Source organism: Ranitomeya variabilis, chromosome 4 (assembly GCF_051348905.1).
Source record: "Ranitomeya variabilis isolate aRanVar5 chromosome 4, aRanVar5.hap1, whole genome shotgun sequence".
In the NCBI taxonomy this organism is placed as follows: Eukaryota; Metazoa; Chordata; class Amphibia; order Anura; family Dendrobatidae; genus Ranitomeya; species Ranitomeya variabilis.
In genome coordinates, this window is record NC_135235.1 from 767,685,837 (window position 1) to 767,757,925 (window position 72,089).

The following is a 72,089-nucleotide window of genomic DNA, read 5'->3' on the forward strand; positions in this document are numbered from 1 at the left end:
AATGTGTATGGGGGCGGTAAAAGGTAACTTATTGGACGCTGCCTCTGGCCCGGCCTAATAGACCTTCATACATTGCAGCCCAGACACCATTATTAAGCAGTGTTGTAACGTGGCACTACTGGTATGGTGTGCAAGCAGGGCCCCAAACCAAATATTGTGGTAAAGAAACTTGGCGCTCAACTATTGAAGATATGAGGTAATTATGATGCAGTCAATACTGTAGTAGAGGATCCAGAAGGATCCAGACGTATCGGTCAGTGACCTTCATCAGTTACTAACAATGAAGCTAAGAATGCAAACGAGATAAATAATGAAATCAAACATAATAACACATACCAATAAAGAGCATAAATGTGTGATGTAGTAAGTCACACAGAGAGTGGTAATCCCTCAGAACCTCTCAATAATAGAGCGATAAACCGAGAATAATCCTCCATATTTATATCTGGAGAACACGTTATTCTGAAGAGGAAGCAGTATAGTGAAGGACCTACCCGCCTGCTGTTTGGTGCGGTGCAGTAATTGAGGGGAATGAGACCCCATGTCTCTGCACCCTGTTACACAAATAGGGGGGTGGCCGTTTGATTTTATTAGGTGATTATTCTGAGACCCCCACCTATGATGTTATTACTGGCTGCACAGAACTAGGTGACCGTTTGGGGTTTTAGAAATAATGGTGTGGCCTACGATATAATAGAAAATGAATGCTATGATCTCATTATATGTCAGGTAAGGAATATGAGCATACCTGTACGGCAGAGAGGCGCTGTATGCAGTAGGGTACCCGCCGTATTTCCTATGGTAAATTGTATCTGTAATGCACACATAGAGGGAGTGACCGATGTGGCTGAGACAGAGGTATGATTTGAAGTTGATTGTATGATCTTAGTGTGTCCGTACCTTTAAGTCAGAGAGGCACTGTGTGCCATGGAGCCTCCGCTGTGCTCCCTGTTACAAGTTGTACCTGTGATATAAAGATAAGGTTAGTAATGGATGTGTCCGCATTACAGATGTAGTGCTGTGTCAGAGGTCCAGAACGTACTGCTTATAGTAGAGCGGAGCCTGGTGCGTGGTTAAATGTGGTATCCGCCGCTTGTTGTGGACATATGTATGTCAGGATGTGACCATTAAATCGGCACGGATAACCTCCATGTGGCACCTATCACGTAGGGAGGCTAAAACGGAAGTGAGGTAATCCGGAAGCGTCAGTGTCATGATGCCCAATGGCAGGGACTCAGGCAAAAACGGACTAGCTCTAGGAAGATGGAATCTCAGATGACCGCGATGCTGAACCTAACACGCAAATAATAGTAGCCAGGGGGCGTGCCTACGTTTTATCCTTAGACACCTCGCACCAGCCGGAGATCTAGCTACCCCTAGTAGAGGAATACACAGACCTGGCTTGCCTCCAGGGAAACCCCAAAAGTGATAGTAGCCCCCCACATATAATAACGGTTAGGTAAGAGGAAAACACGTACGCAGTATGAATATAGATTCAGCAAAGAGAGGCCCTCTGACTAGATAGCAGAAAATACAAAAGAGGACTTCGCGGTCACCTCAAAACCCTAAACAGCCATCCTGAAATTACTTTAACTCCGTTATCAACTCATGACACCGGAGTAGTAATTTCAGATCACTAGAGCTTCCAGCAGCAAGAGAAATATAAATGCATGCTGGACAAACAAACATCAAAAAATGCCAAAGATCCAACTTAGCTGAATTGCAGACTTGGAGCAGGTAGCAAGCAACAGAGGTGCTCTGGTAACATTGATTGCCGGCACTAGAATGACTGAGAAGCCAGGCTAAATAGGAAACTCCCAATTTCCTGATGGGAACAGGTGCACTGGAAACACAAGACAAAAGTCAGCCAGTACCACCAGTAGCCACCAGAGGGAGCCCAAAAACAGAATTCACAACAGTACCCCCCCCCTTAAGGAGGGGGCACCGAACCCTCATGAGAACCACCAGGGCGATCTGGATGCGCCCTATGAAAGGCGCGAACCAAATCAGAGGCATGAACATCAGAGGCAGTCACCCAAGAATTATCCTCCTGACCGTATCCCTTCCATTTAACCAAATATTGAAGTCTCCGTCTGGAAATGCGAGAGTCCAAAATCTTCTCCACAACATACTCCAATTCACCCTCCACCAGCACAGGAGCAGGAGGCTCAACAGAAGGAACAACCGGTACCTCGTACCTCCGCAACAACGACCGATGTAAGACATTATGAATGGTGAAAGATGCTGGTAGGTCCAAACGAAAAGATACAGGATTAAGAATCTCCAAAATCTTATAAGGACCTATGAACCGAGGTTTAAACTTAGGAGAAGTGACCTTCATAGGGACAAAACGAGAAGATAACCACACCAAGTCCCCAACACGGAGATGATGACCCACACGACGATGACGATTAGCAAACTGCTGAGTCTTCTCCTGAGACAACTTCAAATTGTCCACCACATGACTCCAAATCCGGTGCAGTCTATCCACCACAGTGTCCACTCCAGGGCAATCCGAAGATTCCACCTGGCCAGATGAAAAACGAGGGTGAAACCCTGAATTGCAAAAGAAAGGAGAAACCAGAGTGGCAGAACTGGCCCGATTATTGAGGGCAAACTCTGCCAACGGCAAAAAGGCGACCCAATCATCCTGATCAGCAGACACAAAACACCTCAAATAAGTCTCCAAGGTCTGATTAGTTCGCTCCGTCTGGCCATTAGTCTGAGGATGGAATGCAGACGAAAAAGACAAATCAATGCCCATCCTGGCACAGAACGCTCGCCAGAACCTAGACACAAATTGAGATCCCCTGTCAGAAACGATGTTTTCCGGGATACCATGTAAACGAACCACATTCTGAAAAAATAAAGGAACCAACTCCGATGAAGAAGGCAATTTGGGCAAGGGTACCAAATGAACCATCTTAGAAAAACGGTCACACACCACCCAAATGACGGACATTTTCTGACAAACCGGGAGGTCCGAGATAAAGTCCATAGAGATGTGCGTCCACGGCCTCTTCGGAATAGGCAAGGACAACAACAATCCACTAGCCCGAGAACAGCAAGGCTTGGCCCGAGCACAAACATCACAAGACTGTACAAAGGTACGCACATCCCGAGACAGGGAAGGCCACCAGAAGGACCTGGCCACCAAATCTCTGGTACCAAAAATTCCAGGGTGGCCTGCCAACACAGAAGAATGAACCTCCGAGATGACTCTACTGGTCCACTCATCTGGAACAAACAGTCTCCCAGGCGGACAACGATCAGGCCTATCAGTCTGAAACTCCTGCAAAGCACGTCGCAAGTCTGGGGAGACAGCAGACAAAATCACCCCATCCTTAAGGATACCCGTAGGCTCAGAATCACCAGAGGAGTCAGGCTCAAAACTCCTAGAAAGGGCATCTGCCTTCACATTTTTCGAACCCGGCAAGTATGAAACCACAAAATTAAACCGGGAGAAAAACAACGACCAGCGCGCCTGTCTAGGATTCAGACGCCTGGCAGACTCAAGGTAAATCAGATTCTTGTGATCAGTCAAGACCACCACCTGATGTCTAGCACCCTCAAGCCAATGACGCCACTCCTCAAATGCCCACTTCATAACCAAGAGCTCCCGATTACCGACATCATAATTTCGCTCGGCGGGCGAGAACTTTCGAGAGAAGAATGCACATGGTCTCATCACTGAGCAATCGTGACTTCTCTGCGACAAAACCGCCCCCGCTCCAATCTCGGAAGCATCAACCTCGACCTGAAAAGGGAGCGAAACATCAGGCTGGCGCAACACAGGGGCAGAAGAAAAGCGGTGCTTAAGCTCCCGAAAGGCCTCCACAGCCGCAGAGGACCAATTGGCAACATCAGCACCCTTCTTAGTCAAATCAGTCAGAGGTTTAGCAACACTTGAAAACCCAGTTATAAATCGACGATAGAAATTAGCAAAGCCCAAGAACTTCTGAAGACTCTTCAGGGAAGTAGGCTGCGTCCAATCACAAATAGCCCGAACCTTGACAGGATCCATCTCAACAGAAGAAGGGGAAAAAATATACCCCAAAAAGGAGATCTTCTGAACCCCAAAAATGCACTTTGAACCCTTTACAAACAAAGAATTGGCCCGCAAAACCTGAAAAACCTTCCTAACCTGTTGAACATGCGACTCCCAGTCATCCGAAAAAATCAAAATATCATCCAAATACACAATCATAAATTTATCCAGGTATTTACGGAAAATATCGTGCATAAAGGACTGAAAGACTGAAGGGGCATTAGAAAGACCAAAAGGCATTACCAAATACTCAAAATGGCCCTCGGGCGTATTAAATGCAGTTTTCCACTCATCTCCCTGCTTAATCCGCACCAAATTATACGCACCCCGAAGATCAATCTTAGAGAACCACTTTGCCCCTTTAATACGAGCAAATAAATCAGTCAATAGTGGCAAAGGATACTGGTATTTGACTGTAATCTTATTCAACAGGCGATAATCAATACAGGGCCTCAGGGAGCCATCTTTTTTACCCACGAAAAAAAAACCTGCTCCTAAAGGGGATGAGGATGGACGGATATGTCCCTTTTCCAAGGACTCCTTAATATACTCTCGCATAGCAGCATGCTCAGGCACAGACAGATTGAACAAACGCCCCTTGGGAAACTTGCTGCCAGGAATCAAGTCTATAGCACAATCACAATCCCTGTGAGGGGGGAGAGAACTAAGTTTAGGCTCCTCAAAAACATCACAATAGTCAGACAAAAATGCCGGAATTTCAGAGAGAGTAGATGAAGCAATGGAAACCAAAGGTACTTCCCCATGAGCCCCCTGACATCCCCAACTTAACACAGACATTGTTTTCCAGTCAAGGACTGGATTATGAGTTTGCAACCATGGCAATCCAAGCACTAAGACATCATGCAAGTTATGCAACACAAGGAAGCGAATCACCTCCCGATGGTCAGGAGTCATACACATAGTCACTTGTGTCCAGTATTGTGGTTTATTCCTAGCCAATGGTGTGGAGTCGATACCCTTCAGAGGGATAGGAACTTCCAAAGGCTCTAGGCTAAACCCACAGCGTCTGGCAAAGGACCAATCCATAAGACTCAAGGAAGCGCCAGAATCCACATAGGCATCCACAGTAATAGATGATAATGAACAGATCAAAGTTACAGACAAAATAAACTTAGACTGTAAAGTGCCAATTGCAAAAGACTTATCAACCTTTTTTGTGCGTTTAGAGCATGCTGATATAACATGATCAGAATCACCACAGTAGAAGCACAACCCATTTTTACGCCTATAATTCTGCCGTTCACTTCTGGACAGAATTCTATCACATTGCATAGTCTCCGGTGCCTGCTCAGAAGACACCGCCAAATGGTGCACAGGTTTGCGCTCCCGTAAACGCCGATCAATCTGAATAGCCATAGTCATGGATTCATTCAGACCTGTGGGCGTAGGAAACCCCACCATGACATCTTTAACGGCGTCAGAGAGACCTTCTCTGAAATTCGCCGCCAGGACACACTCATTCCACTGAGTAAGCACAGACCATTTTCGAAATTTTTGACAATATATTTCAGCTTCATCATGCCCTTGAGAGAGGGCTATCAAGGCCTTTTCAGCCTGAATCTCCAAATTAGGTTCCTCATAGAGCAACCCCAGTGCCAGAAAAAACGCATCCACATTGAGCAGCGCAGGATCCCCTGGTGCCAATGCAAATGCCCAATTCTGGGGGTCACCCCGCAACAAGGAAATAACAATTTTAACCTGCTGAGCGGGGTCTCCAGCGGAGCGAGATCTCAGAGAAAGATACAATTTACAATTGTGCTTAAAATTCAAAAAACGAGATCTATCTCCAGAAAAAAACTCAGGTATAGGAATCTTGGGTTCAGACACAGGAGCATGTATAACATAGTCTTGGATATTTTGAACCTTAGAAGCAAGAGTATTCAGGTTTGAAGCTAAACTCTGGATATCCATTTTTTAACAGCTGAGATCTGAGCCATTCAGGGGTTAAGAGGAGAGAAAAAAGCAGCAGATTGCAATTATGGCTAGACAGAACTTCTGAGGGAAAAAAAAAAAAGGTGTCAGAAACTTCTTTTTTCTCTCTTTCTTCAGCCAATACTTTTAATACATTCGGGCCGGCAATACTGTCATGATGCCCAATGGCAGGGACTCAGGCAAAAACGGACTAGCTCTAGGAAGATGGAATCTCAGATGACCGCGATGCTGAACCTAACACGCAAATAATAGTAGCCAGGGGGCGTGCCTACGTTTTATCCCTAGACACCTCGCACCAGCCGGAGATCTAGCTACCCCTAGTAGAGGAATACACAGACCTGGCTTGCCTCCAGGGAAACCCCAAAAGTGATAGTAGCCCCCCACATATAATAACGGTTAGGTAAGAGGAAAACACGTACGCAGTATGAATATAGATTCAGCAAAGAGAGGCCCTCTGACTAGATAGCAGAAAATACAAAAGAGGACTTCGCGGTCACCTCAAAACCCTAAACAGCCATCCTGAAATTACTTTAACTCCGTTATCAACTCATGACACCGGAGTAGTAATTTCAGATCACTAGAGCTTCCAGCAGCAAGAGAAATATAAATGCATGCTGGACAAACAAACATCAAAAAATGCCAAAGATCCAACTTAGCTGAATTGCAGACTTGGAGCAGGTAGCAAGCAACAGAGGTGCTCTGGTAACATTGATTGCCGGCACTAGAATGACTGAGAAGCCAGGCTAAATAGGAAACTCCCAATTTCCTGATGGGAACAGGTGCACTGGAAACACAAGACAAAAGTCAGCCAGTACCACCAGTAGCCACCAGAGGGAGCCCAAAAACAGAATTCACAACACGTCAGTGCACTCCAATGGGCGAAGTGCTCAGTTAGTGCGCTGCACGGGTATGGATTCGGCCACATATGCGTTCCAGAGCCCAATTTGGATGCGTGCCTCTTTTCAGAAGGTGAGACCACAGTTGTTTTCCTTAGAGAAGGGTGAAACAAATGGGTAATGGCCATGTTCTATTCGGTGGAGGTGTGGAAAATATGGAGATGGGGAAATCCAGAGGGAAAAGGCCATGAACAGGAGATTTCATCCAATATAAGCGACTCTGTAAGAAGGAAGACATAGAGAATTAGTAAATGCAATGAGCCAGATTCATCCAAAAGAAGAGGTAACTCAGAAGGGGTAAACGTCAATACATCCATACCTATAACATCATGACATAGGAATAAATGTATGTATAGTGAATATACAGTATAATGGGCACAGAACCACATAATGGCAAATCATATTCCCTATTCAAGCCCTCAGTAGAAAGCATTTGTAGCTCATGGATCCAGAATGTCTCCTTTCTCTAGTCACCTTCCATGACAGCAGTATCGGAGGATGTCTCCCCGCTCTAGTGGGGGACAGGAAACACAAAGAGGTTAAATACCCTCCCCTTTCTACAACCACCAGTGTTTTTCGTGTCCCCTATGGGGCATGAAGAGATCTTCTGATGGTGCTGCCGTGGCCGGCGATCTGGAGCACCCAGGACTATTTACTTACTGCCGGGCAGCTGAGGTCGGGGGCTCTGCTCTCCTCCACGTGCTGCTTCCGTCTCCATGCATTTCCATATGACTCGTGACCTTTTCCCCGCCCCTCCTGTGCCTCCTCGGGGGTTAAAGCGGGGCAATGATGTGCAGCCAGGGTCCTCTTGCAGCTTCCCGGCGTCTTCCTCAGGATGCCGTGCATACCTGAAGTGACGTCAGGCCAAACTTTTGGTTCAATTCCTGTGCATTGCACATTGATTGTGGAAACAAAAAAGCTTTTCTAAAACCCTCAAACTTGTGTGTGTGAATCAGAGCTGAGATCTAACGTGATAGAAGATTACAGTGCGGGGAAGGCGGGAAACCTTCATATAGACGGCCGGTGGTGATGGAGTCAGTGACCGACTCTGGCCAAATATGTTTCTATAGCCATAGTAGAAGATGAAGATGTCATCCTCATCATGAAGTAGTTATTTCTCATGTCGCGTGTAATGAATATCTCCTGCAGTATTGCTAATGCCGATTCCAGGGTCGGTAAATGAGACGAGAATTAACGTTATGGAAGATGAGTCTATGAGGAACGTATTCAGCTGCCGACTCCGAGGAGGAAGTAGTAGTAGAGATTCACCGCACACTCTTATTTGTTAGTTTTGCAAACGTGTTTACACAGTTTATTCAAAAATAGATATAAACCCACAAGCAGTGAAGTGATATACTTAGACACAAAACCCAACGTTTTGGCCCTCCTGGGTCTTAGTCATGGGGTTTACTAAGGAAATAAGAAAACAGGGTATAAGGCACTGAATATTATATAGAAAATATACATTATATACATAAGATGGCACAGTGAGTCTGATCGCGTCAATAATAGTAGCTGCCAATACAGAAAAATGCATTAAGAATAAAGAAAAGAGCAACCAGTAATAATTATTATAAAGTAATAGCACAATGTAACAGCAATGAATACATTTGAATGACACAAGATAAGATAGGCATGTATTACCTTGGTTGTTTAGTGCCAGGGTAGAGGGCAGAAAATGTAGAGAGGGACCATTGGTAGAAAGGTACCTGAGACTGCAATGAATAATGGGAACATTATGGAAAGGGTACAGGTGTACATAAGAGATATGAACCTTAAGATGTTGGTTTAAAAGAAGGGGCAAAGAGAAATTATATATAACGTGATAGCCATCTATATAGGGGCTGCCTGGTTAAAAAACGGGAGCATAGTGGTGACGACTTTAATAGGAAATGGTACTGCAGCCATATGAAGGTGGATGTTGTGGCAGTAAAGGCTTGAAAACATAATGGCTGTCAGATGTGATGGGAAGCACCTAGGTGGAGGCCCAGGGATACAGAAATGAGGTATGGTACTGGAATATAGTACTGTCGTCTTGCTGAGATGGCAGTAGAGGCTTACAAGTGTAATGAGGAGCTGCAAGTGAGAGTATACAGGTGCGCAGTAATGAGGTTGTAAAGTAAAGTAATGAGGCTGTAGAGCGGCGCTCCCGCGCCTTGCTCAGTGTGCGGCTGTTAGGCATGCCCTGGGATAAGCCACCAAGAACAGCTTACCCTGTTCTCAATTCACGAGACTAGCCAAGATTGTGTCTGACCCAGCCGAACTCCCGACATGCCTGGATGCCATGTCCCAAAAATTTAGGAACAGAAACTATCCAGCACGGTTACTAGAACTAGAGAGAAGCAATGTCCTTAATCCACAATCCCCTCGTCCACAATTAGCCACCAAAGAACGTGTCCCCTTTGTACACACGTATCACCCCCTGATGCCAAAAGTTCAATCCATCATTAGAAAACACTGGCCATTACTATCCAGGGCATACCCCAAAGTCAACTGCTTCTCCTCACCAGTTCTTATGTCTAACAGAAGGGCTCCCAACATCAGAGATAAACTGGTACAGGCTGACATCGGCAGTCCGCGTCTCACTACAACCCAAAGTTTCCTGACCACAAGCAGATAGGGCACATTTTCCTGTCTTAGTTGTGCCTCATGCTCCAATGTCATAAAATCAAACAATTACGAGGGGTAATTTTAGTTGTGACTCCACATTTGTTATTTATCTCATTAAGTGTCCATGCGGTCTCGGATATGTTGGTGAAACCACCCAACATATCCGGGACCGCATAGCACAACATAAGTCCACGATCCGGTGTAAAAGACTTCTTCTACCGATACCAGCTCATTTTATCTCACATAATCACAACGTCGCACAGTTGCGATACCAAATTATTGAAAGCATTCCTATAGCCAGAAGAGGTGGCAATAGGATTCTTAAGTTAAAACAGAGAGAGTCCTATTGGATCCATGTGTTCCAAACCTTGGAACCACATGGTCTCAATCGGGAATATGAGATTTTCTATTGACAGCATTTCATATCTTAGGATTTAAACACAAGATCCCTTAGTATATACTGCTATATCACTATTTTCTATTATTTTTCTTTTGACAGGCCTCAATAAAATGTGGTTTATTCTATGTCCTGTTACAGTTAATTTTTCAGTGACTCTCTGTGTTAAAAAATATGTATGTGTATATATATATATATATATATGTATGTATATATATATTTGTATATTTGTCCTAATTTATTTATTTTTTTGCCCTTTGTCTTTTTTTTCCTTGTAGACCTAGATCCAGCGGTCCATCACCCTTTGGTGTTTTGTTATACTGCACAGGTTTGTGGGACTCTGGTTCTTTACCTATTTCTCTATATGTGTCTCTATTCCTTCCCTTCTATGCATCTCTTGTGTTTAGCTTTTACATTAGTTTACTATTCCATTTGGTGTTATTCCTTGTCCTCTTAGGACGCATTGCGCGAGCGCATAGTCCCTACACTGTTCGGTATTGTGCCGTGCTGTGTTTCCTTATTTTAGATTTATGTCAGCCGCCATCTCCTTCCGGTCCTCTGGACTGGTTTTGCCCCACTTCCGTCAGCTTGAAGCGTCTGCACATGCGCCGCCTAGTATGTCCGCAAGGCTATTAGTCTTATTCATTTCCGGGCCGTAGGACAGCGTTTCCTTAAATAGAGCTCAGTTCCTTCCTGTCTTTCACCTCGTGTCCAGAGCGGTAGTGCCTACGTCCCTTTCTCTTCTATGCAGCAGGTATGTATATATTTTCCGGTGTCTCTGCCTTTCTGATTTCATTTTCCATCTTAATGGTATCCCCCCTTCCCCTTTTTTATCTATTCCTTTAGCCTTAACCTCACCACCATACAGGTAACATTCTTTCTTTGTTTTGTTTGTTCTCTATCACTCTTTACAGATGGATGTGTTCTCACATATAGCCTTTTTTGCTGACCACAAGTGCTGGACTTCTCTTTCTTTTGGATCAATTTATATCTATTTTTCTGGGCATCTATTTCTACTGGGCATACCATCGGAGTTTGATGGTTCGTTCCTGATATACTCACCAGTGTTTTTTATACCCCTTTCTTTAACGGGACATATACTTATTCCACTATTCATTCATGGTATATGTTTATAATACATGATATATGTTGTGTAATATATCGATGTGAGTATAGGTTTCCTTCTGTTTTTGATATTTTGTTATATATGTCTTTACTGTTATTTTTCTGTATCTGCAATTATTTTCATTTTTTTTTATAGATAAATGCCGTGATAAAGGCTTTTTGCTGAAACGTTGGCATGGTGTGTGACTGGTTGTAATTTAATAAATTGAATTTTGATTCAACTAAAAGAGTCCTCGGATTAGTCTATCTATACATAGTTTTTTCTCCAGAGTACTCTATTACTATTGGACTGAGATCCCCCTGATCTTTTGCAATTATTAATTTTTTTGGGGTAATCTTATTGTCACTATAATATGTCATTGAATATGTTATCCTATAATCAATCAGAAGCGGAATCTATTCTAGCTCAGGTTAATATACCGAGCCAATTTTTGCATACTTCGACGGACCAACTAAAAACACGTGATCTTGATAGAATTTATAGACGCAAGACTGCATTACAGTTGCATTTTGTCACTCTAGCTGAATATCACAAGGTTCAGCGTATACCTAGGGGTCTTCAAGTCTCTTTTAGACCTACCCTATTTTCTGAAAAAACGGACTTTTGTGAGAAATTTGAAGCTATCTTAAACAAGTGTTCCATGGACCTTATTCTCCTGACAGTTGATTATTTACACAAAGAAATTCCTATCATTGAAAATGAGATTGAAAGTATTGAGTCACAACTCCGTAACACTCTATCACTAGAAGAATTCAATAAGATTAAATCACAGACTGAAAAAGTGATGGTGGAATTTCAGTCTCAACTACAAGAACGCAAGAGACTTAAATTTATTCGCGATTCGGATGATTACCAACGTGGTGAAGTATATCGGTGGACCAATAAGAATTTGGGAGCTACCGAAAGAAGACCTGCTAGACGGTGGAATTCCTCTTTTTCATCTGGCTCCGAGAGTGATGGGTCCCGCTCTTCTTTTCGCTCATACCAGGGTAGAGGACTGTTGTGAATTAGACTTTTTGGCTCCCTCTTGTGGTTACTAGTGATATGACTCTGGGATTTTCTTCCCTCAGTTTACACCCACCTGGGTCGTTAGTTCAGGGGTGTTGCTATATAAACCTCCTGGATCCTTAGTCCAGTGCCTGGCATCATTGTAATCAGACACCTTCTGTTTGCTCCTATCTGCTGGTCCTGGTTCGTGCAAAATTAAGCTAAGTCCTGCTTCTTTGTTTTTTGGGTTATTTGCTTGCTCTCATTTTTTGTCCAGCTTGTACTAAATGTGATTCCTGACCTTGCTGGAAGCTCTAGGGGGCTGGTGTTCTCCCCCCGGGCCATTAGACGGTTCGGGGGTTCTTGAATTTCCAGTGTGGATATTTTTGATAGGGTTTTTGCTGACCATATAAGTTATCTTTCTATATTCTGCTATTAGCTAGTGGGCCTCTCTTTGCTAAATACCTAGCTCATTCTTATGTTTGTCTTTTCCTCTTACCTCACCGTTATTATTTGTTGGGGGCTTGTATCCAACTTTTGGGGTCTTTTCTCTGGAGGCAAGAAAGGTTTTTCTTTTCTCTTCTAGGGTTAGTTAGTTCTCCGGCTGGCGCGGGACGTCTAGAATCAACGTAGGCACGTTCCCCGGCTGCTGTTATTTGTGGTGTTAGGATTAGATATATGGTCAGCCCAGTTACCACTGCCCTATGAGCTGGTTTTTTGTGTTTGCAGACTTAGTAATTATTTCTGAGACCCTCTGCCATTGGGGTCATAACAGTATGCCAGGCCAACATTGAATGTTTAATGCATTGCAGAAGTGGGATAATAAGAAAGGAAATTCTGAGTTTTTTTTTTTTCTTTCCTCTCTTCCTCCCCTTTACCTTTGAGTGGCTTGTGCTTGCTGCAGACATGAATGTCCAGACCTTGATTACAAGTGTAGACCAGCTTGCAGTTCGTGTGCAGGGCATACAAGATTTTGTTACCAGTAGTCCTATGTCTGAACCTAAAATACCTATTCCGGAATTGTTTTCTGGAGACCGATTTAGGTTTAGGAATTTCAAGAATAATTGTAAATTGTTTCTTTCTCTGAGACCCCGTTCATCTGGAGATTCAGCTCAGCAAGTTAAAATTGTTATTTCTTTTTTACGGGGCGACCCTCAGGATTGGGCTTTCTCGCTAGCGCCAGGAGATCCGGCATTGGCAAATATTGATGCGTTTTTTCTGGCGCTCGGATTGCTTTACGAGGAACCCAATCTTGAAATTCAGGCAGAAAAAGCCTTGCTGGCTATTTCTCAGGGCCAGGATGAAGCTGAAGTGTATTGCCAAAAATTTCGGAAATGGTCCGTGCTTACTCAGTGGAATGAGTGTGCTCTGGCCGCAAATTTCAGAAATGGCCTTTCTGAAGCCATTAAGAATGTGATGGTGGGTTTCCCCATTCCTACAAGTCTGAATGATTCTATGGCGCTGGCTATTCAAATTGACCGGCGTTTGCGGGAGCGCAAAACCGCTAATCCTCTGGTGGTGTTGTCTGAACAAACACCTGATTTAATGCAATGTGATAGAATTCAGACTAGAAATGAGCGGAAAAATCATAGATGTCAGAATGGGTTGTGTTTTTACTGTGGTGATTCTACACATGTTATATCAGCATGCTCTAAACGCCTAACAAGGGTTGTTAGCAGGGCCGGCTCCAGGTTTTCATGGGCCCTTGGGCGACAGAACCTCAGTGGGCCCCCTTGTGGAGCAAATCATGTGGCGACAGTAAAACAGCAGGGACCACAGAGACCCAAATATTTTATTTAGAAAAAAACTATGTAAACTTTATAAAAACACTAGTGCAAAATAGAGAAAGTGCAATATATCAGGGAAACTTTTGATAAATTTGCTTCTCTGTAAGTTGTAAAAGACTTTTTTGACTTTTTTGTAAAAGACATTCAAAGACTGCCGCAAGGAACACGGACATGCTGCGATCTTAAAAGAAGCGCCACATGTCCGGAGTCGCAGGGCCGCCGGGTGCGTGTTACCACGCATAGCGGAGACGGGATTTCATAAAATCCCCTTCACTATGCTGGAACATCTGGACGCTGCGTGTTTGACGCTGTGGCCCCACGCAGCGTCAAACACGCAGCGTTTACTTAACGTGGACACATACCCTAACCGTTCCCATCACCAGATCACACATCTAGCCGGCAGCTTTTGTTTTGGCCAAAAGATTTTGTAAGCCGCCACCATAACACGGTAGACTCTTTTGGTGAGGCCCTACTCTGCTGTAACCTATTAAATATTTGTTAAAATATGCAATACAATTTAGGTATATTTTTATTTATTTTTCAATTTTTAAAATGACCAATAATATCACATAAAAAGAACAAATACCGCTACACCATGACCAGATGACATATTACCACCACAGTGATCGAATAATATCACATACAAAGAACAAATACCGCTACACCATGACCAGATGACATATTACCACCACAGTGATCGAATAATATCACATACAAGGGACAAATACCGCAACACCATGTCCAGACCACATATTACCACCACATAGTGACTGAATACTACAATTCTGATCAGTAATAAAAAAAAAAGCACCACACTATCACCATCAGTGCCATTATACACAGGAGATCTGTACTTAGTATGCAGTGTCTGTGTAGAGGTAATACAGTGATCACTAGTGAGATTATACACAGGAGCTCTGTATATAGTATACAGTGTATAGTGTCAGTGTATAGGTAACACTGACTTACCAGTGACGTCTCTAGGTTAAGTCCTTCATCTTTCATCCAGCACAGACCGCCATCATGTCTTCCAGCCAGGACTCGTCTCTGCAGGAAATAACAGAGTTATCTCGCGCTCCGCTTGTAGAACACATTACTTAATTTTTCCGAACTTCTACATTACACCGCATAAAGAAAAAGAGGCGACATAGTGTCACTCTACACAGTAACAGGACCGCCCCCTCATTTAAAACAGTGTCCTCAAAAAATAAATACATCACTGCAGTAATAATATCCCTTAATTAGTCCCTATGGTAATAATATTCCCCATCCTGGCCCCCGTGTGTCTCATTCCTGGCGTCAGCCATATGTTCTCCCATCCTGCCCTCATGAGTATCCTTTCTGCACCATATGATCTCCCCATCCTGCCCCATCTGTCTCCATCGTATCCATCCTGCCCCATGATCCTGCCCCATCTGTCTCCAATCCTGCCTCCAGTGTCTCCAATCATGCCCGTATCACCATTCTGCCCCGTCTCCAATCAGGCCCCCATTTCTGCAATCATGCCCCCTGTGTCTCAATTCTGCCCCATCTGTTTCCATTCCTGCCCCAGTGTCTCCAGTCATGCCCCAGTGTCTCCAGTCATGCCGCCATGTCTGTCATCCTGCCCCTTGTCTCCAATCATGCCGTTTCTCCTTTCTGCCCCCGTGTCCAGCTTTCTGCCCCCGTGTCCAGCGCTCTGCCCCCTCCTGTGTCCAGCGCTCTGCCCCCTCCTGTGTCCAGCGCTCTGCCCCCTCCTGTGTCCAGCGCTCTGCCCCCTCCTGTGTCCAGCGCTCTGCCCCCTCCTGTGTCCAGCGTTCTGCCCCCTCCTGTGTCCAGCGTTCTGCCCCCTCCTGTGTCCAGCGTTCTGCCCCCTCCTGTGTCCAGCGTTCTGCCCCCTCCTGTGTCCAGCGTTCTGCCCCCTCCTGTGTCCAGCGTTCTGCCCCCTCCTGTGTCCAGCGTTCTGCCCCCTCCTGTGTCCAGCGTTCTGCCCCCTCCTGTGTCCAGCGTTCTGCCCCCTCCTGTGTCCAGCGTTCTGCCCCCTCCTGTGTCCAGCGTTCTGCCCCCTCCTGTGTCCAGCGTTCTGCCCCCTCCTGTGTCCAGCGTTCTGCCCCCTCCTGTGTCCAGCGCTCTGCCCCCTCCTGTGTCCAGCGTTCTGCCCCCTCCTGTGTCCAGCGCTCTGCCCCCTCCTGTGTCCAGCGTTCTGCCCCCTCCTGTGTCCAGCGTTCTGCCCCCTCCTGTGTCCAGCGTTCTGCCCCCTCCTGTGTCCAGCGTTCTGCCCCCTCCTGTGTCCAGCGTTCTGCCCCCTCCTGTGTCCAGCGTTCTGCCCCCTCCTGTGTCCAGCGCTCTGCCCCCTCCTGTGTCCAGCGCTCTGCCCCCTCCTGTGTCCAGCGCTCTGCCCCCTCCTGTGTCCAGCGTTCTGCCCCCTCCTGTGTCCAGCGTTCTGCCCCCTCCTGTGTCCAGCGTTCTGCCCTCTCCTGTGTCCAGCGTTCTGCCCCCTCCTGTGTCCAGCGTTCTGCCCCCTCCTGTGTCCAGCGTTCTGCCCCCTCCTGTGTCCAGCGTTCTGCCCCCTCCTGTGTCCAGCGTTCTGCCCCCTCCTGTGTCCAGCGTTCTGCCCCCTCCTGTGTCCAGCGTTCTGCCCCCTCCTGTGTCCAGCGTTCTGCCCCCTCCTGTGTCCAGCGTTCTGCCCCCTCCTGTGTCCAGCGTTCTGCCCCCTCCTGTGTCCAGCGTTCTGCCCCCTCCTGTGTCCAGCGTTCTGCCCCCTCCTGTGTCCAGCGTTCTGCCCCCTCCTGTGTCCAGCGTTCTGCCCCCTCCTGTGTCCAGCGTTCTGCCCCCTCCTGTGTCCAGCGTTCTGCCCCCTCCTGTGTCCAGCGCTCTGCCCCCTCCTGTGTCCAGCGTTCTGCCCCCTCCTGTGTCCAGCGTTCTGCCCCCTCCTGTGTCCAGCGTTCTGCCCCCTCCTGTGTCCAGCGTTCTGCCCCCTCCTGTGTCCAGCGTTCTGCCCCCTCCTGTGTCCAGCGTTCTGCCCCCTCCTGTGTCCAGCGTTCTGCCCCCTCCTGTGTCCAGCGTTCTGCCCCCTCCTGTGTCCAGCGTTCTGCCCCCTCCTGTGTCCAGCGTTCTGCCCCCTCCTGTGTCCAGCGCTCTGCCCCCTCCTGTGTCCAGCGTTCTGCCCCCTCCTGTGTCCAGCGTTCTGCCCCCTCCTGTGTCCAGCGTTCTGCCCCCTCCTGTGTCCAGCGTTCTGCCCCCTCCTGTGTCCAGCGTTCTGCCCCCTCCTGTGTCCAACGTTCTGCCCCCTCCTGTGTCCAGCGCTCTGCCCCCTCCTGTGTCCAGCGTTCTGCCCCCTCCTGTGTCCAGCGTTCTGCCCCCTCCTGTGTCCAGCGTTCTGCCCCCTCCTGTGTCCAGCGTTCTGCCCCCTCCTGTGTCCAGCGTTCTGCCCCCTCCTAAAAGTAAAAAAAAAAAAACACTACATACTCACCGTCTGTTGCCCGTCACGTCCCCTGGAGCTTGCCGTACTGACTGTCTCAGCGCCGTCCGGCCGTAAAGCAGAGCCCAGCGGTGAACCTGCAGTAACAGCGGTTCACCGCTGGGCACCGCTGTTACGGCCGGCCGGTGCTGAGACACAGTCAGTGCGGCAAGCGCCGAGGGACATGAAGGACGACAGAAGGTGTGTATGTAGTGTTTTTTTTTTTTTTACATGGGGACTTCGGCATCGCTGAAGACAGTTTCAGCGATGCCGAAGTCGCTTGGTCGCTGGAGAGAGCTGTCTGTGTGACAGCTCCCCAGCGACCACACAGCAACTTAGTAAGATTCAGCCTGAATCCCACCCCTGTGGGCGGGGCTTTCAGCGGGGACTCCGTCTCCTCCGTCCCCTCTGTCTCTGGATCGGCGAGTCGGCGGCCAGTCCCAAGTAAGAAAAAAAAAATAAAAAAAAATTGCCGTCGGATCCTAGGGGGGCCCCCAGAAGTCAGGGGGCCCCGGCATCTGCCCGACCCTGCCGTCCGCTGACGCCGGCCCTGGTTGTTAGTCCTGTCGCCATTGGTAATTTGCAACCTAAATTTATTTTGTCTGTGACTTTAATTTGCTCATTGTCTTCTTACCCTGTTATGGCGTTTGTGGATTCAGGTGCTGCCCTGAGTCTTATGGATCTGTCATTTGCCAAGCGCTGTGGTTTTGTTCTTGAGCCGTTGGTAAATCCTATTCCTCTTAGAGGTATTGATGCTATGCCATTGGCGGAAAATAAACCGCAGTTTTGGACGCAGGTGACCATGTGCATGACTCCTGAACATCGGGAGGTGATTCGTTTTCTTGTTCTGCATAAAATGCATGATTTGGTCGTTTTGGGTTTGCCATGGTTACAGACCCACAATCCAGTCTTGGATTGGAAGGCAATGTCTGTGTCAAGTTGGGGTTGTCAGGGAATTCATGCTGATTCCCCGCCGGTGTCTATTGCTTCCTCTACTCCTTCAGAAGTTCCTGAGTATTTGTCTGATTATCAGGATGTATTCAGCGAGTCCAGATCCAGTGCTCTGCCTCCCCCCCCCCATCGCCAGACACGTAAATACTGAACATGGTGGAGATGTGAAAGCCGTTGCCTTTATGGGGATTGACAAGGTCTCTCTACCACCCAGGGGAGGTGACTTTGACAAGATCTTACTACAAAGGGAGGCGAGATGGATATTTCGGTTAGATATCTGCCACCCACATGGGCTCAACGAGCAGCTTAATTTTGGCTGCTTTTTGTAGGCCCTATAGTCATGTATATTTCTCCAGGTTATGGGGTACCCCTATTCACGAGTTCTATCGCCCCTATCCCCCTCCCTCTCTGAATACATTTGACTGTACAAATGTGTCCGTGTCTATCACGTTGGTACATATTGTGTTTGGACCTGTCCCTTAAGACAGCTGTAGGAAACAAAACATTCACATGATTTATTGGGCAGGATCACTATTATGTTCCTGGCCCTTTTTCCCCCTGATCGGAGAGAATCTGGCACTGTTGGGTCACAAATTGTATAATGATATCGTGATCTGTTTCCAGGGATCAGGGATATATATCTTTATTTTGGACAAACTTTATTAATCTTGTATGGTTACTTATTATTATTGGGCACCAATTTTCCTTTCCCCTCTTCCTCCTCCATCAAATTTCCCCCCCCCCCCCCCTTTTCTTGTCCGTTCTCCCTTTTGTATACAAATGGCATATATATATATCATTTGTGCGTACACCCCCGGTTTATAAAGGTCTTTTTTAGACTAATAATATGGACCAGATATGGATCACATTGACAATATGTGACGGTCTTATAATAGAGGTTGCGGGGAGGTACTGATCCGCAGAAAAATACTGGTATAAGGTAGAGTCATAGCCGTGCGCTGACAAGGAGGGGGTTAATAGGACGCACACATGCTGACATCATTGCATGCGTCCCACTGTTGAAACACATCCAAGTATCGGCGTACCGGAAGTTGTCGATCCAAGATGGCATGTGTACTTCTGGTGCTCTGTACAAGGGATGGTCGGGTATGCGTCATCTGTGTGGGCCGGCGTGCATTCCAGGAACATGGAACGCAACGAGGCGCACGCAATGTCGGAGGTATGACACGCCGAGGAGGAACTGGAGCTTCCGGTTTTCCGGCACGCTCAGTGTGAGGTGACCGGATGTTGACTATTTACACTGGGAGCTATGCGCGCCAGGAGTATGCCGCATGGCTAGGTATGAAAGCGCTCTGATTAGAGGAAGGGGGGGCGTGTATCTGGGTATTGCCCATTAGCTATATAAATAAGTAGTGGGTGCCATTGCTGGTTGACTCACCTTTGGGGGCAGACGGCCACACAGGAATCTCCCTGAGATCAGAAGGCACGCAGCCACTGCTGGTGCCCTCAAGAATATACACCTGAGCAAATACACATGGACTCATATGAACTCCCCTGATGAATCTCTGCAAGTGGAGAAGAAACGCGTTGGGAGGCGCTACTTTCTAACATACTTGGTGGGGGGCGTCCAGTATAGGGCTCATCTGGGCCTGTCCTTGTAAGGACAGGAGTCAATGCTGGGGCACGACAGGGGATTAGACAACGGTTCCCCATCCCTTTACACATTGCTCCATCACGTTTTATTGCTGGACCCTCCCGGAGACCCGTATTCATCTATGTGGCACTCCAATCTGCAATTGGTGAGATCCAACCAGTTTTTTATCTGCACAGTTTTCGTCGTGAGCACCTTTGTTTATTGGGTATTATTTGTTTGTTCAATTTTAACTATCATTAGTAAAAGTTATGTTTTATATATAGGGGCTATACTCGTCCAGCTGACTACTACTGTTCTCCCTAAGAGTTGTGCAAACAGCCTGGTTGGTCCAGGCTGGAGCTGTACTTATATCTCTGTAGTTTTGTGATGGCTGGCTTTTTGGCGGCAGGGCCTGACACTAATTTGTGGCTGACAGAAGCCAAGGACATTTTCTCCGAAAAAACATTTGCTCAAAAGAAATATACACCCACCTATAGTACGGTCTTTAAAGATCTCACCAGAACCTACAAAGAACAGATAGTTTCGTGGTGGGAGCTGCAAAGCCTTGAGAACTATATAGCTAATAATATTGTTCCTAGGGGGCTTCGGATCTCATTATTACCAGCCTTGCGGTGTAGAACACCACAACTTATGAGTCTGTGGGAAAAAGAGGCTACCTCCAGCTCCCTTAGACTCATGCAAATACTGGCGAGAGAGGAAAAAACTAATTTGGAAAGACTTAATCTTAAACTGCAAGAACAAATTGAGATCACCAAGAAATTCAGTGCAGAGAGCGACTTCTCCACAAACGAGAGCCAGTTACAGAACACAATTGAAAAATTTCAATATAACCTCAAGGAAAGGAAACATAAACAATACCTCAGAGATTTACAAGACTTTAAAGACAACAAAATATATCAGGTGGTGAGCGAACGACAGGAGAGGGGTGAGAGGGAAACAGACTTCTCATCTACAGACACTGACGTGTCTGATACTGAGGGCAGGGGCGGACCATCTAGGGGACGGCAACGAGGGAGAAATAGGGGTTATCAAAGAGGAGGAAGGTATCACTCGGCCACACCCAGGTCTGGTTTTTTAGACCGTCCCTACCAACTAAGGAGTCACAACACGTACAGCAGGGACTAGCACCACAAATCATTAATTTGTCGAGTAGGAGTTTTGACAGTGTAGAAATGTCAGTCCTATCAAAAGGTCTTTCGTTTATACCGACTACTGACTTTGCTTTGTTTGATGTGGTGAAGGATTTGCATCTGTTTGTTAGGAGATTGAGGTGGCATAAACTTTTCAAACAGAAGGACAGAAAATTGGCAGTGGATCTGGGGATTCCCCCCGACATGATACAGGATGTTCAGTTGCTGGCAGGTCTGGAATCTCTACCCCAGACATCTAGAGGATTGGGCCCGTTTACACAACTGAGAAATCCAAGTAAGAGGTTGGCACCGGTGGGGGCAGACGTGTCAGCCATTGATGTATTCCTTAATCTGACCATTAGGGATATCAAACAGCTGGCTGGTGGTGGAGCAAGACACAACCTGAGTAAAGCGCAAGTTACAGCACTCCACAATTTAGAGACAGACAATACTGTCATCTTTAAGCCCTCTGATAAAGGGGGCAATGTGGTAGTTATGGATGTGGAACAGTACAAGGGTATGTGTCTTGCTCTCTTGAATGATCGGACCACCTATGCTCGAGTAATGCAAAATCCAACAGCAAAGTGTATGAGAGACCTCGAAAACATCTTACTTAAGGCTAAAATTAATGACCTTATAAGTCAGGAGGAGTACCAGTTCCTCCTCCCTCAGCACCCGATTACGGCCACATTCTACGCTCTCCCAAAGGTTCACAAGGGCACGGTACCCCTAAAAGGGAGACCGATTGTGTCGGGGATAGGCAGTATTTGCCAGAACATCGGCACCTATATTGACCAGATCCTAAGACCTTTTGTGACATCCCTCCCTTCGTATATCAGGGATACTATGGACCTGTTACGTAGGTTGGAAGGGATCTCTATTGAACCTGGGTCATTTCTGGCAAGCATTGATGTGGAGTCATTGTACTCCTCGATCCCACATGATTGTGGGATGCGGGGGGTACGATACTTCCTTAGTACTAGGGGACAACAGTTTGCTTCTCACAATGAGTTCGTGCTCTCCCTTCTTGAATATGTTCTTAATAACAACTACTTCCTCTTTGACGGGGATGTCCTCCACCAGCTCAGGGGCACGGCTATGGGTAGCCCTTGTGCACCCAGTTATGCCAACCTGTTCCTGGGCTGGTGGGAGGACACTACCGTATTTACGGAGACAAATGAACGCTTTACCGTCTATATTGACCTGTGGGTCCGCTATATAGACGATGTATTTGTCGTATGGAGGGGCACCAGAGAAATTTTCCACAAATTCATTTCAACATTAAATCTGAACAATCTGGGCCTAAGGTTCACATGTGAACTGGAGGAGAGAAGTCTCCCGTTCCTTGATATCTTGATTTCCAAAAATGGTGGGGATGGCCTTGATACGACAATTTTTAGAAAACCGACTTCCACGAATTCGGTACTAAGGTGGGATAGTAACCATCCATACTCCCTCAAAAAAGGCATACCCAAGGGCCAATATCTTCGCCTTAGAAGGAACTGCTCTGATGAGACTGACTTCAGGATCAAGGCGAGAGACCTTAGATCCAGGTTTTTGGAGAGGGGGTACCCTGATCGGGTGCTGAGGGAGGCATATCAGCAGGCTAGAACTCGGGCTAGAAGCGATTTGTTGACACCACGGGGTAGGGAGAACAACGATTCCAAAAACATTAGAATGATTTGTGCATATGACAATGGGGCCCCACAAGTAAGAGCGGTCCTGAATAAATACTGGGGCATTCTTGCGATGGACGAGGACATTAAGGAGGTAGTGGGTACGGTGCCTCAGGTCACTTATAGAAAATGCAGAACATTAGGAGATCGACTGGTCCACAGTCACCTTACCACACCGGTTCAATCTACATGGCTGCCCAAAAGACCTTGGGGCTGCTACAGGTGTGGAGGTTGCGTCGCATGTGAATCAATACGGGTGGCCAAAGAATTTCATGATGCGCGTACACAAAAAACATATACTATCAAGCAATTTATTAATTGTAAGTCCAAAGGGGTGGTATATCGGGCGCTGTGTACGTGTGGTATCTCTTATATTGGCAAAACTACCCGGGAACTCAGGAGACGGGTAGGGGAACATCTGGGGGATATCCGTAATCAGAGGGATACCCCCATCGCCAGACACATAAATACTGAACATGGTGGAGATGTGAAAGCCGTTGCCTTTATGGGGATTGACAAGGTCTCTCTACCACCCAGGGGAGGTGACTTTGACAAGATCTTACTACAAAGGGAGGCGAGATGGATATTTCGGTTAGATACCTGCCACCCACATGGGCTCAACGAGCAGCTTAATTTTGGCTGCTTTTTGTAGGCCCTATAGTCATGTATATTTCTCCAGGTTATGGGGTACCCCTATTCACGAGTTCTATCGCCCCTATCCCCCTCCCTCTCTGAATACATTTGACTGTACAAATGTGTCCGTGTCTATCACGTTGGTACATATTGTGTTTGGACCTGTCCCTTAAGACAGCTGTAGGAAACAAAACATTCACATGATTTATTGGGCAGGATCACTATTATGTTCCTGGCCCTTTTTCCCCCTGATCGGAGAGAATCTGGCACTGTTGGGTCACAAATTGTATAATGATATCGTGATCTGTTTCCAGGGATCAGGGATATATATCTTTATTTTGGACAAACTTTATTAATCTTGTATGGTTACTTATTATTATTGGGCACCAATTTTCCTTTCCCCTCTTCCTCCTCCATCAAATTTCCCCCCCCCCCCTTTTCTTGTCCGTTCTCCCTTTTGTATACAAATGGCATATATATATATCATTTGTGCGTACACCCCCGGTTTATAAAGGTCTTTTTTAGACTAATAATATGGACCAGATATGGATCACATTGACAATATGTGACGGTCTTATAATAGAGGTTGCGGGGAGGTACTGATCCGCAGAAAAATACCGGTATAAGGTAGAGTCATAGCCGTGCGCTGACAAGGAGGGGGTTAATAGGACGCACACATGCTGACATCATTGCATGCGTCCCACTGTTGAAACGCATCCAAGTATCGGCGTACCGGAAGTTGTCGATCCAAGATGGCATGTGTACTTCCGGTGCTCTGTAAAAGGGATGGTCGGGTATGCGTCATCTGTGTGGGCCGGCGTGCGTTCCAGGAACATGGAACGCAACGAGGCGCACGCAATGTCGGAGGTATGACACGCCGAGGAGGAACTGGAGCTTCCGGTTTTCCGGCACGCTCAGTGTGAGGTGACCGGATGTTGACTATTTACACTGGGAGCTATGCGCGCCAGGAGTATGCCGCATGGCTAGGTATGAAAGCGCTCTGATTAGAGGAAGGGGGGGCGTGTATCTGGGTATTGCCCATTAGCTATATAAATAAGTAGTGGGTGCCATTGCTGGTTGACTCACCTTTGGGGGCAGACGGCCACACAGGAATCTCCCTGAGATCAGAAGGCACGCAGCCACTGCTGGTGCCCTCAAGAATATACACCTGAGCAAATACACATGGACTCATATGAACTCCCCTGATGAATCTCTGCAAGTGGAGAAGAAACGCGTTGGGAGGCGCTACTTTCTAACATACTTGGTGGGGGGCGTCCAGTATAGGGCTCATCTGGGCCTGTCCTTGTAAGGACAGGAGTCAATGCTGGGGCATGACAGGGGATTAGACAACGGTTCCCCATCCCTTTACACATTGCTCCATCACGTTTTATTGCTGGACCCTCCCGGAGACCCGTATTCATCTATGTGGCACTCCAATCTGCAATTGGTGAGATCCAACCAGTTTTTTATCTGCACAGTTTTCGTCGTGAGCACCTTTGTTTATTGGGTATTATTTGTTTGTTCAATTTTAACTATCATTAGTAAAAGTTATGTTTTATATATAGGGGCTATACTCTTCCAGCTGACTACTCCAGTGCTCTGCCTCCTCATAGGGACTGTGACTGCGCCATAGATTTGATTCCAGGTAGTAAATTTCCTAAGGGAAGATTATTTAATCTGTCTGTACCTGAGCATGCCGCAATGCGTTCGTATATCAAGGAGTCTCTGGAGAAGGGGCATATCCGTCCATCCTCTTCCCCTCTTGGTGCGGGATTCTTTTTTGTGGCCAAGAAGGACGGATCTTTGAGACCTTGTATTGACTATCGGCTTCTGAATAAAATCACTGTTAAATTTCAGTATCCTTTGCCTCTGTTGTCGGACTTGTTTGCCCGGATTAAGGGTGCCAAGTGGTTCACCAAGATAGATCTTCATGGTGCGTACAACCTTGTGTGCATTAAGCAAGGCGATGAATGGAAGACTGCATTTAATACGCCCGAAGGTCATTTTGAGTACTTGGTGATGCCTTTTGGGCTCTCTAATGCTCCCTCAGTGTTTCAGTCCTTTATGCATGATATTTTCCGGAAGTATCTGGATAAATTTATGATTGTTTATCTGGATGATATTCTGGTTTTCTCTGAAGATTGGGACTCACATGTGGAGCAGGTCAGGATGGTGTTTCAGGTTTTGCGTGAGAATGCTTTGTTTGTTAAAGGCTCAAAGTGTCTCTTTGGCGTACAGAAGGTTCCCTTTTTGGGGTTTATTTTTTCCCCTTCTGCTGTGGAGATGGACCCAGTCAAGGTCCGAGCTATTCATGAGTGGACTCAACCCACGTCAGTTAAGAGTCTTAATAATAATAATAATAATAATTTTATTTATATAGCGCCAACATATTCCGCAGCGCTTTACAACTTATAGAGGGGACTTATACAGACAATAGACATTACAGCATAACAGAAATCACAGTTCAAAACAGATACCAGTAGGAATGAGGGCCCTGCTCGCAAGCTTACAATCTATGAGGAAAAGGGGAGACACGAGAGGTGGATGGTAACAATTGCTTTAGTTATTTGGACCAGCCATAGTGTAAGGCTCGGGTGTTCATGTAAAGCTGCATGAACCAGTTAACTGCCTAAGTATGTAACAGTACAGACACAGAGGCTATTAACTGCATAAAGTGTATGAGAAGATGGAGGAACGTGATTATGTTGTTGTTTTTTTATTAATAGGCCACACAGGGATAATTAGGTTAATGCGTTGAGGCGGTAGGCCAATCTGAACAAATGAGTTTTTAGGGCACGCTTAAAACTGTGGGGATTGGGGATTAATTGTATTAACCTAGGTAGTGCATTCCAAAGAATCGGCGCCGCACGTGTAAAGTCTTGGAGACGGGAGTGGGAGGTTCTGATTATTGAGGATGCTAACCTGAGGTCATTAGCAGAGCGGAGGGCACGGGTAGGTTGGTAGACTGAGACCAGAGAGGAGATGTAGGGTGGTGCTGAGCCATGGAGTGCTTTGTGGATGAGGGTAGTAGTTTTGTACTGGATTCTGGATTGGATGGGTAGCCAGTGTAATGACTGGCACAAGGTAGAGGCATCGGTGTAACGGTTGGCGAGGAATATGATCCTGGCAGCAGCATTCAGGACAGATTGGAGCGGGGAGAGTCTGGTAAAAGGTAGGCCAATTAGTAGAGAGTTACAATAGTCCAGACGAGAATGAATAAGTGAGACAGTAAGAGTTTTTGCAGAGTCAAAAGTAAGAAAAGGGCGAATTCTGGAAATGTTTTTGAGATGCAGATAAGAAGAGCGAGCCAGTGATCGGATGTGGGGGGTGAATGAAAGCTCGGAATCAAGGATGACTCCAAGGCAGCGGGCATGTTGCTTTGGAGTAATGGTGGAACCGCACACAGAGATGGCAATGTCGGGCAAAGGTAGGTTTGTAGAGGGAGAGAACACGAGGAGTTCAGTTTTTGACAGGTTCAGTTTCAGATAGAGGGAGGACATGATGTTAGAGACAGCGGTAAGACAATCACTGGTGTTTTCTAAAAAGGTCGGCGTGATAACAGGAGAAGAGGTATATAATTGGGTGTCGTCAGCATAGAGATGGTACTGGAAACCAAATCTACTGATTGTTTGTCCAATAGGGGCAGTATACAAAGAGAAGAGGAGGGGGCCTAGGACTGATCCTTGAGGAACCCCAACAGTAAGGGGAAGGTGAGAGGAGGAGGAACCAGCAAAACAAACAGTGAAGGATCGGCCAGAGAGATAGGAGGAGAACCAAGAGAGAACGGTGTCCTTGAGGCCGATGGAGCGGAGCATAGTGAGGAGGAGCTGATGATCCACAGTGTCGAATGCTGCGGAGAGATCCAAGAGAATTAGCATGGAATAGTGACCATTAGATTTAGCTGTTAGTAGGTCATTAGAGACTTTAGTGAGGGCAGATTCAGTAGAATGTAAAGAGCGGAAACCAGATTGAAGAGGGTCGAGAAGAGAATTATCTGAGAGATAGCGGGTAAGACGGGAGTGGACCAGGCGTTCCAAGAGTTTAGAGATGAAGGGAAGATTAGAGACAGGTCTATAATTAGCGGCACAATTTTGATCGAGGGAGGGCTTTTTAAGTAGTGGATGTATGATGGCATGCTTAAATGAGGAGGGAAAAATACCGGAAGTGAGGGAAAGGTTGAATATTTTTGTTAGGTGAGAGGTGACAGCCGGGGAAAGGGACTGGAGGAGATGCGACGGAATGGGGTCACTGGTGCAAGTGGTCGGGCGAGAAGATGCAAGGAGCCTGCTTACTTCTTCTTCTGTAACTGGTTCAAAGTCAGAGAGCGAACTAGATGCAGTGGGGGAGGGAGGACAGTGCTTGGTATTCAGAGATTGGGAAATGATTTCCTGTCGAATGTGGTCAATTTTTTCTTTGAAGTAATTGGCCAGATCGTCAGCGCGGAGATCTGTGGTTGGGGCCTGCTCTCTTGGGTTGAGTAGGGACCGGAAAGTGTCAAAGAGACGTTTAGGGTTATTGGACAGCGAGGTGATGAGGGTGTTGAAATAGGTTTGTTTGGAGAGGTGAAGGGCAGAGTTGTATGTTTTTAACATGAACTTATAATGGATGAAATCTTCGGGCAGATTAGATTTTCTCCACAGACGTTCGGCGCACCTGGAGCACCGCTGCAGGAAACGTGTTTGCAGCGTGTGCCACGGTTGTCGCCGTCTGTGCCGAGTTGTTCTATGTATAGGAGGTGCAGCTTCTTCCAGGGCACTTTGCAGGGTTTCATTGTAATGCTTCAGAGCAGAATCAGGACAAGAGATGGAGGAGATTGGGGCCAATGAAGACTGCAAGTTCTTCATAAGTTTCTGGGTGTTAATGGCCTGTATGTTTCTATAAGTGTGGAAAGTGGGGGTGACCTGAGCGGGATGGCAGTTCTTGATAGAGAATGAAAGAAGGTTGTGGTCAGAGAGCGGGAGAGGGGAGTTTGTGAAATCATCCAGTGAGCAAAGCCGGGAGAAGACCAAATCAAGGGAGTTTCCATCATCATGTGTTGGAGAGTTAGTATGCTGCGAGAGGCCGAAAGAGGAGGTTAGAGATAAAAGGTGAGAAGCAGATGGGGAGAGGGGAGAAGCAATTGGGATATTGAAATCACCCATGATGAGGGTGGGGGTGTCATAAGAGAGAAAGTGTGGAAGCCAGGTGGCAAAATGATCCAGGAACTGGTGAGAGGGGCCGGGAGGACGATACACCACCGCCACTCGCATGGAGAAGGGGACGTAGAGTCTGACAGCATGGACCTCAAAGGAAGAGAATACAAGTGAGGGTACTTGGGGGATAACTTGGAAGTTACATTTGGGTGAAAGGAGCAGACCAACGCCTCCACCTGCTCTGTTGTCTGATCTTGGGGTATGAGAAAAGTGTAGTCCACCAAATGAGAGAGCAGCAGCAGCGGTGGTGTCTGACTGCTGGATCCAGGTTTCAGTAAGAGCCAGGAGATTAAGAGAGTTAGAAAGGAAGAAGTCATGAATGAAGGAGAGTTTATTACACACAGAGCGAGAATTCCAAAGGGCACAATTCAAAGAGACAGAAGGCATGCAGGGAATATTAATAAGGTTAGAGGGGTTTCTTGGTGTAGCAGTTGGGAGGTTTGACTGGCTATAACATGGGGGGCCGGGGTTCGGAGAGATGTCTCCAGCAACTAGGAGAAGGAGGATAGAAAGAGTGATCAGATGGTTAAGTGATTTGTGAGAGCGTCTCTTGTGTTGGATGGTGGGACTGAATGGATCTGTACTGTTAAGCAATGTGAACAGAGCATGAGTGCTATACATAGGAGAGGCAAGGACAGAGGGGCCAATATGGATGGAGTGTAAAGAGTTTATGCAAGGGCGGTGATTGTGTGTGAAAGCAGCAGCCATGATATAGATTATACAAATACATATGGTGAGTATTTGCTGTGTGCCAACTGAATAGGGAATAGATTTAGATTGTCTTACCTGTCTCCTGCCCTGTCTAACTGCCATGTTATAACTGCTGAATACTTAGAAAAAAAAGTACTTTGAAAAAAATGTACACGAATAATAGTGCACGAATGCCCCCTGCATGAATGCTTCCCCAAGCTATATCTACATTTATAGGTGGCCAGCTCTTAGATCTCACTTTTTTTTTTTTTTTTTTTTGGTCTTCCCCCCTCTCGTTACCAATCAATCTAACTCAATTGAGACAGCAGGGCACAATAAATGTAGTGATCAGATAAACAAATGTCCAGGTCTACATGGATCATAAACCCCTTTGAAAAACAGTTATGCGAACTCTTGGCATAAGGACAAGCAGAATAGAATTAAATATCTAGAAACAAAAACAATTGCATAACAAGCTGGCTAACAAATATAGATATAAGCAGGAATCAATGCCGAAGGTAGAAGGACTCTGATACCATTCAAGCTTGCTTGCTGTCAGGGAATGGAGCAATAGACATGCAGGATATTTCAGTTCAAAGAATGAATGATATATTACCATTCAAGCTTGCTTGCTGTCAGGGAATGGAGCAATAGACATGCAGGATATTTCAGTTCAAAGAATGAATGATATATTACCATTCAAGCTTGCTTGCTGTCAGGGAATGGAGCAATAGACATGCAGGATATTTCAGTTCAAAGAATGAATGATATATTACCATTCAAGCTTGCTTGCTGTCAGGGAATGGAGCAATAGACATGCAGGATATTTCAGTTCAAAGAATGAATGATATATTACCATTCAAGCTTGCTTGCTGTCAGGGAATGGAGCAATAGACATGCAGGATATTTCAGTTCAAAGAATGAATGATATATTACCATTCAAGCTTGCTTGCTGTCAGGGAATGGAGCAATAGACATGCAGGATATTTCAGTTCAAAGAATGAATGATATATTACCATTCAAGCTTGCTTGCTGTCAGGGAATGGAGCAATAGACATGCAGGATATTTCAGTTCAAAGAATGAATGATATATTACCATTCAAGCTTGCTTGCTGTCAGGGAATGGAGCAATAGACATGCAGGATATTTCAGTTCAAAGAATGAATGATATATTACCTGTATGAAGAGAGAAGAGATGCTTGTTATATTCTGCCATGTTATAACTGCTGAATACTTAGAAAAAAAAGTACTTTGAAAAAAAAAATGTACACGAATAATAGTGCACGAATGCCCCCTGCATGAGTCTTCAGAAGTTCTTGGGTTTTGCTAACTTCTACCGTCGTTTTATCGCTAATTTTTCTAGCGTTGTTAAACCTTTGACGGATATGACCAAGAAAGGTTCTGATGTTGCTAACTGGGCTCCTGCAGCCATGGAGGCGTTCCAAGAGTTGAAGCGCCGGTTTACTTCGGCGCCTGTTTTGTGCCAGCCTGATGTCTCACTTCCCTTTCAGGTCGAAGTGGATGCTTCTGAGATTGGGGCAGGGGCCGTTTTGTCACAGAGAGGCCCTGGTTGCTCGGTAATGAGACCATGTGCTTTCTTCTCTAGGAAGTTTTCGCCTGCTGAGCGGAATTATGATGTTGGCAATCGGGAGTTGCTGGCCATGAAGTGGGCATTTGAGGAGTGGCGTCATTGGCTCGAGGGTGCTAAGCATCGTGTGGTGGTCTTGACTGATCACAAAAATTTGATGTATCTCGAGTCTGCTAAACGCCTGAATCCTAGACAGGCCCGCTGGTCATTGTTTTTCTCCCGTTTTGACTTTGTGGTCTCGTATTTACCAGGTTCAAAGAATGTGAAGGCTGATGCTCTTTCAAGGAGCTTTGTGCCTGACTCTCCTGGAGTCGCAGAACCAGTTGGTATTCTTAAAGAGGGAGTTATCTTGTCAGCCATTTCTCCTGATTTGCGACGCGTGTTGCAGAGATTTCAGGCTGGTAGACCTGACTCTTGTCCACCTGACAGACTGTTTGTTCCTGATAAATGGACCAGCAGAGTCATTTCCGAGGTTCATTCCTCGGTGTTGGCAGGTCATCCGGGAATTTTTGGCACCAGAGATCTGGTGGCTAGGTCCTTTTGGTGGCCTTCCTTGTCACGGGATGTGCGGTCATTTGTGCAGTCCTGTGGGACTTGTGCTCGAGCTAAGCCTTGCTGTTCTCGTGCCAGCGGGTTGCTCTTGCCCTTGCCTGTCCCGAAGAGGCCTTGGACACACATTTCCATGGATTTCATTTCTGATCTCCCGGTGTCTCAGGGTATGTCTGTCATCTGGGTGGTATGTGATCGCTTTTCGAAAATGGTCCATTTGGTGCCTTTGCCTAAGCTGCCTTCCTCTTCCGATCTGGTTCCTGTGTTCCTTCAGAATGTGGTTCGTTGACACGGCATTCCTGAGAATATTGTGTCTGACAGAGGATCCCAGTTTGTTTCCAGGTTCTGGCGATCCTTTTGTGCTTAGATGGGCATTGATTTGTCGTTCTCGTCTGCCTTTCATCCTCAGACTAATGGACAAACGGAGCGAACTAATCAGACTCTGGAGGCTTATTTGAGGTGTTTTGTTTCGGCAGATCAGGATGATGGGGTGACCTTCTTGCCGTTGGCTGAGTTTGCCCTTAATAATCGGGCTAGTTCCGCTACTTTGGTTTCGCCATTTTTCTGCAACTCTGGTTTCCATCCTCATTTTTCCTCGGGACATGTGGAGCCTTCTGACTGTCCTGGGGTAGATTCTGTGGTGGATAGGTTGCAGCAGATCTGGAATCATGTGGTGGACAACTTAAAATTGTCACAGGAGAAGGCTCAGCGTTTTGCCAACTGCCGCCGCGGTGTGGGTCCCCGACTTCGTGTTGGGGATTTGGTGTGGCTGTCTTCTCGATTTGTTCCTATGAAGGTCTCCTCTCCTAAATTTAAGCCTCGCTTCATCGGTCCTTACAAGATATTGGAAATCCTTAATCCAGTGTCCTTTCGCTTGGATCTTCCGGTTTCGTTTGCCATTCACAACGTGTTCCATAGGTCTTTGTTGCGACGCTACGTTGTGGTTCCTTCTGCTGAGCCTCCTGCTCCGGTGTTGGTTGAGGGCGAGTTGGAGTACGTGGTGGAGAAGATTTTGGATTCTCGTCTCTCCAGACGGAGGCTTCAGTATTTGGTCAAGTGGAAGGGCTATGGTCAGGAGGATAATTCCTGGGCAGTTGCCTCTGATGTGCATGCGTCCAATTTAGTTCGTGCCTTTCACGCTGCTCATCCTGATCGCCCTGGTGGTCTTGGTGAGGGTTTGGTGACCCCTCCTTAAGGGGGGGGTACTGTTGTGAATTAGACTTTTTGGCTCCCTCTTATGGTTACTAGTGATATGACTCTGGGATTTTCTTCCCTCAGTTTACACCCACCTGGGTCATTAGTTCAGGGGTGTTGCTATATAAACCTCCTAGATCCTTAGTCCAGTGCCTGGCATCGTTGTAATCAGACACCTTCTGTTTGCTCCTATCTGCTGGTCCTGGTTTGTGCAAAATTAAGCTAAGTCCTGCTTCTTTGTTTTTTGGGTTATTTGCTTGCTCTCATTTTTTGTCCAGCTTGTACTAAATGTGATTCCTGACCTTGCTGGAAGCTCTAGGGGGCTGGTGTTCTCCCCCCGGGCCGTTAGACGGTTCGGGGGTTCTTGAATTTCCAGTGTGGATATTTTTGATAGGGTTTTTGCTGACCATATAAGTTATCTTTCTATATTCTGCTAGTAGCTAGTGGGCCTCTCTTTGCTAAATACCTAGCTCATTCTTATGTTTGTCTTTTCCTCTTACCTCACCGTTATTATTTGTTGGGGGCTTGTATCCAACTTTTGGGGTCTTTCATCTGGAGGCAAGAAAGGTTTTTCTTTTCTCTTCTAGGGTTAGTTAGTTCTCCGGCTGGCGCGAGACATCTAGAATCAACGTGGGCACGTTCCCCGGCTGCTGTTATTTGTGGTGTTAGGATTAGATATATGGTCAGCCCAGTTACCACTGCCCTATGAGCTGGTTTTTTGTGTTTGCAGACTTAGTAATTATTTCTGAGACCCTCTGCCATTGGGGTCATAACAGAGGGCGTAACTCCAGGAACAAAGGCAACAGACAGTATCCGTCCGGTTCTGAATCCCTACCTACACGGATGCAGACCCGTTCACAGGTATCGAGCGATCAGCTTGTGTATAACATTTCATCTTCTGTTCTTTCCTCTATGGAATTGTATGTTCTGCAGAAAGGTCTGTCATTTTGCCCCTCTCCTCCATTCAATGATTTTGCCCTGGATCAAGAACTGAATAGATTCTTCAGATCTCTTCGTCTCAAGGTTCACTTTTCTAATACTATTCCACCATCACCATTATCATCTAATGTGGTTAATGATAATATTACTGATAATACTGTTGAGAATACTACCCTTTCCCTTAAGAAACTGAATTTGATTCAACGTAGCACCTTCTCGCCTCCCAGATCTTATCACCCTGTAGAGACATTTATTTCTTTGGTCAAAAAAGATGTCTGTCTTAAATTAACTGAGATACAACAGGGTCATCTTCATATTAGGAGTAATATATCTAGAGCTGAGAAAGGTGCTATTGATAGCTTACGGTCTAATAGACAATTGGTAGTCAAACCTGCCGATAAAGGCGGGGCGATAGTGGTTATGGATAGGCAATACTATATCGATGAGATTCGTTCTCAATTAAGTGACTCTGATACCTATCTGCGGATCACTCGTGATCCCACGTCCGATATTTCCAAGGAAATCCGTGGGCTATCTAATCGATTTTGTTCGTTAGGAGTTATTGATGATAAATTGGGCGAATTCCTGATTAATCCATACCCTATCTGCCCCGTCCTTTACACGTTGCCCAAGATTCATAAAAATCTCACACGTCCTCCGGGAAGACCTATAGTGGCCTCCACAGGCTCTCTGCTTTCTCCTCTGGCTATGGTACTGGAAAACATTTTGTCTCCTTTACTAGGTTTTATTCCTTCTTTTCTGCGTGACACTTCACATTTTTTATCTGCCATTCGCGACCTTGAGACAGTACCTATCGACTGTTATCTAGTAACACTAGATGTGAATAGTTTGTACACAAACATTGATAACATGAGTGGTATCCAGGCTGTGGAGACCTTTTTGAGTGTAAACACTGAGTTCCATTCAGACTTGAAGGAATTCTGTAGGTCGCTACTCACACTGATTTTGACAAAAAATTTCTTTCTATTTGAGGATGAATATTTTATTCAACTTAATGGTACTGCAATGGGGAGTAACGTGGCGCCCCCCTATGCCAATATTTTTATGGCTGATTTTGAATCCAAATTCGTCTATACACATGTACTCTTCCAACAGTTTTGTCCACTGTGGAAGAGATACATCGACGATATTTTTTTGGTATGGAGTGGGGACTTAGATTCACTTATGTCCTTCTATCGGTTTATCAATACATCTGTGGACAAATTAACTTTCTCCATACAATATGACCAGAAATCTATCTCTTTTTTAGACACCTTGGTGACCATCAATGAGGATAGATCTTTATCTACCGATCTGTTTGTTAAATCCACGGATAAGAATAGCCTACTTTTTTTCACCAGTTGTCACCCTCGCCATATTAAGCGGTCTCTTCCAAGATCACAATATAGTAGGATTAATAGGATTGTGTCTGATCCCTCCCTACGGACTATAAGATTGAATGAGATGGCATCCAAATTTCGCAATCGAGGTTATCCTGACTCACTTTTAGACTTTCCTGTTGATGGTCCTGTGTCCACTAGAGCACAACCAAGGGTTAGTAGGATGGCTTTTGTTAATACCTACCATCCTTTTATGCCTATTATTCATAGCCTGATACATAAACATTGGCCCCTTTTGGGTCTATCTTATCCCAACATTCCCGAATTTCAAATAGCCCCACTCATTTGTCATAAAAAAACCCCTAATCTTCGTAATCTCCTGGTTTCAGCGGATATTGGCAGTTCTAAGATGGTATCTAGACAAACATTTTTGGCTACAGCCCGCAAAGGAACATTTCCATGTTTACATTGTGTCCAATGTTCTAACATTACGAGGGGTGATACGTTTACCCACCCCAGATCAGGAAAGCGATTTTTGATTCCCGGTTATTTTAGTTGTGACTCCACATTTGTTATTTATCTCATTAAGTGTCCATGCGGTCTCGGATATGTTGGTGAAACCACCCAACATATCCGGGACCGCATAGCACAACATAAGTCCACGATCCGGTGTAAAAGACTTCTTCTACCGATACCAGCTCATTTTATCTCACATAATCACAACGTCGCACAGTTGCGATACCAAATTATTGAAAGCATTCCTACAGCCAGAAGAGGTGGCAATAGGATTCTTAAGTTAAAACAGAGAGAGTCCTATTGGATCCATGTGTTCCAAACCTTGGAACCACATGGTCTCAATCGGGAATATGAGATTTTCTATTGACAGCATTTCATATCTTAGGATTTTAACACAAGATCCCTTAGTATATACTGCTATATCACTATTTTCTATTATTTTTCTTTCGACAGGCCTCAATAAAATGTGGTTTATTCTATGTCCTGTTACAGTTAATTTTTCAGTGACTCTGTGTTAAAAAATATGTATGTGTATATATATATATATATATATATATATATATATGTACCGTATATACTCGAGTATAAGCCGACCCGAGTATTAGCCGACCCCCCTAATTTAGCCACAAAAAACTGGGAAAACTTATTGACTCGAGTATAAGCCTAGGGTGGAAAATGCAGCAGGTACCGGTGAATTTCAAAATTAGAAATAGATACTCCATACCATTCATTATGGCCCCATAGATGCTCCACATAAAGCTGTGCCATATATAATGCTCTGCACCGTTCATTATGGCCCCATAGATACTCCACATAAAGCTGTGCCATATATACAATGCTCTGCACCGTTGCCCCATAGATACTCCACATAAAGCTGTGCCATATATACAATGCTCTGCACCATTGCCCCATAGCTGTGCCATATATATAATGCTCTGCACCATTGCCCCATAGCTGTGCCATATAGTGCTCTGCACCGTTGCCCAATAGCTCTGCCATATAGTGCTCTGCACCGTTGCCCCATAGCTGTGCCATATATATAGTGCTCTGCACCGTTGCCCCATAGCTGTGCCATATATAGTGCTCTGCACCGTTGCCCCATAGCTGTGCCATATATATAGTGCTCTGCACCATTGCCCCATAGCTGTGCCATATAGTGCTCTGCACCGTTGCCCCATAGCTGTGCCATATAGTGCTCTGCACCGTTGCCCCATAGCTGTGCCATATAATGCTCTGCACCGTTGCCCCATAGCTGTGCCATATAGTGCTCTGCACTGTTGCCCCATAGCTCTGCCATATAGTGCTCTGCACCATTGCCCCATAGCTGTGACATATAGTGCTCTGCACCGTTGTCCCATAGCTGTGCCATATAGTGCTCTGCACCGTTGCCCCATAGCTGTGCCATATATATAGTGCTCTGCACCGTTGTCCCATAGCTGTGCCATATAGTGCTCTGCACCATTGCCCCATAGCTGTGCCATATAGTGCTCTGCACCGTTGCCCCATAGCTGTGCCATATAGTGCTCTGCACCGTTGCCCCATAGCTGTGCCATATAGTGCTCTGCACTATTGCCCCATAGATGCTCCACATAAATATGTGCTGCTGCTGCTGCAATAAAAAAAAAAACACATACTCACCTCTCTTGCTTGCAGCTCCTCGGCGCCATCTTCCCGGCGTCTCTCTGCACTGACTGATCAGGCAGAGGGCGGCGCGCACACTATATGCGTCATCGCGCCCTCTGCCTGCAGTCAGTGCAGAGAGACGCCGGGAAGATGGCGCGACGCCCGGCGTGTGGAACGAGGACAGGTGAATATGCGATACTTACCTGCTCCCGGCGTCCCGCTCCTTCCCCCTGCCTGTCTTCGGTGCCGCAGCCTCTTTCTCTGTCAGCGGTCACCGGCACCGCTTCATTAGAGAAATGAATAGGCGGCTCCTCCCCTATGGGAGGTGGAGCAGCCTATTCATTTCTCTAATGAGCGGTCCCACGTGACCGCTCAGGGGAAGAGGCTGCGGCACCCGGAGACAGTGGGACGGGCAGGGGGAGCGCCAGGAGCCCCAGAAGCAGGTAAGTATATGACAGTGCTCACCCGCCGACCCCACCACCGATCATGACTCGAGTATAAGCCGAGGGGGCACTTTCAGCCCAAAAATTTGGGCTGAAAATCTCGGCTTATACTCGAGTATATACGGTATGTACACTCACTGGCCACTTTATTAGGTACACCATGCTAGTAACGGGTTGGACCCCTTTTGCCTTCAGAACTGCCTCAATTCTTCGTGGCATAGATTCAACAAGGTGCTGGAAGCATTCCTCAGAGATTTTGGTCCATATTGACATGATGGCATCACACAGTTGCCGCAGATTTGTCGGCTGCACATCCCTGATGCGAATCTCCCGTTCCACCACATCCCAAAGATTTCATGTTGTTTACGCCAAATTCTGACCCTACCATCCGAATGTCGCAGCAGAAATCGAGACTCATCAGACCAAGCAACGTTTTTCCAATCTTCTACTGTCCAATTTCGATGAGCTTGTGCAAATTGTAGCCTCAGTTTCCTGTTCTTAGCTGAAAGGAGTGGTACCCGGTGTGGTCTTCTGCTGCTGTAGCCCATCTGCCTCAAAGTTCGACGCACTGTGCGTTCAGAGATGCTCTTAGGCCTACCTTGGTTGTAACGGGTGGCGATTTGAGTCACTGTTGCCTTTCTATCAGTTCGAACCAGTCTGCCCATTCTCCTATGACCTCTGGCATCAACAAGGCATTTCCGCCCACAGAACTGCCGCTCACTGGATTTTTTTTCTTTTTCGGACCATTCTCTGTAAACCCTAGAGATGGTTGTGCGTGAAAATCCCAGTAGATCAGCAGTTTCTGAAATACTCAGACCAGCCCTTCTGGCACCAACAACCATGCCACGTTCAAAGGCACTCAAATCACCTTTCTTCCCCATACTGATGCTCGGTTTGAACTGCAGGAGATTGTCTTGACCATGTCTACATGCCTAAATGCACTGAGTTGCCGCCATGTGATTGGCTGATTAGAAATTAAGTGTTAACAAGAAGTTGGACAGGTGTACCTAATAAAGTGGCCAGTCAGTGTATATATATGATTGTGCGATGATCACGATGAAGTGTCTTGGCAATGTTGATTGTCGTCATGCTTTGACCTAAATACTCCACAATTTGTTGCTTCTCAGCAGCCGACACATCCTTTTTCTTTCCCATTTTGGCAAAAAATGTAGGCTGCTTAATAATGTGGAACAGCCTTCTTAAGTAGTCTTGCCTTTATTTGGACACACCGGCCAAACTAATGTGCACAGGTCTCTGCAATTGCTTTCAGTGATATAAAGAGCCCTGACACACATCACCATCAATGAGTTTAAATGACAAACAAAAAAGTTCTAACCTTATCACTCCTAAACTCTTTGTGCATAATAATTTGGAACACAGTGTATATGGGATTTATTAGTAGATGTAAAGAAGGAAACTAAATACTATAAAATAATAAATTTCCCCATATGTTTCCCTTATTATCTCCAGTAATTGTATTATTACACAGGATTCTTAGGGTATGTTTCCACGTTCAGGAAACGCTGCGTTTTTGACGCTGCGTTTTTCTGCAGCGTCAAAAACGCAGCGTCCAGATGTTACAGCATAGTGGAGGGGATTTCATGAAATCCAGACTCCACTATGCGTTTAAAAACGCATGCGTTTTTGCCGCGAAAACGCATGCGTGGTGCGTTTTTTCTAAACGCAGCATGTTGCTACTATGAGCAAAACACGCAGGTACACCGCAGGTGACCTGCCAGTGACCTCAGGTGCAGTTTTGGTCAGGATTTTACCTGCATAAAATCCTGACCAAAGCCTGAAGCAATCCTGAACGTGGAAACATACCCTTATGATGTTACATCGGCTCATCTTCTCATTCAGGTCTCTACAATATCGGATCCTCTCAGTGAAGATCTTCTACAAAAGAGAATTTTCCTGATTTACCCATCAAAGATGGATATGGACAGAGACAAGATGGCGGAGAGGATATTACACCTCACCCTAGAGATCCTCTTCCAGCTTACTGGAGAGGTGAGAGATTCTGATGACGTCACATTACATCATTCTTATCTATGGGAATAACAGATGGACAGAACTGGAGAGGTGAGGACTCTGGAAATGTCTGTAGTGAGATTTATTAATGTGTCTCTCCATTACTAGGATTACACAGTGGTGAAGAAGACCTCTAGTGATCGCTGTCAGGACCCTGTGTCTGAGGGATGGGGAAGACCCCTGAGCCCAATCACGGGGCCTCCACCTCACCTCCTGATCCATGAAGACATCAATGACCAGAAGATCCTAAAACTCATCTACAAGATGATTGAGCTGCTGACTGGAGAGGTGACACTGCTGGGAATGCTGGGACATTATACAGTAACACTATGAAGGGATCGGGGGGGATGACGGTATCATTGTATGTGTCAGGTTCCTATACGGTGTCAGGATGTCGCTGTCTATTTCTCCATGGAGGAGTGGGAGTATTTAGAAGGACACAGAGATCTGTACAAGAACGTCATAATGGAGGTTCCCCAGCCCCTCACATCACCAGGTAATAGACAGGACTAAATACACACGGCCTATAATTATCTGTATGTAAAGAATGAATTCACTCCCTGTATGTGTTTCCTCCAGATCTATCCAGTAAGAGGACAACACCAGAGAGATGTCCCCATCCTCTTCTTCCACAGGACTGCAAGCAATAAGATCCCAATGCTCCTCAGGATCATCAGGTAGATGGAGAGGTGTCAGGAGATCTCCCCTGTGATGTGTAGATGCCGGTGAAGGTCTTGTGCTCAGTCTTGTTTTATCCACCAGTATCATGTTTTATACTTGTGTAATGAGAACGGTGGAGATGGCAGGATTAGAGCTGATCATAGATGTGACTTCTCCATCTGTCGGTGACTTTTACAATATTTGTTTCAGGGTGAAGATCTGACCCATATTAATACCACAGAGACATATGTAAGGGGTGATGAGTGGTGTAAAGAGGAGATTCCTACATATGACTACCCAGGTGACTAGTAACCACTAAATGCAGAGAAGTCACAGATTCTTCTCAGTCCCCAGCTGTGGCTGCTTTATCAGTGGTGTAGTCCGGCCGTATTACCATGATCACCATTTTGCCTCTAGACCACAACATTCTCCTCCACCCAAAACTGTTCAAATGACTTTGGTCATTGAAAGCCCTTTTCTATAGAACTTACAACCTGGTAGATCCACCTACCCCCTGGGTTTAGGAGATGCTGTTACCTGCCCAGATCTGTGAACTACAAAGCCAAATGACAGCGTAGGTAGAATGTGCTGACAAGATAGAAAATCACTTGAAGAAAAATATTATGATGGTCGTGTAAGAGAAAGTGGAGGGTAATGATGCTGTTGGCTTCCTAGAACCCTGAGATCTTATTGGATGAATCTCCCTTCTGTGCTGCTGAATGTGATCATATGGTCCCTACAAGACCAGGTCCCGTCTTTCTGGCCAAACTTCACTTTTATGATCGACAACATTAAATGTGCAGTGACTTACATTCTACGGGATAATGGGGAGGAGACAGAAGGTCGGGGGAGTGGCAGCTCTGGTGGTGGTGAGGCGGCAGCTCCGGCGGTTGGTTACACGGCAGAATGTTTATTGCAGGCTGTAGGCTTTCCTTAAGCAATGGGTTTTCAGGTTCCGTCTGAAGGATCCATGGGTGGTGGATAATCGGACGTGTTGAGGCGTGGAGGTCCAGAGGATAGGGGATATTCGGGAGAAATCTTGGAGGCGGTTGTGTAAGGAACGAATAAGTGTGGAGGAGAGTAGGAGGTCTTGGGAGGATCGACGATTACGTGAGGGAAGATATTGAGAGATTATTTCAGAGATATAGGGAGGGGACAGGTTGTGGATGACTTTGTAGATCAGTGTTAGTAATTTGAACTGGATTCGTTGGGGAATTGGGAGCCAGTGGAGGGATTTGCAGAGGGAGAAGCAGGGGAGTAGCGAGGAGAAGGGTGGATTAGTCGGGCAGCAGAGTTAAGGACAGACTGGAGCGGTGCAAGGGAGTTAGCGGGGAGGCCACAGAGGAGGGTGTTGCAGTAATCGAGGCGGGAGATGATGAGGGCATGCACAAGAGTTTTAGTAGATTGTGGCTTGAAGGACACAGCAGAGTTTAGTTACCCCTAGGCAGCGGATTTCAGGTGCGGGAGAGAGCGTGATGCCGCTTACCATAATAGATAGACCAGGTAGGGGGATACGTTAGATGGGGGAAAGATGATGAGGTTGGTTATGTCTACATTGAGTTTTAGGAAGTGAGAGGTGACGGAGGATATGGCTGACAGACACTTCGGGATTCTGGACAGCAGAGAGGTGACATCTGAGCCAGAGAGGTAGATCTGAGTGTCGTCCACATACAAGTGGTACTGGAAGCCATGGGACTTTATAAATTGCCCTAGGCCAAGGGTATAGATAGGGCCCCTACTTTTTTCTAGGACAGAGCATTGTGGGACTCCAACAGAGGGAGGGCGGGATGAGGCGGTAGTGTGTGAGTGGGAAACGCTAAATGTGCGGTTGGACAGGTATGAGGCAATCCAGGACAGGGCAAGGCCTTTGATGCCAAGGGAAGAAAGAATCTGTAGCAGTAGGCAGTGATCGACTGTGTCGAAAGCAGAGGACAGGTCGAGAAGGAGGAGGATGGAGAACTGTCTGTTAGCTTTGGCTGTAAGTCATTAGTAATTTTTGTCAGGGCAGTTTCAGTGGAGTGGTGGGGGCAGTAACTAGATTGGAGGTTGTCATGGAGATAGTTAGATGAGAGGTTGGTGGAAAGTTGAGCATGGACATGCTGCTCAAGGAGTTTGGAAGCAAATGGAAGCAGTGATATGGGGCGATAGCTGGGCATAGCAGTTGGGTCAAGGTTAGTTTTTTTGAGGATGGGTGTGATGGTGGCATGTTTGAAGGCAGAGGGAAAGGTACCAGAAGATAGTGATAGGTTGAAGAGATGGGTTAGGGCTGGAATGAGCATGTGAGGTTGGGGAGCAGGTGGGAAGGGATGGGGTCAAGAGCACAGGTGGTGAGGTGATTTGGAAAGGAGGCAAGTAAGTTCTCCTTCAGTGATGTTGGAGAGGGACGTTATTGGGGAAGGGCAGAGGTCTGGTATATGGAGTGGTTGGGGTGGTGGAACAAAAAAGGTTTGCCTTGTTTGATCGATCTTGTTTTTGAAGTAGGTGGCCAACTCCTCAGAAGAGATGAAGGGGGTTGGAGATGGCAGTGGTGGGCTGAGGAGAGAGTTAAATGTGCTCAACAGTTGTTTTGGATTGTAGGATAATGAAGATACAAGGTTAATGAAATAGGTCTGTTTAGCAGAAGTGAGGATTAGTTTGAAGGCAAGTGTAGCTTGTTTGAAAGCAGTGAAGTCACCTGGCAGGAGTGTTTTTTTCCAACGCCGCTCCGTAACCCTGGATGCTTGTCGGAGTTTTTTGGTGATGTTGTTATGCCAGGGTTGCCTATTGGTTCATCACACTTTGCCATGCATGAGAGGGACGACTGAGTCTATAGCTGATGCGAGGGTGGTGTTATAGAAAGCGGTGGCACTGTTCGTGTTTTGGAGTGAAGATATGGAGGACAGGGGTGGAAAAGAGTCTGTGAATGTCTAGGTGTGCAAGGTTTCTGTGAGGATGAGGTAGTGGCTGGATATAGGGGGTGGGTAAGGAGGACAAGGATGAGGTGAGTAGATGGTGGTCAGATAGGGGGAAGGGAGAGGTTGTGAGATTAGATAAGGAACAGAGGTGGGTGAAGATGAGGTCTAGTGTATGTCCGTCTGTGTGGGTGGCTGTGGAGGACCACTGTAAGTCCAAAGGATGAAGTAAGGGCCAGGAGCTTGGAGGCTTCTGGCTGGCGGGTGTCAGTAAGGATATTAGTCACCTATTATGATGGTGAGGATGTCAGCAGAGAGGAAGTGAAGAAGTCAGGTGGAGAATTGGTCAATGAAGGCAGTGGCTGAGCCTGGTGGTCGGTATATGACAGCAATTTGGAGATTGGAGGTAGCGTAGATACGGACAGAGTGAACCTCGAAAGAAGGGAGGATAAGGGAGGGTGAGAGTTGGATAGGGTTGAAGGAGCAGTTTTTAGAAAGAAGGAAACCCAGTCCTCCGCCATGTCTGTTGCCAGAGCGAGGAGTGTGGGTAAAGTGGAGGCCACCGTAACTCAGTGCAGCAGGCGAGGCCGTGTCAGGGGGCGTCAGCCAGGTCTCATTGAGAGCCAGGAAGGAAAGGTTGCGGGAAGTAAAGAGATCGTGGATCACGTGGAGCTTGTTGCAGATGGAGCGGGCATTCCAAAGTGCCCCAGAGAGAGGAAGCAGGGGGGTGGGGTCAGTGGCAGATTTTAAGTGTGAGAGGTTGCAGTAGTTTTTCATAGTGTGAGAAGGATAGGGGTGAGGATTAGTGGGATGTATGAGGAGGGGGGCAGGATTGGTGGGATATGTCGCCAGCAATGAGTATGAGAAGAGAAAGGGAGAGTAGGTGGTCGAAGGAGAGCAATCGGCTTATCGGCTTATATTATATTTTAGTAGAAGAGGTCTGAGGTTAAAGAGCAGGTCTGTGGAGTGTGAATTTCTGTACAATAAGTTTCCCTTTATCCGGACTTTTCAATTTGTATTAAAACCGACTAACTTCAAAGAGGATTGTGATAACCTACATGAAACCCATCACACCGGTGCCATGATATATCTCTGAGCTGTGCGTGGCTGATGGCTGTAATATACATTTATTCCCACCTGCAGGAGATGTGTTGGCTCCAGCCCTGGTTTCATGGATTCGCTCCACGTCAAAAATTACATTGTTTTTGATCCTAAGAAATTCAGATTACTGTACAATCTCTCCTGAAATGGGGAGCAATATTATTTTACCTAATCTTCTGGTCAGGATTCATAGTAGCTCCAATGGTCCACCATCAATGAATGCAACTCTGGTTTACTGTTGTGTAATCTGTATTTGCAGTTTTCAGTTAATGAGATTCTTGTGCCCTGGGGCGGGGCTGTGGGTGGGGCTTTATGTGGTGCTCTGGGGTGGGGCTGTATGTGGTGCTCTGGGGCGGGGCTGTGGGTGGGCTGTATGTGCTGCTCTGATTACATATTCATCTGTATTGGCCTATGACAGGTTGCTGATCCCTCACTGACCTGCCCCCCATTTTTACATAATGCATATAATAGTGTTGATATTATTGTTGATAATGCCTATAATATTGTGGCTATTGGGAGGCTTAGAAAAATTTTTTACATCTGGCAAAATGACACCAGCGGTGCCTGTCCAGTAACATCTATCTCTTACTCTACTGCACAGGCGCTGCCATCGACCGTATGACCTGTTATAAGCCAATACAGATGCATATGTAATCAGAGCACCACATAAAGCCCCACCCACAGCCCTGCCCCAGAGCATGAGAATCTCATTAGCTGAAAACTACAAATACAGATTGAACAACAACCACAAGACGGATTTCATCACCAGGTACACGGATACCTGGTGATGAAATCAGTATAACGGCACCGACCTGACAGTGTCTGTAGGTTACTGAGCACAATATAGCTGACAGGTTCCCTTTAAGACATCTCTGCTCTGCACTATTATACACAGTTCTCTTTAAATGTGTAATATTTCTTCTTGAAACTCATCTGACAGAAAATATTGGAGCTTCCGATAGTTTAGATTGTGAAGTCACCGAGCCCCATGCTCTAATTCCCCCAGAGAGGTTTCACCACTAGCTCCTCATTTATTACTGATGGAGACTGTTCAGTTTGAGCATTTCAGTAGATGTTATTATCTAGTCAGTTTTTTATTAAAGTAGTGTCCCAAATACTCTGATTTATCCTCTTCCTGCAGCCAGTTTTGTGTTCTTAATCAGGCCCCATTTTTAACCCCTGGAGCTTTTTTCGTTTTTTCCCTCTCCTCCTTCCCAGAGCGATAACTTTTTTATTTTTCCCTCAATATGGCCAAATTGTCAAAAAGTGCAATCCCACACTTGTTTTTGTTTGGCTTTTTTGCTAGGTTCACTGTGAATACTTTTCTGCCCAATGATGACAGACGTATTCTCGGAGTGATACCTTTAGGCCATGTGCACACGTTCAGGATTTTTAGCGTTTTTTTCGCGTTTTTTCGCTATAAAAACGTGATAAAAACGCGAAAAAAACGCTAACATATGCCTCCTATTATTTACAAGGTATTCCGCATTTTTTGTGCAAATGTTGCGATTTTTTCCGCGAAAAAAATCGCATAGCGGAAAAAAAAGCAACATGTTCATTAAAAATGCGGAATTGCAGGGATTCCGCACACCTAGGAGTCCATTGATCTGCTTACTTCCCGCACGGGGCTGTGCACACCATGCGGGAAGTAAGCAGATTATGTGCGGTTGGTACCCAGGGTGGAGGAGAGGAGACTCTCCTCCACGCACTGGGCACCATATAAGTGGTCAAAAAATAAGAAATAAAATAAAAAATAGTCCTATACTCACCCTCGATGTCCCGCGCAGTGTTCCCGCCTCACCGCTGCACGCTGCCGTTCGGTTCCTGTAGCTGATGTGCGGCGAAGGACCTTGCCGATGACGTCACTGTCCTGTGATTGGTCGTGAGCGGTCATGTGACCGCTCACGTGACCGTGACGTCACGGAAGGCCCTGTGCGCACACACCAGCTATAGGAAGACGAACGGACGCCGCTGATGAGATGTCTGGGTGAGTATAAGCATTTTTTTATTTTTCTTATTATTTTTAAACATTCTATCTTTTACTATAGATGCTGCATAAGCTGCATCTATAGTAAAAAGTTGGTCACACTTGTCAAACAGTATGTTTGACAAGTGTGACCAACTTGTCAGTCAGTTTTCCAAGCGATGCTACAGATCGCTTGGAGAACTTTAGCATTCTGCAAGCTAATTACGCTTGCAGAATGCTAAAAAAACGCGAAAAAAACGGAAAAAAAACGCAAAAAAAAAATGCGGATTTCTTGCAGAAAATTTCCGGTTTTCTTCAGGAAATTTCTGCAAGAAATCCGCAACGTGTGCACATGGCCTTATTGGCTAACCAGAAAATAATATGTTTGCAGCTTTCAGAGCACAGCAGCTCCTTCTTCAGGCAAGATTACAAATAGATTAATAAGAAACAAGCACAACATTTAAAGAATACTACAGTAGGACATTTGTTAGGGGGGTGGGAAGTGTGATGAGTCCATAGATAAGCCAAGGTAATCAAATTAGGCATTTTCTTACAAATGGAGAGGCAGTGGGAATAATGTTCTTAGTTATCTGGAGTCTGTCTGGTGGAGGTGTGAAGTGTATCCATGTAGTGACTCATAAATCCAGGTGTTAGGGTATGTGCACACCTGAAGAAAACCTGGAAATTTTCTGCAAGAAATCCGCATGTTTCTTTTTGCGTTTTTTTTCCCTTTTTTGCCTCTTTTTTAACATTTTGCAAGCGTAATTAGCTTGCAGAATGCTAAAGTTTTCCAAGCGAGCTGTAGCATCGCTTGGAAAACTGATTGACAGGTTGGTCACACTTGTCAAACATGTTTGACAAGTGTGACCAACTTTTTACTATAGATGCTGCCTATGCAGCATCAATAGTAAAAAGATATCATGTTAAAAATAATAAAAAAATAAAAAAAAGGTTATACTCAACCTCAGATTGATGGCCCCCGATCTCCTCAGCTGTTGATCTGTGTGTAGGACCTGCGATGACGTCACGGTCACATGACCACGACGTCATCGCAGGTCCTACACACAGAGCATCTATAGGAACGGAAGAGAGAGCATGCACCGATGAGAGGCGGGAAGACTGCGGGGGCCATCAAAGGTGAGTATATCACTATTTTTTATTTTAATTCTTTTTTTTACCAATTATACGGTGCCCAGTCCGTGGAGAGTCTCCTCGCCTCCACCCTGGGTACCAACCGCACATGATCCGCTTACTTCCCGCATGGTGGGCATAACCCCGTGTGGGAAGTAAGCAGATCAATGCATTCCTACGTGCGCAGAATCCCCGCGATTCCGCAAATTTAATGAACATGTTGCTTCTTTTTCCACGATGCGATTTTTTCACGGAAAAAAATTGCAACATTTGCACAAGATATACGGAATACACTGAAAATGGGAGGCATATGTAAGCGTTTTTTTATCACGTTTTTATAGCGAAAAAACGCGAAAAAAAACGCGAAAAATACTGAACGTGTGCACATGGCCTAAAATTGAGTCCTAGCGTCAACGAATTAAACATCTTCATTAGTTTGTATTCCCATATTTTTCTTTCCCTGTGGTCCTTAAAATTACCTTTTAGTATTAAGACTTAAGTCTGTCATACTGTGTCCATTCAGATCTGTTCAGACAGCAAAGACAGGGAACTACAGCTGCGATCACTGAGGAATACATTCCTACAACAAGGATCCCATCCACTGGTAATAGATGAGCAGATCCACAGGGCTACAAGGATCCCAAGAAACAGGATTACAAACTGAGAAAGGATAACAACAGGGTACCTCTTGTGGTCACATACAATCCCCACATGAGCATCCTAAGGAAAATTAGTGCTGATCTCCAACCCATATTCCACAGAGACCACAAATTGAAAGACATATTCCCAGAACTACCATCTCTCTCCTATAAACAGCCCCCTAACTTAAGGAATCTGCTTGTCAGAAGTGTCCTCTCATCACCATCTGTGACTGGCACATTCCCCTGTAACAATAAATAATGCAAAACGTGTCCCCACAAATTACCGACAAATATAGTCCATGTACCAAACACAAATCAGGACTATAAGGCGATGGGTTCCTTCTCTTGTACATCCTCCAAGGTGGTGTACATGACACAATGTACGAGGTGCTCTGGAAGTATCTATATTGGGGAAACTATGCAAAGACTACAAACTAGGATGAACCTACACAGACACACAATCAGGAATGAAATGGTCACGCCTGTGGGAAAACATTTCTCTGGACCTGGACACAGTATGACAGACGTAAAAATCTTAATACTAAAAGGTAATTTTAAGGACCACAGGGAAAGAAAAATTTGGGAATACAAGCTAATGAATATGTTTAATTCGTTGACACTAGGACTCAATTTAACACCTGGATTTATGAGTCACTACATGGACACAATTCACACCTCCACCAGACAGACTCCAGATAACTAAGAACATTATTCCCACTGCCTCTCCATCTGTAAGAGAATGCCTAATTTGATTACCTTGGCTTATCTATGGACTCATCACACTTCCCACCCCCTAACAAATGTCCTCCTGTAGTATTCTTTAAGGCCATGTGCACACGTTCAGTATTTTTCGCATTTTTTTTCGCGTTTTTTCGCTATAAAAACGTGATAAAAACGCGAAAAAAACGCTTACATATGCCTCCCATTATTTTCAGTGTATTCCGCATTTTTTGTGCAAATGTAGCCTTTTTTTCCGCAAAAAAATCGCATCGCGGAAAAAAAAGCAACATGTTCATTAAAATGCGGAATTGCAGGGGATTCCGCACACCTAGGGGTCCATTGATCTGCTTACTTCCCGCACGGGGCTGTGCCCACAATGCGGGAAGTAAGCAGATTATGTGCGGTTGGTACCCAGGGTGGAGGAGAGGAGACTCTCCTCCACGCACTGGGCACCATATAATTGGTAAAAAAATAAGAATTAAAATAAAAAATAGTCCTATACTCACCCTCTGATGGCCCCGGAGTGTTCCCGCCTCTGTGCTGCACGCTGGCTTCGGTTCCTGTAGCTGGTGTGCGGTGAAGGACCTTGCCGAATGACGTCACTGTCCTGTGATTGGTCGAGACCGCTCACGTGACCGTGACGTCATGGAAGGCCCTGCGCGCACACATCAGCTATAGGAACGGACGCCGGTGAGGAGATCTGATGTCTGCGGGTGAGTATAAACATTTTTTTTATTATTTTTAAACATTCTATCTTTTACTATAGATGCTGCAAAAGCAGCATCTATAGTAACAAGTTGGTCACACTTGTCAAACGCTATGTTTGACAAGTGTGACCAACTTGTCAGTCAGTTTTCCAAGCGATGCTACAGATCGCTTGGAAAACTTTAGCATTCTGCAAGCTAATTACGCTTGCAGAATGCTAAAAAAACGGAAAAAAAACGGAAAAAAAACGCAAAAAAAAAAATGCGGATTTCTTGCAGAAAATTTCCGGTTTTCTTCAGGAAATTTCTGCAAGAAATCCGCAACGTATGCACATACCCTAAATGTTGTGCTTGTTTCTTATTAATCTATTTGTAATCTTGCCTGAAGAAGGAGCCACTGTGCTCTGAAAGCTGCAAACATATTATTTTCTGGTTAGCCTATAAAGGTATCACTCCTAGAATACTTCTGTCATCATTGGGCAGAAAAGTATTAACATCGATTTTTCTGGCTAACACGGTACCGCAATACAATTTGTTATTGTACATCATGCTAGATTCACTAAATGCTAAAACTGAGCTGCCATTATGATTCTCCAGGTGATTATGAGTTCATAGACCCCAAACATGTCTAGGATTTAATGTAATTGGTAAAAAAAAATTCGAAACTTTGCAACAAAAAAAAAAAAAAAGAAATTGCGCCATTTTCCGAGACCTGTAGCGTCTCCATTTTTTGTGATCTTGGGTTGGGTGAGGTCTTATTTTTTGCGTGCCGGGCTGACCTTTTTAATGATACCATATCGGTGAAGATACGATCTTTTGATCGTCAGTTATTACATTTTAATGAAAAAAAAAAAGTTATTCTGGCCTTTGGAATTTTTTTCTCGCTACGCCGTTTAGCGATCAGGTTAATCCTTTTTTACGGATAGATCAGGCGATACCAAATATGTGTAGGTTTGAATTTTTTTTCTTATTTTATTTTGAATGGGGCAAAAAGGGGAGTGATTTGAACTTTATTTTTTTTTTCATATTTTTGGAAAAAAAAAATTTCTTTTGCCATGCTTCAGTAGCCTTCATGGGAGGCTAGAAGCTGGCCCAACTCGATCGGCTCCGCTACATAGACATGATGCCCAGATCACCTCTATGAATCTGAATTATAGCATTGCTATGAGTGCCGACCACAGGGTGGCGTTCACAGCAATCTGGCATCAACAATTATAGAGGTCTTCAGGAGACCTCTGGTTGTTATGCCAATGCACCGATGACCCCCGATCATGTGGCGGGGTCAGTGGTGCGCGCATTTCTGGCCGTATGGCGAGAAGCGCTTGTTAAATGCCGCTGTCAGGATTTGACATTGGCATTTAACTAGTTAAAGTGGCGGGTGGATTCCACCCGCCGCTATTGCAGGCATATGTCAGCTGGACAAAACAGCTGACAAGTCCCAGCTTTGATACGGGTTCACCTCAGGAGCCCGCATCAAAGCAGGGGATCTGCCATCAGACGTACTATTTCATTAGATGGCAGAAAGGGGTTAAAATCGGACGTGTGTCACTTTGTGGTGATAACTTTGGAATTATTTACAAAGGATAATAGAAAACAAATGGATCTTACAAATTATTTTCCAACTTCTTACAATACCCTACATACAATTGTACACTACTCTCTGGGCACATGGCAGTGTTCAGAAGGGAAGGAGCGCCATTTAGCTGTTTGAATGCTGATCTAGCTGGAATAGTTTGCAAACACAATGTATTGAGAGTAGTGTTGAGCATTCCGATACCGCAAGTATCGGGTATCGGCCGATACTTGCGGGTATCGGAATTCCGATACCGAGATCCGATACTTTTGTGGTATCGGTATCGAAACAACATTAATGTGTAAAAGAAAGAATTAAAATAAAAAATAGGGATATACTCACCTGTCCGGAGGCCCCTGGACTTTACCGCCGTAACCGGGAGCCTTCTTTGCTTAAAATGCGCGCGTTTAATGGCTTCCGTGACGTCACGGCTTCTGATTGGTCATGTGCCGCCCATGTGACCGCGACGCGACCAATCACAGAAAGCCGTGACGTAATTTTCAGGTCCTGAATGCCTTATTCTAGGCATTCAGGATTTGAAAATTACGTCACGGCTTGTGATTGGTCGCGTCGCGGTCACATGGGCGACGCGACCAATCACAAGCCGTGACGTCACGGGAGGCAGTAAACGCGCGCATTTTAAAATTACGTCCCGGCTTGTGATTGGTTGCGTGCCGCCCATGTGACCGCGACGCGACCAATCACAGCAAGCCGTGACGTAATTTCAGGTCCTGAATGCCTAATCTAGGCATTCAGGACCTGAAATTACGTCACGGCTTGCTGTGATTGGTCGCGTCGTGGTCACATGGGCGGCACGCGACCAATCAGAAGCCGTGACGTCACGGAAGCCATTAAACGCGCGCATTTTAAGCAAAGAAGGCTCCCGGTTACGGCGGTAAAGTCCAGGGGCCTCCGGACAGGCGAGTATATCCCTATTTTTTATTTTAATTCTTTCTTTTACACATTTATATGGATCCCAGGGCCTGAAGGAGAGTTTCCTCTCCTTCAGACCCTGGGAACCATCAGGGATACCGTCCGATACTTGAGTCCCATTGACTTGTATTGGTATCGGGTATCGGTATCGGATTAGATCCGATACTTTGCCGGTATCGGCCGATACTTTCCGATACCGATACTTTCAAGTATCGGACGGTATCGCTCAACACTAATTGAGAGCAATGTTTGTGGTCAACTGGCAGCTCAAAAGATCTCCACCATGAACATGCTTGGCACTATCTTCTCTGCTTTCCATATCCCAAGGATTGCCTTGCTCATCACACTTTAACACCATTACATGGATCTGGACTTACACTGGGACCACTAGGCTTGGACCATGGTGTTACCTGCTATTCTTTCGTATTAGATGGCAAGAACAATAGTCAGGTAGCTGGGTCAGAACCAGAAGGAAAGAATACACAATCAGAAGATACAAGAGTAGTCAGTAAACGGGCCACGGTCACACCAGGAAACAAATACACAAGCCGCAACCTGAGCACAGAGGACTGAACCAGAGGAGAACAACGCTGTTTCTGGCAGAATCCGGCCATGTGCTTTTAGCTTCAGTAGGGTGTGGTACTTTCCAATTGACTGAAGTAGGGAGCAGATTACTCCAGCTGGACAGCAGGAACAGGTCCCAGATGAGATTGGACACAACATATGCAGAATCCCTAATATGACTGAATGACAGAAAACCAGAGTAGTCAAAATCCCCATAAAGTGTTTCCATTTTATAAATTAATTCACTGAGGGTTATAATCTATACATATGTGGTCAAAATTGTTTGTACCCCTCGTTTAATTGCAGAAGATAACAATGGTCACAAAAATAACTTGAATCTGACAAAAGTAATAATAAATATAAGATCTATGAAAATGAATAAGTAAAAGTCAGACTTTGTTTTTCAACCATGCTTCCACAGAATTAAAAAAAAATAAAACTCATGAAATAGGCCTGGAAGGAAATGATGTTACCCCTGAAAATAATGTGACAAAAGGGACATGTTAAATCGCGGTGTGTCCACTAACTAGCATCACAGAGGTCTACAGTCTTGGAATCAGTGAGGGTCTGTATATAGGGCTACAGATACTGTGCTGTGTGGTGACATGGTGTGTATCACACTCAACATGGACCAGAGGAATCGAAGGAAAGAGTTGTCTCAGGAGATTAGAAAGAAAATTATAGACAAACATGTTAAAGGTCAAAGTTATAAGACCATCTCCAAGCAGATATTATTCAGAAATGTAAGATCCATGGGGCTGTAGCCGACCTCCCTGGACGTGGCCGCAGGAGGAAAACTGATGGCAAATCAAAGAGACGGATAATACGAATGGTAACAAAAGAGCCCAGAAAAACTTCTAAACAGATTAAATGTCAACTTGAAGCTCAAGGAACATCAGTGTCAGATCGCACCATCCATCTTTGTATGAGCCAAAGTGGTCTTCATGGGAGACGACCGAGAAGGACACCATTGTTGAAAAAAATCATAAAGCCAGACCAGAATTTGCCAAACTACGTGTTGACAAGCCACAAAGTTTCTGGGAGAATGTCCTATGGACAAATGAGACAAAAATGGAACTTTTTGTAAGGCCCATCAGCTCTATGTTCACAGATGGAAAAATGAAGCCTGTCAAGAAAAGAACACTGTCCCTACTGTGAAACATGGAGGAGGCCCTGTTATGTTCTGGGGCTGCTTTGCTGCATCTGGCACAAGGTGTCTAGAATCTGCAGCGTACAATGAAATTTCAAGACTATAAAGGAATTCTAGAGAGAAATGTGCTGCCCAGTGTCAGAAAGCTTGGCCACAGTCACAGGTCTTGCAACAGGATAATGACCCAAAACACACAGCTAAAAACACCCAAGAATTGCTAAGAGGAAAACATTGGACTATTCTGAAGTGGCCATCTATGAGCCATGACCTAAATCATATTGAGCATTTTTGGAAAGAGCAGAAACATGCCTTCTGGAAAAGGCAAACTTCAAACACGAGACAACTGGAGCAGTTTGCCCTTGAGGATTGGGCGAAAATACCTGTCGAGAGGTGCAGAAGCCTCATTGACAGTTACAGGAATCGTTTGATTGCAGTGATTGCCTCAAAAGGTTGTGCAGCAAAATATTAACCCTTTCGCGCCAGAGCCTGTTTTTGCCAATTTTTTTTATTCTGACCAATGTCTCTTTATGAGGGAATAACTCTAAAACGCTTCAATGAATCCTGGTGATTCTGAGACTGTTTTCTTTTGACATATTGTACTTTATGATAGTGGTTAAAATTTATCTGATAGAACTTGCGTTTGTTTGTTAAAAAATAGAAATTTGGCGAAAATTTTGAAATTTACGCAATTTTTATTTTTATGCTCTTAAATCAGAGTCATATCACACAAAATCAGCACAATTTTGGGAACATTTTTTTTTTTTTTTAGTTAGGAAGTTATAAGGGGTAAAAGTTGACCAGCGATTTCTCATTTTTACAACAAAATTTACAAAACCATTTTTTTAGGGACCACATCACATTTGAGGTGAGTTTGGGGGGTCAATATGACAAAAAATACCCAAAAAGTGACACCATTCTAAAAACTGCACCCCTCAAGGTGCTCAAAAGCACATTCAAGAAGTTTATAACTAGTGATGAGTGAGTATACTCGTTGCTCGGGTTTTCCAGAGGACGCTCGGGTGACCTCCAAGTATTTGTTATTGCTCGAAGATATGGTTTTCATCGCCTCAGTTGCATGATTTACGGCTGCCAGATACGCTGAATACATGTGGGAATTCCCTAACAAACAGGCATTCCTCACATGTATTCAGCGTATCTGGCAGCCGTAAATCATGCAACTGAGGCGATGAAAACTATATCTCCAAGCAATAACAAATACTTGGAGGTCACCCGAGCGGGCGCTGGAAAACCCGAGCAACGAATACACTCGCTCATCACTATTTATTAACCCTTCAAGTGATTCAAAGGAATGAATGGAATGTGGAAGGAAAAAATAAACATTTACTTTTCTTTCACAGAAATTTTCATTTAGACCTAAGTTTTCTCTTCGCCATGACAGCACCCACGAGAGACAGGATCCTCCCCTAGGAACTGGAAACCCTATGGAGAGATAAAAAGGGCGGTCCCCCTCGCTCCCAGTTGGTTTCCTGTTCCTAAGGGAACTCCAAGAGAGAAGAGGATACCTAGCCTGGATTCCGCTTGCGCTTTTACCTTTGAGGATGGCAAGGGCTCCAGAGCTGGAAGCAGCGTCGGGGGTCCTGTCGCAGCTCCCCCCTGTGCTGGCAGGCACCGTGAGGCCAGGTTGGGGACTTGCCTGGCTCAAGGAGAATCAGCGTCTTTGCGTGGCCTGCGGAGGGCAAAGCACACGCAAGTAAGTGCCATACCGTTCTCGGCGGGCGTTAGCGCTGTTGTGGGCCCCGGTGTGTCTTCCCCCGGAAGTGAGGCGAAAGCTGCCGGGGTGAATCAGAAGAGATGGCGCTTGTGCTGGGGACAGCGGTAATGCGCAGGCGCACGCAATATGCCCACGACCTGGAAGTGACAAAGCACTTCTGGGTGCAACAGGAAGATGGCGGCCTCCATTATGAAAGGACACCGGCGCTGATACTCTGGTGTCCAACATGGCATCCCCTCAAGACTCAGCGGTGCCTTCCTTAGAAGACACAGCAAATGCACCTTGCAGCCCTACAAGCAGCAGCGGACGCTCCAAGCAGAGCAGATCCTCCACAAGGAGCACCAAGGAAAAGAGACCCGATCGATCTACCTCTCAGCCTGTGACTCCGTCTCCTCCTCTTCAGCCAGTACTTTGGCCGATAGCTTCACTGGGGTGTGTGTATCCCACCCTATTAAGCTGATTGTTGTTCCCTCTTCTTCTATGCACCCTAGGCAAAAAGAACTGAAAAATCGAAGCACAAACAATGTGCTTTATGTTCCCAGCCCCTCCCGGATAGTCATACAAAAAGAATGTGTCACATATATATTGAATCCACCTTACGTGAAGAATCCTCAGTAAGTCAGAAGACATTAGGCAAATGATCAGAGAAGAGTTACAGGCCTTACGAGGTTCCGAGAGTATACCCGACATTAAAAGCAGGAAAAAATATGATTCAACAAAATCTGACCATTCTACTGATGTTGAGGATAGGGATACGGACATTTCCCAAGAATACATTTCCTCAGAAGGTGAACAAGACACGTGCTCTCCAACAGAAAGCATTGATAATCTTGTTAAATCTTTCTGTGACACTATGGGTATTAACCCCTTTACCCCCGAGGATTGTTTGCATGTTAATGACCGGGCCAATTTTTACATTTCTGACCACTGTCTCTTTATGAGGTTATAACTCCGGAACGCTTCAACGGATCGTGATGATTCTGACACTGTTTTCTCGTGACATATTGTACTTCATGATAGTGGTAAAATTTCTTCAATATTACTTGCATTTATTTATGTAAAAAACGGAAATTTGGCGAAAATTTTGCAAATTTCAAACTTTGAATTTTTATGCCCATAAAACAGAGAAATATGTCACACAAAATAGTTAATAAATAACATTTCCCACATGTCTACTTTACATCAGCACAATTTTGGAACCAAATTGTTTTTTCGTTAGGAAGTTATAAGGGTTAAAAGTTAACCAGTGATTTCTAATTTTTACGACAAAATTTAGAAAACCATTTTTTTAGGGACCACTTAACATTTGAAGTCACTTTGAGGGGTCTATATGGCTCAAAATACCCAAAATTGACAGCATTCTAAAAACTGCACCCCTTGAGGTATCAAAAACCACATTCAAGAAGTTAATTAACCCTTCAGGTGTTTCATAGGAGCAGAAGCAACGTTAAAAGGAAAAAAATGAACATTTCTCTTTTTAGTCACAAAAATGATATTACAGCAACAATTTTTTTATTTTCCCAAAGGTAAAAGCAGAAAATGGACCACAAAAGATGTAGTCCAATTTGTCCTGAGTACGCCGATACCCCATATGTGGGGGGAAACCACTGTTTGGGCGCATGGCAGGGCTCAGAAGGGAAAAGGGCCATTTGACTTTTTCAAGCTAAAATTAGCTGGAATTGAGATAGGACGCCATGTCGCGTTTGGCGAGCCCCTGATGTGCCTAAACAGTGGAAACCCCCCACAAGTGACCCTATTTTGGAAACTAGACCCCCTAAGGAACTTATCTAGATGTGTGGTGAGCACTTTTATCCCCTAAGTGCTTCACAGAAGTTTATACTGCCCGTGCGTGAAAATAAAAAAACATTTTTTCCACAAACATGATTGTTTAGTCCCCAATTTTTTATTTTGACAAGGGTAACTGAAGAAATTGGACCACAAAAGTTGTTGCCCAGTTTGTCCTGAGTATGCTGGTACCCCATATGTGGGGTTAAACCACTGTTTGGGCACACGTCGGGGCTCGGAAGGGAGGGAGCACCATTTGACTTTTTGAACGCAAGATTGGCTGGAATCAATGGTGGCGCCATGTTGCGTTTGGAGACCCCTGATGTGCCTAAACAGTGGAAACCCCTCAATTCTAACTCCAACACTAACCCCAACACACCCCTAACCCTAATCCCAACTCTAGCCATAACCCTAATCACAACCCTAACCCCAACACACCACTAGCCACAACCCTAACCCCAACACACCCCTAACCCTAATCCCAACCCTAACCCCAAAACACCCCTAACTCTAACCATAACCCAAACCCCACAAGTCTAATCTTAACCTTATTTCCAACCCTAGCCCTAATTCCAACCCTAACCCTAAGGCTATGTGCCCACGTTGCGGATTCATGTGAGATTTTTCCGCACCATTTTTGAAAAATCCGCAGGTAAAAGGCACTGCGTTTTACCTGCGGATTTACAGCGGATTTCCAGTGTTTTTTGTGCAGATTTCACCTGCGGATTCCTATTGAGGAACAGGAGGAAAACGCTGCGGAATCCGCACAAAGAATTGACATGCTGCGGAAAATACAACGCAGCATTTCTGCGTGGTGTTTTCCGCCCCATGGGCACAGTGGATATGATTTTGCATAGGTTTACATGGTACTGTAAACCTGGTGGAACACTGCTACGAATCCGCAGCAGCCAATCCGCTGCGGATCCACAGCCAAATCCGTACCATGTGCACATAGCCTAATTCTAAGGGTATGTGCACACACTGTGGAAAATGCTGCGGGTCCGCAACAGCGTTTCCACAGCTGCGGGTCCTCAGCAGTTTCCCGTGAGTTTACAGTTCAATGTAAACCTATGGGAAACAAAAAACACTGTGCACATGCTGCGGAAAAAACTGCGCAGAAATGCAGCAGTTTACATTCCGCAGCATGTCACTTTCTGCAGATTCCGCAGCGGTTTTACAACTGCTCCAATAGAAAACGCAGTTGTAAAACTGCAGTGAAATCCGCAGAAAAACCGCGGTAAATCCACAGCGGTTTTGCACTGTGGATTTATCAAATCCACTGCAGAAAAATCCGTAGAGTACCAGAATACGTGTGCACATAACCTAACCCTAGTGGAAAAAAAATATATATATATTTTGTTTTATTTTTGTCCCTACCTATGGGGGTGATAAAGTGGGGGGGTTCATTTACTATTTTTTTATTTTGATCACTGTGATAGGTTGAATGGAATGAATCTGCCGGCCGGGAGATTCGGCGGGAGCACTGCGCATGCGCCCGCCATTTTGGAAGATGGCGGCGCCAATGGAGAAGACGGACGGACACCGAGAAGCTCGGTAAGTATGAGGGGGTGGTGGATCGGAGCACAGGGGGGGTGGACAGGAGCACGGGGGGAGTGGACAGGAGGATGGGGGGAGCGGACTGGAGGACGACCACTGAAAGGAGGACTGGGGAGATCGGTGGCGGTGGGGGGCAAATCAGGATTTCCAGCCATGGCCGATGATATTGCAGCATCGGCCATGGCTGGATTGTAATATTTCACCATTTTCATAGGTGAAATATTGCAAATTGCCCTGATTGGCTGTTGCACTTTCAACAGCCAATTAGAGCGATCGTAGCCACGTGGGGGCAAAGCAACCCCCCCTGGACTAAAGTACAACTCCCCCTGTCCCTGCAGATTGGGTGAAATTGGAGTTAACCCTTTCACCCGATCTGCAGGGACGCGATCCCTCCATGACGCCACATAGGCGTCACAGGTCGGATTGGCACCGACTTTCATGACGCTTACGTGGCGTCAAAGGTCGGGAAGGGGTTAAAATAAAAATCCTCATACAAACCTCCCATGGTGGCATCGTTTTAGTGGTGCTGATGCTTGTGTTCTTGGGGCTCTTTTGAGGTTGTTAAGTCATGTGAGCCCTGTGCCCATTCAGCGCTTACGTTAATGTCCCCACCTTCAGACAAATCAAGCATCATGAGGCAGTCAGAAAGCAGCCACGGCCCTGGCTTCCTGGTCATGTTCAATATGTCCGAAGGAAGGAACAGTGAAGCTGCCGCTGATCGGGTGCAGGGCTCGTGTGATGTTACAACCTCACATAAGCCCTGGGACAGGGAGTCTCAACACCGCTGCAGTGGAGCCGGCACGCCAGCGGTGCATGAATGTTTATATTTTCATGAAGCCAAACAGGAGGAATGAGTTCACTGAGAGATAAAAAAAAATATATACTGTATTTTTTGGACTATAAGATGCACCTAGTTTTTAGAGGTGGAAATTAGGCAAAAAAAATAGAAGCAAAAATAGGTATTAAGCTTACCGTTAATGATGTTTCCAGGAGTCTATCCTGACAGCACCCTGGAGGACATCCTCCTCCCCTTGCTGGGACAGGAAACACACGAGTTTAAAAGGTCATGTCCCACCCCTAATCCTCAGTGTTGTAACAAGAACCGCTTCAAGGAAATGCAGAAAAAAATTGTTTAATGGTAACAAACATATTACATTGTATCCAAGAACATATTACATTATACGTTAGGAACGTGTTACATACATGATGGGATACCATAACATGATATAGATATTACAGGGAGGGAACTACCCGTGCTGTCAGGATGGACACCTGGAAACATCATTAACGGTAAGCTTAATACCTATTTTCCAGGACGTCCTCCTGACAGCACCCTGAAGAGTACCAAAGCACTTCCTCAGGGTGGGATTACCGCTTGGAGAACTTTTCTCCCAAATGCAGTATGTTGACCAGACAAAACATCAAGTTTATAGTGTTTACAAAAGGTGTTGGCACTAGCCCATGTCACGGCCTTACAGATCTGTTCTAGAGAGGCACCTGCCCTCTCTGCCCAAGAAGTAGCTATCCCTCGAGTAGAATGTGCATGGAGACCCTTTGGAGGAGAGACCCCCTCTGACTGGTAGGCCTCAGAGATCAGACGTGATCCACCGCGCGATAGAGGCCTTAGAGGCATTCTTACCCCCATTCTTTCCCCCATACAGAATGAATAAGTTTGGGTCAATGCGCCATGAGTTGGTGGCTGCCAGGTAGTCTAGGACTGCCTGCCTGACATCCAGCGAATGTAGAGCCTTTTCTTTAGCATTAGCAGGGTTATTGCAGAAGGATGGTAACACGATCTCCTGATTTCTATGTTTAATTGTTCCTACTTTTGGAATAAATGAGGGGTCTAGTTTAAGAATTATACAATCCTCTCTAATCTGGAGGTACGGGTCCCTAGTGCACAGGGGGCCTGAATTTCCCCCACCTTTTTAGCCATGGTAATCGCTACTAGAAATGCCGTTTTACGTGTGAGAACCGAAATGGGCATATTAATCGGTTGAAGCATAGAGGTCTTTACAGAGGAATTTGAGGACCAAATTAAGGTCCCAGGAAGGCGATAATTGTCTAATGGTGGGGCGCAACCTCTGGGTGGCTCTGATAAATCTAACTATCCACGGGTGAGTCGCTAGGGGATAGTCAAGAAAGGAGCTAAGTGCCGAGATCTGCACCTTCAAGGTGCTTGGTTTGAGACCTTTGTCAAACCCAGCCTGTAGGAAATCTAGAATTCTGGGTAAGTCGGGAGTGCCTGCCGCAACCTCAGACCTGCCACCTTCCAGACAGAATTGCCTCCAGATCTTCAAGTAAATTGCTGATGTAACAGGCTTCCTACTAGACTTGATAGTAGTTATTACTTGGCTCGACAGACCCCTTGCTTTCAGGATGAACCCTTCAGGATCCATGCTGAGAGATGGAGCTTCTCTGGGTTTGGGTGAAATACCGGACCCTGGTGGATTACATCTGCTCTGAGAGGAAGCTCTACTGGACTCTCGATTGCCAGCTCTAGTAGAAGGGAAAACCAACTCCTTCTTGGCCAATATGGAACAATCAATATGACACCAGCTCGATCCTCCTTGATCTTTTTGAGAACAGCCGGGACTAATGCCAGAGGAGGGAATGCATACAAGAGAGGTTCCGTCCAATCCTGGCTCAGAACGAGCTTTGAAGTCCTTAGATAATACCAGCCGGCGTTCCGCCTCTTTCCACTCCTCCAGTATCTTAATATGCTCGCTAACCGGGAACACTGTCTGCTGACGTGACATAAGTCCCCCAAACATCAGGTCCTGCCTGGGTTGTGGCTTAGATATCTCTTCTATCTGCATAGTGCATCGCACAGCCTGCACGAGATCATTCGTCTCTCCTGCCTGGAAGAGATATTTCCTTTGGTGGTCCTGGCTCCCTGATGGAAGTTTTCCCTCTTCTTCTGAGATGAAGTCTTCTGAGTCAGACTTGTCCTCAGAAGTAAACTCTGGCTCTCTTAAGTCTCGCTCCCGTCTGGCTCTCTTGCGGCTGGGAATAGGGCTGGATTTCTGCACCATGCTAGACAAAGAAGCCTGTACTTCTTCGCGTATAAGGGATCTCATCTCAGACAGCAGTGCGGGTTGTTCGTCCCTCATGACCTTAGATGTGCAATCTGCACACAAGGTTTTCCCATGGGAGTCCGGGAGCTTCGTATTACAAATAGGGCATCTAGTGGATTTCCCAGAGGCCTTGCCGGATCTCTTAGCTTGACCGGAGGGGCCAGCGGGGGTTCCCTTATCCTTAAATGACATAAGATAGGGATAAGCACTGGGGAAAGCCTGCTCCTGCGTGCAGATAGGGGAGTCTGCGCTATGCGCACTTATCCCCTTCTCGACTGGCATGCTTGCTACTATGATGAAGGTAGCAGGTCCCCGCAGCTCGCAGCGCCGGAACAGGAGCGCTTCAGCCGCTATGCGATCCACGCTGGAACGCACTCTTTCCCCCACACATGCAGCGTTACCGGAAGTGATGGTAATGGATGTCGAAAAACCGGAAGTGACGCGTCCCTGGGAACTTCCGTCTGGAGACGCCGTGCTGGACACCACGCTGCTTCTGGAAGTCAGCACACTGCGTGGATAGCGTCCGTGGCCGAGAGCCTCCCACCGGGAGGAGCAGCTGCCACCAGGAGCCTCGTCCCACTCCTGGTCTTTGGAGCAGAGGGACCCCCCTCCGGAGGGTTTCTGCCCTGAGCCTCTTGACAGGGGGAAGGGTATTGGCAAGCCGCACGGTCCCCCTGAGCTCCGGTAAGCTTTGCGCAGCTTTCACTCGTGCGTCCCTTCCTTGCAGGGACAGGAAAAACACTGAGGACTGGGTGTGGGACATGACCTTTTAAACTCGTGTTTTTCCTGTCCCAGCAAGGGGAGGAGGATGTCCTCCAGGGTGCTGTCAGGATGTCCTGGAAAAATGTGGTCAATTTTGTACTTAATATCCCCTATCCTGGTATATATGGCCCCCTCATCCAAACCCTGATACACATGGCCCCCTAATCCCTATCCCGGTATGCATGGTCCCCTCATCCCTAGCCTGGTATGTATGGATCCCTCATCCATATCCTAGTATGCAGGGCCCCATCTCTATTCTGGTATGATTGGCCCCCATCCCGGTCCTGGTATGCAGGGCCCGATCATTATAATTGGCCCCCCACCACCATTCTGGTATGCATGGCCCCATTAGAAAACATTAAAAAAAAAAACAACCATTACACTTACCTACCCTGAGCAGGGTCTAGGACAATCTGCCTGCACTACTAATTAACAGCTGTTGCAATACCAAAACTATAGGAGAAAAAACACAAGAATTATATTGTATTTTCACATACTATCTATTCCTGACACTGGAGTGGCTTATAAACTTAAAAAGTATATAGATTGAGGTCTGGGATCTGCCAATATGTGGCTGGTTTTCGGACTTTCGGATAACATGATACATGATTTTAGTTTTTTTTTTTTGTTTAGTCTCGCTTGAATATAGTTCAATATTAAACAGTCTCCTGATGAGTCGCCTTTGGTGAGCGTGATGAAACCCGTAGAAATGAGAGTGTATACATCACCTCACCCTATATACTGAGATGTGGGGTACATGTTTTTGCTATTAGTCACCTACTGCCTAACCTTCAGGGGGTGAATTATGGACATAGTTTTACACTTGGAATTACTAAAGTTTAGTTTTATCCTTTTGTCAGCAAACATAAGAAATGACAAGAGACAACAAATTTAAGAAGATTCAATTTTGGTTAAAACTATTCCAACATTATGAACATAAAAAAGGCTTCTCCCCTATGTGACGTCTCTGATGTTTATTAACAGTTGATTTCAAAGTAAAATATTTCCCACATTAAGAAAATGTAAAAGGCTACTGCTCTGTGTGACTGCTCTGATGTCTAACAAGAAGCGCTTTCCAGGTAAAACATTTCCCTCATTCTGAACATGAAAAAGGCTTCTCTCCTGTGTGAGTTCTTTGGTGTTGATCAAGAGTCCCTTTCTGGTTAAAACATTTCCCACATTCAAAACAGGAAAAAGGCTTCTCCCCTGTGTGAATTCTATGGTGATGAACCAAATCTGATTTATATTTAAAACATTTCCCACATTCTGAACATAAAAAAGGCTTCTCTCCTGTGTGAGTTATTTTGTGTCTAACAAGATTCCCTTTGTCGGTAAAACATTTCCCACATTCTGAACAGGAAAAAGGCTTCTCTCCTGTGTGAGTTCTTTGGTGTCTAACAAGATTCCCTTTGTCGGTAAAACATTTCCCACATTCTGAACAGGAAAAAGGCTTCTCCCCAGTGTGAGTTTTATGGTGATTAACCAAATCTGATTTCTGGTTAAAACATTTCTCACATTCTGAACATGAAAAAGTCTTCTCTCCTGTGTGAGCTCTTTGGTGTTCATCACGATACCCTCTGTGGCTAAAACATTTCCCACATGCTGAACATGAAAAAGGCTTCTCTCCTGTGTGAGTTCTTTGGTGTTCATCACGATTCCCTTTCCGGTTAAAACATTTCCCACATTCTGAACAGGAAAAAGGCTTCTCCCCTGTGTGGGTTCTCTGGTGACTAACAAGAAGCACTTTCCCTTTAAAACATTTCCCACATTCTGAACAGGAAAAAGGCTTCTCCCCTGTGTGAGTTCTATGGTGATGAACCAAATCTGCTTTCCATTTAAAACATTTCCCACATTCTGAACATGAAAAAGGCTTCTCCCCTGTGTGAGTTCTCTGGTGACTAACAAGAAGCACTTTCCCTTTAAAACATTTCCCACATTCTGAACAGGAAAAAGGCTTCTCCCCTGTGTGAGTTCTATGGTGATGAACCAAATCTGCTTTCCATTTAAAACATTTCCCACATTCTGAACATGAAAAAGGCTTCTCCCCTGTGTGAGTTCTCTGGTGACTAACAAGATGCACTTTCCCTTTAAAACATTTCCCACATTCTGAACATGAAAAAGGCTTCACCCCTGTGTGAGTTATTTGGTGTGTAACAAGATGCCCTTTGGTGGTAAAACATTTCCCACATTCTGAACAGGAAAAAGGCTTCTCCCCTGTGTGAGTTCTTTGGTGTATAACAAGATTCCCTTTGGTGGTAAAACATTTCCCACATTCTGAACAGGAAAAAGGCTTCTCCCCTGTGTGAGTTCTCTGGTGACTAACAAGAAGCACTTTCCCTTTAAAACATTTCCCACATTCTGAACAGGAAAAAGGCTTCTCCCCTGTGTGAGTTCTATGGTGATGAACCAAATCTGCTTTCCATTTAAAACATTTCCCACATTCTGAACATGAAAAAGGCTTCTCCCCTGTGTGAGTTCTCTGGTGACTAAGAAGAAGCACTTTCCCTTTAAAACATTTCCCACATTCTGAACATGAAAAAGGCTTCACCCCTGTGTGAGTTCTTTGGTGACTAAGAAGAAGCACTTTCCCTTTAAAACATTTCCCACATTCTGAACATGAAAAAGGCTTCTCCCCTGTGTGAGTTCTTTGGTGTATAACAAGATTCCCTTTGGTGGTAAAACATTTCCCACATTCTGAACAGGAAAAAGGCTTCTCTCCTGTGTGAGTTCTCTGGTGACTAACAAGAAGCACTTTCCCTTTAAAACATTTCCCACATTCTGAACAGGAAAAAGGCTTCTCCCCTGTGTGAGTTCTATGGTGATGAACCAAATCTGCTTTCCATTTAAAACATTTCCCACATTCTGAACATGAAAAAGGCTTCTCCCCTGTGTGAGTTCTCTGGTGACTAAGAAGAAGCACTTTCCCTTTAAAACATTTCCCACATTCTGAACATGAAAAAGGCTTCACCCCTGTGTGAGTTCTTTGGTGAATAACAAGATCTGATTTCTGGATAAAACATTTCTCACATTCTGAACATGAAAAAGGCTTCTCCCCTGTGTGAGTTCTTTGGTGTGTAACAAAATGTGATTTGCTGTTAAAACATTTCCCACATGCTGAACATGAAAATGACTTTTTTGCTTTAGGAGCAGTTTGTTTTTTAATGCCTCTTTTGTGACTTTGATTTTCCTTAGTAGTCTGTAATGAATCAGAAGATGGGACCTGATTCATAGGATCAGAGGACAGATCTTTGCTGTGAATGGATGATGATATATCTGGAGTAATGGCATTCACTTCAGTTGTATCTTGTAGGATCTCAAGATCATCAGATTTAAAAATTGAAGATGTCAGCTGTCCCTCTGATATCCTGGTACAGTCATCTGCTAAGATAAAAAAAAAAAAATATCCTTGAGTTTTATATTTTTGAACATTTCTACTTAAACTGTCCATAAAAATGGAAAGCTATGTAAAAAAAAAACTTTACCAATACAATGACAGTTCAAAGTCTAATAGAAGACCTTGTTGGATGAGCCAGTAGTGCGTGGTGTTCAACTGTTTTTTCATTCTGCCTCCCAAATATCGAATAAAAAGACACCAATCAATGTTATGTAGGCGAAAATAATACTAATTATCATCTCACGAAAAACAAGTCCCCACTTAGGCCCATCATCTGTGAATGGAAAAACAGAGGTTCCCACACTACTAGTGGCTCAAAGGCTGTTGAAAAGCAACAGAGTTTCTATAAACCAATCCAGCAAAATCTTCTCACTTGAGTCTTGCAGTGTGCTCAAACAACATATAGGATCCCTGTAATTACCAATATTATAGTGAGAAGAATCCACTTAATCTGCAGTGTGTGTCTCCAGGAGCATAATCTGGGCATTATGTGCTGGGTAATAAAATGGAAAATATGTAATTTTCACTCTCCAACATCCACTTCCAGAAAGTGGCTGTGGAGTCAAAATATTAATTCCACCTACATCCGTGGTCAAAATTGTTGTTACCCCTCATTTAATGACAGAAAAACCCACAATGGTCACAGAAATAACTTGAATCTGACAAAAGTATTAGAATAAATCAAAAATCTATGAAAATGAACAAATGAAAGTCAGATATTGCATTTCAACCATGCTTCCACAGAATAAAAAAAATAAAAATAAAACTCATGAAATAGGCCTGGACAGAAATGATGATACCCTTAACTTACATGCTTCGTGACCGCCAACGGTAGATGAACATCGGCGCTAGCAGGGCTTTGTACAGCGCTGACATTTGTCTACGGTCAGCAGTTTTGTGCTCATCAGGACCCTCAATCATCAGGGGGGGACGAGGTCCAAAGGTCTCATGGAAGCATCAAATCTACTCTTTCGGCTGGCAGAACAACACCTGGCATCCCTGACGGCACTACACATCAGGGGCATAGAAAACACACAAGCAGACCTCCTGAGTCGCAGAGGCTTAAGACAGGGGGAATGGTCCCTAAACCCCCAGATATTCCAACAAATAGTCCAAGCCTGGGGCACACCAGAAATAGACTTGTTGGCCAACTCACACAACAAAAAAGTCAAAAAGTTCTGCTCCTTAAATCCAAGAGAACATCCTTTCGCAGTAGATGCCCTACTGATACCTGGAAGATCTTTCTGGCCTACGCATTCCCCCCGATAGTGATGATTCCAGCTGTGATTAGGAAGATCAGAGAGGATCAAGTGAAAATTATCCTCACAGCTCCATTCTGGCCAAGGAGACCATGGTTCTCCCTTCTAAGGCAGATGTCGGTAACTGACCCATGGATTCTGCCAGAGGTTCCAGACCTGCTAACCCAGGGCCCAGTGACCCACTCTCAGGTGAAGGACTTCCATCTGGCAGCCTGGAATTTGAGAGGGCGTTACTAAGTCGCCAAGGATTCTCACCAGGTTTAATCTCCACTTTATTGAAAAGCAGAAAACCCATAACCTCTAGGATCTATTGTAGGACATGGAAAAAAATGTCTTAACTTCCTGGGTGAACCATAGGGGGAGGTGGCTCCAGTGGGTCCTATCCTAGAATTTCTGCAAGCAAAATTACATCTTGGGTTAGCAACCAGCACCCTTAAAGTTCAGGTTTCAGCCTTGGGGGCCCTATATAACTGTAATATTGCCTCAAATAGATGGGTTTCGCAATTCATAAAATCTTGTAGTAGATCTCGACCGGTCGTTATCCCAAAAATCCCTCCTTGGGATCTAAATTTAGTCTTAGAAGCCCTAACTAAAGACCCTTTTGAGCCCTTGCAGGAGTTATCACCTAAGTTACTTACCCTTAAAACAGTTCTACTAGTAGCCTTAACATCGGCACGTAGGGTAAGTGATTTACAGGCCCTGTCAATATGCCCTCCTTATACTCAGGTTTTTGATGACAGGATCGTTCTAAGACCGGACCCAGCGTATCTCCCCAAGGTGGTTCAAAAGTTCCATAGGAGTCGAGATTACTTTACCATCATTCTGTAGTAATCCTAGAAATCCAGGGGAACAAAAGTTCCACATGCTAGATATAAGAAGAGCTATGTTGCAATACATATCTATGAATGGTCAGTGGAGGAAAGACCAAACCCTATTCGTAGCCTTTCAGGGTAGCAAAAGAGGGTGTGGGGTAGCTAAAAGTACTATTGCTAGATGGATCAAGGAGGCCATTAGTTTATCCTACTCTGCGGGTGGCACTCCGGTTCCTGAAGGCATCAAGGCTCACTCCACCAGAGCCATGGCTACCTCCTGGGCAGAGAAGGCTGAGGTATCAATTGATCAAATTTGCAAGGCCACTACCTGGTCCTCACCCTCAAATTTTTTCAAGCACTACCGGCTAGATCTTCCCTTCTCTGCTGAACTAACCTTTGTACACAATAATCAATAAGCATGTACTATAAGTGGCCGAGAGCATATTAAATAATCAAAAACTCTCTCCCAGTATCAAGATGAATCTATAGGAGCATCACTCCCAATGGGACATATCATATACTAGCGAAAAAGGGAGCATGGACACTACAATTTATGAAAAAATATACAAATTTTATTCATATACAAAAATACAGATGATATCATACAGAGAAGTAAACATACATGACAGAATATGTAAAAAGTTCTAACATGTAAACAGGAGGAAAAACAACCAGTACACCGAGGGATAGGACTCACTTCCAAATGTGACCTGGGTAAGTATAAATGGTTCAGAGAATGGCCTATACTCCTACCATGAGGAAATATCACTGAGGGACCAACGCCCTATTCACATAATACGCCATTGTGTCCCAGTATAACTGCATCATATAGGCGGTAAAGACTTACCCATTGTAGATCAGGATACGTGTGGCCTTCCCACTACCCCTGACGCGCGTTTCGCTCGATCGCTTTTTCAAAGGGGAAGTGATATGGGTGTCTTGCTACAACTGCACCTTTTATAGGATACCAAACATACTCGGCGCATGCGCACCTAAGCCCCGCACATAAAATAGTGCAGTCTCCATGGGCGTCATTGTGCGGCGTGTGTGTGGGCGGTAAACCGCCTATGATACCAATATACATCCGCGCCGCACAACACACAGACACCGTGGAGATTGAACTGTATCGGGTGAGTAGGACTGCGCATGCGCACTGCTTGTACCGATGTTCCCGGAAGTGTATGTTACCTGGCCCGGAAATGTATAAATCCTAATGCGCCTGCGTATAACAGGCGTCCAGTGTCCCCAGATCCACGGCTACATCACCATGGAGATCCGAGTAAACATGCACGTGCGCACACCAAGCAATATAACTACCGGGATACGGATAATGAGTTGCGATCAAAATCACACCATACCTACAGGTCCTTCTCAAAAAATTAGCATATAGTGTAAAATTTCATTATTTACCATAATGTAATGATTACAATTAAACTTTCATATATTATAGATTCATTATCCACCAACTGAAATTTGTCAGGTCTTTTATTGTTTTAATACTGATGATTTTGGCATACAACTCCTGATAACCCAAAAAACCTGTCTCAATAAATTAGCATATTTCACCCGTCCAATCAAATAAAAGTGTTTTTTAATAACAAACAAAAAAACATCAAATAATAATGTTCAGTTATGCACTCAATACTTGGTCGGGAATCCTTTGGCAGAAATGACTGCTTCAATGCGGCGTGGCATGGAGGCAATCAGCCTGTGACACTGCTGAGATGTTATGGAGGCCCAGGATGCTTCAATAGCGGCCTTAAGCTCATCCAGAGTGTTGGGTCTTGCGTCTCTCAACTTTCTCTTCACAATATCCCACAGATTCTCTATGGGGTTCAGGTCAGGAGAGTTGGCAGGCCAATTGAGCACAGTAATACCATGGTCAGTAAACCATTTACCAGTGGTTTTGGCACTGTGAGCAGGTGCCAGGTCGTGCTGAAAAATGAAATCTTCATCTCCATAAAGCATTTCAGCATTTCCCCAGGTCAAGCCACTTTTGAACCATAAACAGCGGCAGAAGCGCCTGACCTGGGCTATAGAGAAGCAGCACTGGACTGTTGCTAAGTGGTCCCAAGTACTTTTTTCTGATGAAAGCAAATTTTGCATGTCATTCGGAAATCAAGGTGCCAGAGTCTGGAGGAAGACTGGGGAGAAGGAAATGCCAAAATGCCTGAAGTCCAGTGTCAAGTTCCCACAGTCAGTGATGGTGTGGGGTGCCATGTCAGCTGCTGGTGTTGGTCCACTGTGTTTCATCAAGGGCAGGGTCAATGCAGCTAGCTATCAGGAGATTTTGGAGCACTTCATGCTTCCATCGGCTGAAATGCTTTATGGAGATGAAGATTTCATTTTTCAGCACGACCTGGCACCTGCTCACAGTGCCAAAACCACTAGTAAATGGTTTACTGACCATGGTATTACTGTGCTCAATTGGCCTGCCAACTCTCCTGACCTGAACCCCATAGAGAATCTGTGGGATATTGTGAAGAGAAAGTTGAGAGACGCAAGACCCAACACTCTGGATGAGCTTAAGGCCGCTATTGAAGCATCCTGGGCCTCCATAACATCTCAGCAGTGTCACAGGCTGATTGCCTCCATGCCACGCCGCATTGAAGCAGTCATTTCTGCCAAAGGATTCCCGACCAAGTATTGAGTGCATAACTGAACATTATTATTTGATGGTTTTTTTGTTTGTTATTAAAAAACACTTTTATTTGATTGGACGGGTGAAATATGCTAATTTATTGAGACAGGTTTTTTGGGTTATCAGGAGTTGTATGCCAAAATCATCAGTATTAAAACAATAAAAGACCTGACAAATTTCAGTTGGTGGATAATGAATCTATAATATATGAAAGTTTAATTGTAATCATTACATTATGGTAAATAATGAAATTTTACACTATATGCTAATTTTTTGAGAAGGACCTGTATACACAACCAATGCTCCATATACCCGGATTAGTGGTTAAGTGTGCGTACATATACCACGTCATAAAACCATAAGATTACAGACCCAGAAATCCAGGTAATAGTACAATAATCCATAGCAAACATACATGCCTAAAGCAAAATGTATGTATTGAAACAAGTACCAATCTATAGGCAGTCCATACATGTAGTTTCTAAAATACCCGATCCTAGTAAAAGGGAAAAAAGGAAAAGAAAAGAAGGAGAGAAGGGGGAACAAAAAAATTTCTTTCAATTATATAATTATATCAAAATGCATAAGTGACTATAACATAGAACCATGTGTAAAGCAATAGACTATAAGTCCAGATCCAAGATCTAGAGTATTGTAACAAACACCATAAAATTCTATAAATAATTTAGATACTGTGAACTCAAAACAGTGAAAAGAATATATCAACAAAAACATATATGTGCATGATAAAAAGTCAATATAACATTGACAGTGTATGATAATGAAAAAATCCCCCTAAGGGTTCCTCCTTCATTTCAGTCCAAGTCCCAGCAAAGTGCTTTGTTCAAATATCGATAGATTGCATTCTTCTGTGTTGCAGAACGAGTCTTGATAGCCAAACTCCAAAAAAATGATGCAGAGATTTACATGTCACATGTAGAAAATTCAGAAAAACATACTAAAAAGTAATAAAAGAAAATAATTAAAATAAAGAAAAGACACACAAAGTTAAAATACATACCAAGACTCCAAGATATATAGATTCTACAATTATAGCTAGTCCAACTATATACGAAAAAAAGCTGTGGGGACAAGACCCCCCGGGGGCAGTAGAAATGACACCCAAATTCCAAGACCGTGGTGGATCATAGAAAAGGGACAAATGTTACCTTCTCATTTAGACCCTTTGGTGATATTGTGTCGAGAGTGACGATCCACCTACATTCACGTTGGGCAAGAATTTGTTTCAGATTACCACCCCTGACACCTCCATGAACAAAGTCAATGCCCCTTACGTCAAGGCCCCTAGGGTCACATCCATGATGTTCCCTAAAGTGTCTGGGCAGGGTCTTCAAAGTTGAAATATCAGACAATTCTTTAGCCGCTTTAATTTCGCGGACATGTTCCCGGGTCCTGACTCTGAGTTCCCTTGAGGTGAGACCCACATATATCAGGGAGCAGGGACAGGTGGCATAATATACCACATACGATGTTTTGCAGGAAATATATTCCCTGATTTTGTATTCCCTGCTCCCGTCAGATGATTTAAATGTCCCACACCTTCTTATGTTAGGGCATGCCAGGTCCGGTTTGAACAGCAGTCTGCTATTCTTAGAGATAGGTTTAAGGCCAGAGGATACAACACCCGGTGCATCAAGTCTGGATACAGACATGCACGATCTT

General features: G+C 45.2%; 2 protein-coding genes and 1 long non-coding RNA gene across 7 annotated transcripts in view; 1 reads left to right on the forward strand and 2 right to left on the reverse strand.

Annotated features, from left to right (window-relative positions):
- Positions 1-13,683: 13,683 nt before the first annotated feature.
- Positions 13,684-17,801, reverse strand: LOC143766915 (uncharacterized). The gene is made up of 3 exons (XR_013213664.1): positions 17,256-17,801; positions 14,774-14,851; positions 13,684-13,749 (listed from the first exon to the last, which is right to left on the reverse strand). It is a non-coding gene; the product is annotated as an uncharacterized LOC143766915 (long non-coding RNA).
- A 21,429-nt stretch (positions 17,802-39,230) lies between these two features.
- LOC143766922 (gastrula zinc finger protein XlCGF66.1-like) lies at positions 39,231-40,031 on the forward strand. Its single transcript, XM_077254919.1, has 4 exons — positions 39,231-39,332; positions 39,462-39,641; positions 39,726-39,849; positions 39,933-40,031. Exons 1-4 carry the CDS (start codon positions 39,255-39,257, stop codon positions 40,001-40,003), a joined length of 453 nt encoding a protein of 150 aa, XP_077111034.1. The 5' UTR covers positions 39,231-39,254; the 3' UTR covers positions 40,004-40,031.
- Positions 40,032-62,546: 22,515 nt separating this feature from the next.
- Positions 62,547-72,089, reverse strand: part of LOC143766925 (uncharacterized) — a 62,902-nt gene continuing 53,359 nt past the window's right edge. For 2 of the 5 annotated variants that reach the window (XM_077254929.1, XM_077254928.1), the window contains one exon: positions 62,547-65,681. In XM_077254929.1, the coding sequence (XP_077111044.1) occupies positions 63,394-65,681 (2,288 nt within the window). In that variant the 3' untranslated portion in view covers positions 62,547-63,393. The remainder of the gene's footprint in view (positions 65,682-72,089) is intronic. The other 3 variants (XM_077254930.1, XM_077254933.1, XM_077254931.1) reach the window with 3 other exon arrangements.

What these genes read in the sequence shown, in the direction of transcription:
- LOC143766922 (XM_077254919.1), top strand. Translation starts at nt 39,255, where the DNA reads ATGGATATGGACAGAGACAAGATGGCGGAGAGGATATTACACCTCACC. An exon ending in TCTTCCAGCTTACTGGAGAG is followed by an intron (nt 39,333 to 39,461) that starts GTGAGAGATTCT and finishes CTCCATTACTAG; the next exon opens with GATTACACAGTGGTGAAGAA. An exon ending in CCAGCCCCTCACATCACCAG is followed by an intron (nt 39,850 to 39,932) that starts GTAATAGACAGG and finishes TGTTTCCTCCAG; the next exon opens with ATCTATCCAGTAAGAGGACA.